Source organism: Diadema antillarum, unplaced genomic scaffold (assembly GCF_040938485.1).
Source record: "Diadema antillarum isolate AM-2024a unplaced genomic scaffold, OU_Dant_1.0 scf00000013, whole genome shotgun sequence".
Classification (NCBI taxonomy): domain Eukaryota; kingdom Metazoa; phylum Echinodermata; class Echinoidea; order Diadematoida; family Diadematidae; genus Diadema; species Diadema antillarum.
The window spans coordinates 1,441,733-1,513,821 of record NW_027270902.1 but is presented as its reverse complement, the minus strand read 5'-3'; the positions used below and the strand labels follow the sequence as shown (position 1 = coordinate 1,513,821).

The following is a 72,089-nucleotide window of genomic DNA, read 5'->3' as shown; positions in this document are numbered from 1 at the left end:
GAAAATGTTCAAAGATGTACATTGTTTTAAATTAGGGGGTAAAGAATTCCAAATATCTGGTCCATTATGTTTTAACAACTGTCATGCAGTCAACAACTGTCAACAACTGTCATACAGTACCAATTACTAGTAGGTTTGCATAGATTTTTATATATTCGGCCAATACATATTGTGAGTATCTATGACTAGATTGAATCAATCGTGGGAGAAAAGTTTCAATTATGTCTCAATCAGTGGCATTCTTGTAATTCATTTAAAACAGAAAAGTTTTCTAAAATCTAGAACTCAACATAGTAATATGTCAACGTCCTGAGGTACAGTAGATCCAGAAATTGCTTTCCAATTTACCAACCCCAACCGATGACACCCGGCACAAAATTGGCATATCTGTAGACTTTTGCTTGTAGTCGTTATGGACTGTGGATAAATTTGCTCGTTAGGATGAAAAGGTCGATTCTCGTCATATCCAAATTCCCTCATACCGCTAGCTGTATTTCGCTCAGAACGCTACTCAGCTGGATGACCTAATCTTTGTTTTAGATTTCTTCATGCATGGGCACTAGCTACCTGTATTTTGAAGTCTGACGGAATTGGCCGTCTGTTGCCAGATAACGTAACTCAAGTACCAGTGTTACATAAAAGCGATATGTTTGATTCAATACTTTGCCCACAGTACTTTATTGAAAATTTGAAATTAAAATGGCAAGTGAATAATCTAAGCTTACATTGTTAGGACACCTAATTCCTTTAAGCTGTCTGTCGGAATATAATTTATCATTTTACTTTATAATTTCAACATCATGGTCTTATCTTTCAATTTATTTCTCTTGCGAGTGATTATTCACTAAGAACCCTACTTTTTTGAAGTGGTATCCCAATTACCAACAACGACACAAATTAAAGCTTACGATCAGAAAGCTTTTAGATGCAGATATAACCGCTCCGTTAATTCCAGTTTAGGAAGTGGAACTTCAGTGCGGTGAGACTTAATGTTGGTTGTCGATAAGTCTATACTAGAAAGAAAGTAGCATGTGTTTTAGTCATTTTTATATTGGTTTTTGTTCAACCGCAGTCTTTAGTCATGTCTTAGTAGCAACTGAGGTTCCACTGTGAAACATGCTCCGTACTGCCCACATCTGGGCCAACATACACGAGGAAATCATGAGAAATCCCTGTATGTTTCGTTTGCTGAATTCTAGGTGCCCTCCCACTGTCTCCTACCAGTTCTGACTCACTAGGAAATCAAGGTCAGCTTCAGAAATAGATGAGCCACTAAAACACGACGTGTGTTGTTGTTATTGTCGCTAATAAGCTTTTTTTGGAATGTTTCTCACCTATCATTATCATATCTTTCATAATAACTCGTTTGCGCGAAACTGGCCATTCCAGTTAAACACAATCTTTGCACTCTTTCCAACTTCCAGGAAAAAAAAAATCAACGAGCATGACGAAGAGCCTGCTTATTGCAGAATGAATGCAGCAAATAAACGAACATAATAGTTCAATTTTCGTATGACCATGATAAAGAACGTACTATGGGAACTGTGAAGAGTGTTGGCGCCGTGGTTAGTGCATGTATCCTAATGCCTTTTGTATCCATTTCATTTTCATTGATTTGAAAATTTAAGTTTTATTTCCCCAGTTCGTCAAGGACACTTTCGGAAGTAGAAATCACTTCTGAAATGTTACGTTATTCAGACTGTTAGGTGGCAAGTTCTTCTCAAAATTAATTACAATAATACACTTTATAACTTCCAAGAGCGTGTTTGGCTGGGAGTAATATGCCAGTTTGTATTTAGCTCGTACGCATATTGATACAAATGACCTTCTTCTTGTATAAGTTGCTTTATTGTCACAGAGTATACAAGCTTTCAAGAAAATGACAAAATGCAGCATATGAATTGCTTATCACTAGTTTTTGTAACGTATGGAGACCGATACGACAATTAATTCTCATTATGGATATCTTAGTGCTGTATATGCATGATATGGGAGACCTGGTCTAGTTGGACATGGGTAAGATGTTACATGACTATTTCTCAAAATCTAAACTGGAGACGCCATTTAAAACCTATTCATCACATCCAGAAATACATCAATTAACTATCTCTGCGTGCGAAATTTCATCATGCTTCAACACCCAACATTGGGTACCAGATATATTTGAAACAGGAGAATGAGGATTAAAAGTAAATTTTTGTCATAGCATCGTCTTGACTGAGAAAAACTTGATTTCTCAACCCAACCTATTGGATGTCTTGTTTGTGCATCAAAACATTTTATGACATTCACCTAGCGGTCAGCGTTTAGATCCAACAACTTCATATATTATCGATTATATACATACAATTTATCACAAAATATTATGTGCATGAGCTGAATATGTTTTTCCCTCTTTTATTTTCTTGTCTTCAGCGTTTAGCAATAAACAGCCGGACACACGAGGTAGGGAGTTCATATTCGCCATGCCGAGTAACTTCAACATACCCTCAAAGATCCAGCTGATGATTGGTTCTTCAAATCCTGGTTTGGCCAGGGTTATGGTCAATGTCCCGGGATACAAGTTTAGAAGAGAAGTTACACTGACCCAACGCCAGATGAAGACGGTGAGTCTTCCAGGGACAGTGGCCGCCAACGGAGGAGGTCCGCAGAACGGAACCATCGTGATCACCTCAAACCTGGAAGTGACGGTTCACGCGGCTAGCGTCATGCCCAAGACAAATGACGGTTTCGTGGCCATTCCAACTGATGCCATCGGGAAGGAATATATCATCGCCTCGTATGACATCGTCACAGGTCAGTGGTCATCATTCACCATTACTGGCACCGAGCAAGGAACTCGCATCAGGGTTGTACCTTCCCAGAGGGTGCTCCACAATCGACAGTGGTACAACGCCGGACAGATCATCAACGTCAATCTGAACGCAGCCCAGACTATGCAGATCAGGTGTCCCAAAGACTTGACAGGAACATACATTATGGCTGACAAGGCTGTGTCCGTGGTATCAGGAGCCACCTGTACCAGGGTCCCAAGCAGCATGCAGAGGTGTGATCATTTGGTTGAAATGTTGCCACCAGTCTCTACCCTTGGCACACGCTTCTCGCTTCTTCCGCTTCTAAACAGAACTGGGTACGTCTTCAGGATGATCGCGGCACGACCAAATACCAAGGTTCATCTGGCTGGAACCATCTACACCCTTGGTCAGAGAGGTTCCTTTAGGGAGTTCAACCAGGACGCCCAGCTTCCAGTTTCCCTCGTATCCAACAAACCACTTCTCGTGACACAATACGGCAAGGGAATGGACCCTAACTTCTGGGGTGATCCGTTTATGACCATCATCCCACCTGTAGAGCAGTACATGGAAGGAATGACCACCTTTGGAACGTTGGCCCAGTCAGGGCAGGACATGTTCTTCAGCTTCATGTCGATATCAACGACTTCTGCTGACTTGTTCAGCATAAGTCTGAACAACGTTTTGGTCATGAGCACTGATCTGAAGCTACCCAAGGCAACTGAGACAATCAGGTACGATAGTAGAGTTTCTTTATTAAATATGGTAACGAAAATATTTACAAGGTGGTGAATTGATGGAATTCCATATTATGCCATTGAATTCCGTAAGGATATACACGATACAGCATTGGCAAATTAAAAGGTTTCATTGTCTTTCCGTGGAAAAAAAAAAGTATAGACCCAATACAAAGAAAGTGGCCTCAAGGTCATGAGTTGTAGAAACGGTTCAATCTACGTAGAGGCATAAACCACAGGTGCAGTTTGATTATGTCGTTTTGTTGCAGGGTTTTGTTTGTTTTTTTTTTTTTTTTTGGTGGGTTCTTAAATGGATTCCCGAACGAAATCTGTTGGCCAAATATATGGAGATGTGACGCCAATACAGCAGAACGATGGTAAATGATAAACAAACAACTTTGTGGCAGTACCCTTTCTTTAGGTAACTGAAAACAGCCATTGCACGTCATCCAGCTCTCAGCTCTGATTTTGTTGTGAGTGAAGGACTAGGTAACTATACTTGAGAATGTTGCATCACATAAATACTTTTCTGTAAACCAGGTGAGGATGGGATTCAGAATATTGCTTTATCGATGTCTGTGACGTTGATTTTTGTCTTTTACAAGGACAAGGTAACATTGTATGTTTTAAAAGGAACTCTCACATATCAATATCCTCTGGTGAATAATGGAGTGAGAAAGGCCTCTGATCTATTACTTGAAGTTTCAGAATTCTCGTCCTGTTCATATCTGGTCCTGAAATGTCTGTAAGTCCGAACTCATTTCTGTCATGTGTGACGCTGTAGGAAGTATTAACCCTTGGAACTTCCTATGGTTTAGGTTCACAGCGGATCGGACCCTGACGATACAAAACGTCCCTCACACTCTACACAACCCCTCCTTCATGTCTCGATTTACCGCCATTGTACATGGCGTGTCTCAGGGATCAGGCTATGGATACCCCATTGGATACAACCTCCGCACACTTCTCTGCTCCAGAACAGATCCGATGACAGGTGCGTTACATTGACAACAGGTTCCATATTTTTATCAAAACCAAGAGCTGTGACGGATCCAGGGGGGAGCGCACCGGGCGCCCCCCTTATCTTTTATTAGAACAAAAGAAATAAAAAGAAAAATGGGAAGGGGTGCGTGCGCCCCCCTTTCATTTTGTAAAGGCGCCTCCTCTTTACAGAATTCCTGGATCCGCCCCTGAAGAGTGACCTCGTTCGTTTTGTGGTCAGAGCCACAGCAAAATACTATCATCTACAAATAATATCTTAAAGAGAGTTGAATATGTCGGTCTCTGTTACATCTTCTAAAGCTTTCAAGACGTCAATATTTTAGGGAAAATGTGAATAGGCAGAACATAATATACAGGAACGATGGCTATGCGGAGATATTCTTATATACACTGGCTAGAAAGCAATGGGCAAGACTGCGTATTCCATGTGCTTTGTGCAAATTGCAAAAGTATAAAAATGATTTCTATGATCATGTCAGTATAGCATGCAACATGGTTCTTGAATTTCACCAAACTGTTTCATCAGTTTCTAGGTAAATGTCAATATCGAAACCATGATACAACAATCTCTTGAATGCAGAGAAACAAAATGTGCTTAATTGCAATCCATGGAAAACAGGTGTGACGTAGGATGTGTGTTGCTAGGATGAGGGAGATAAAGACAATATGAGTAATTGAAGTCTAAAAGATCAAGGCTAAGGAAGTGGTTGTGGGTGGTGAGGATTAGTGACAAAACAGGCGCATTTATAGAAACTGATGCTACTTATACGGCCGGTTACACCAAGGAGATACTATATAGGCAAGCACCTAATTGGATACACCAGCGCCATGTGCGTCGACAGATGTCTAACATGGACTCCAGTTCGTTTTGATTCTGAATAGTCATGAATAACCATAATTTAGGGTTAATAATAACCATAATGATTCATAACTCTCCTCCGGTTGAGATAAAAACAATGCGATGGTCTCTCCTATCTGATTTTTTGTTTATTATTAAACTTACTTTATATGGTTGTAATCTTATCTGATAATCTTACTTAATTAAACTGAAATAATTGTCATAGAGGCTTATTAAAGGGATCGTATAGTTTTGGTTGAGACCTAATTTCAGGTTTCTAACATTTTTTGGTGAGATAATGAGAAACCTCTTATGAAATATGAAAGAGCATGGTAATTCCATGGGGAATTCAACGTTTATTTGATGAAAATTGGTTTTGAAATGGCTGAGATATCCAAATGGGAGCGATTCTAATAAGTGTGGGACCCACACTTTATTACGATCGCTTTGTTTTACTTTGCTTTTGGATGTTTCAGTCATTCCAAACCCGATTTTCGTCAAATAAACTTTGAATTCCTCTTAAAATGGTATGCTCTGTACTATTTCATAAGTGTTTTCTTGGTATCTCGCAAAATGTTAAAAGCCCAATTCTCATCTCCACCAAAACTGTACCATCCTTTAAAAACTATAGATGTGACATCTTAGTGTCCTCACAAATTAACGTAGCAAAGATAGACATTTTAGACATTAGGCCTATATCAAGGAAGCATTGTCTTAAAGTCATTTCAGTTTAAGGATTCTTTCGAAGAGACAGTAACTTTTTAGCCTGCATTCTTTATATATCTTATAAGACATTTCTACAAGGCAAAACAGAATTCCGAGTTTAATAGTTCATACACGTAGAGCACGGTTATTCGTGTGGAATACTGAGAGATATGTCATGAGCAAAGAGCCGTTTCATTTTCACTGGTTCGTTCGTTTGTTTGTTTGTCTGTTTTTATGACCCTAAAATCTCAACTCTCACACACTGTTGTAATACAACACCCTTCATTAGCGAGTATCAAGTACGCAAAGAGTATTATGTGCTGAATAGAGTTTGTACGATTACTGCTGTGCAGAAGTCACCGCTTAGAAAAAAAAAACTGTAGAAGAGAAAGACTGATTTTGAGTACCTGATACATGAAGGAGGCCAACACAATCGAAAGATGTCTTAACATGAAACCCAATTTCGCCTCCCATGTAAGGAGAGGGTTAGCAGCTGATGTTCTTAGTCATAAACAGGGGGAAGTCACCAGTGTCTGTTACCTTGGAAAGTCACCCATAGTCACCTCGCTTTTCTGGACGAGAAGACTATACATGTCTACGTAATCCGCTCAATATTTGAAAGTGATATGACTCATGAAATAATTCCAACATCACGTAAATTAGGTAAATCAGGTGGCATTGGCCATAGCAGGATGATGTTTGATTGTTTATAGGGATGAACTATTCACTTTCAAGTATGGTGGGAAAGATGCCATTTTTTCACCTTGTAAAAGTGTCCTTGAAACTCAGGAATAATATGTTAAGTTACATGTTACGTGATAATGTTAGTTTACGGAACCTGGATTGTTTATTACAGTTTGCAAGAACAAAAGAGTCAAAAGACGAAGTTCTGCAATACTGCTATGAACAGGTGGGTTGGGACTTTCATGAGTTCATATTTCTCGTACATGTTAAGCATGAATCAAACCTGTTTCATCCCCCCCCCCCCCATACGATTTGTTCATCCAGGCTTGATCGAGGAGTTCCAGTGCCCCGCCCCTATACCTCCTATTCAGCCGGGTCTTATCCCCAGCAATGTGCCCGGTATGGCTGGTAACATCCCCATCCAGCCTGGCGTAGGCCTCAACCCAGGCTACGGTGGTTTCAACGGGATGTTTCCTGGTATGCCCACGGGTGGCCAACCCGGTGCCTTCCTACCTGGGAACTTCTTCACCGGTGGCAAGCCAATGAATCCAAACATACCGATCCTCCCTGGGCAACCCATCGACCCTAACGCCGGAGCAGCCCAGACACAACCCGGCCAGTTCCCGGCCAACAACCCACTCAATCCCATCAGTCCCAACAACCCGTTTGCGAACCCTGGACAGCCGTTCGTACCCATGGTTCCTTTCAACCCCATCGGACCGGGCATGATCCCTCCTCCGGAAAGTGAGTCTACCAAACTGTTTTTTTTTTTCATCTCTCTTGGTAACCTAAAGACCAAAGTATAACCAATGTTTTATACAAAGACTACATGATTATTGGGCAAGATATCAATGAAACATTCATTCTCATGAGCCCAAAGTATTGAAATATAAAAAGTAATGCCGGAGAGGACAGAAATGCACTGTGTCAGTCTATCATCTCATCTGAGTCACTTACGTCACCTATACTGATTGCCCAATAAAATGTTATAACTATGGACAGTAAGGTTGATAAGTTTCAGACCTTTTAACTTTACTGTTTGTCGTTCTGTCTGTCTGTTTTCTTCTTCCTGTTTTCATGACGCATCTCATTACAAGTATTATCTTTTAAAATCCACGGACCACTCAAGTGACATCGGTAGCAAAAAAAAAAACCCAACAACAACAATCTGTACCCATAATCGCCAATGTTTCTAGACAACAGAATATAATTATGTTCAAGGACAAACAGGATTACCCTGACATCAGTATAGGTATGTATAGGAGGAGGATTTACAAATTCTGCACATATTGATGTATTCCTCTAGATTGCTTCACCCTGGGACTACTCATCCTCGCTGCCGTTGCCCCGGTAACCGTCGTCTTCATTGTCATGCTGGTCATCCTACTTGCCATAGTATACAGGTAACTTTGGATACCATGTATTCCCACTTATTTAATATTGGTCATGAATGGTGTAATTGAAAGTTTTGTCTCAAGTTCGTTGTCCCTTCTCTTTTAAGTTCTGACATTGGAAAATTTACTTCGCCCCAACCCCACTGATATCCAAGCGCAAAAACGAACGAATACTTGAAGGAAATGAGCAAAATGTGTTCGAGGTAGTTAATTGGCATCTTGTATACAGAAAACAACTGTTATCGTAGTTTGTTTCAAAATTGCTTTGATACCCTTTTCCCTTGGTAATGATAAGGACCGTGTAGTTAACCGGCAGTTAATCCATTTTGACATGATGATGAATAGATTATACTATGATTATAATGTGAAGTTGTAATGATCGTGATATAAATGACGATGATAATAATAATTGTAATTTAATCATTCTTATAACAATAACAATGATAAGGATGATTATGATTAGCAACAAATCGTGATGATAATGACACTAATCTATATATATATATATTTACATAAATTAGTCTATTACATTTGTTAGATTAGATCTATTTCAAGGTGTAATGAAGATCTACGTCAACTGTACGTAGGAGAGTTTCTCGGTGCAGTGTCACACAATCAAGTATAATAATGCTGTGCAATACCAATACACATGTATCGAAGTTAAGTCTGTTGCCAGCAGTAGGGTATTTACACTTCAAATATGCCATCTTTGATAACCGATGATATGTTTGTCTTCCTCTCTTTGTCACTAGGTTCAAGAAGAAGCACTGAGAAGACGAGAAACTTCGGACTGTGGACAGTTTTTCAATTCAGTAATTGCTAGTCACATTAATCGCAATTACCATAGCATACGAACGGTAACAATCAGTCTTGAGTATTTTGAATAATGTTATGGTAACTGTAATCATTGCATCTGGCAATGACTGTCAGTATTTTAAAGAAAAGGATGACATGATTCAGTCCCTTTGTCTTGAGACAGCTAAGCACCTGTCAGAAAATAAGATTGAAAATAATGAGACAGACCAGCTGTACTACGCCATTTCATTTAGCCCAATGAGTAAGTTAACAGCTTCGCAAAGATACCACCTGATCACCAATGGCTTAAGACAAGAAAATACACACTAAAAACAAAAGAGGTGTGTCATCGTGTTGATTCTGATGTGAACATTGTGTGTATAAATTTTTACATTTCATTTACTGGCGTAAATATAGCCAGATTTCCGTGGCTCTATCGAAAACGCGATATGTAACGAAAACGCGATATGTAACGCAAACAAATAGAGCAATAACACTGAAAACGGTCGTTTTAGAAGCTGCTTTACTTCTGCCTGTACTCAAATTAGAAAGATTTAGATTGTAAAGCTGATATGTTTTTTTTAAAGGTATGATAAATTATGTTGTTAAATATGACAATGAATATCGGAGAAGTCGACAAGAAAGGTGAGGTTGAAATATAAATCTTTTGTCATGCTTTGTGAAACAGTTATGTGATTTTTTTTTTCCTGGATAGATCTTTTATAGAATGTGACAGTTGAAGTGCCTGTGTATTTGCTCAACCTGTGATGCTTGCCGGTTGAGTAAAGTTTTATTCTTTGTTCAAGCAAGAAACTTCAAAAAGCTGCTGGCATTGTGATCCAGGAACAAGCTAAATTTCGAGTGTAAATATTCTTCTGGAACTTGTACACATTTATTCAAACTGTGCACATTTATCAACCTGCTTTCGCTCTTACCTATTCAAGAGATGCCTATTTTCCTTCCTTAACGCATTTTGTGTCTGGATCTTCAAATTGATTATTTGAATAATGCAAACATTTTATATGATTATTGTTTTGTAAATGTATGTCGATTGTGTGCAATATATTAAATGAACTTTGGAGCTTATAAGAAAGAAGTGGAGTTATAATGATTACCTTCATTTTTCATGCGTTTTCGCTTGGGAAGCCATTACGTAGTGATTTGTTCAGATTAATGACAACTGACAGAATGAACTGACGTAGCAGTGAAATGGCAAAAACTATATTAATCTATACTCGTATATTAAAAGCACAGATCTAACAATACGAGTTTACACGTGTGTTTATGGATAAACATAATATAGTTTCTCCCCCCCCCTCCATTCCCCTCTTTCTCTCTCTCTCTCTCTGTTAGGTTCAAAATTGTAAAAACAAAGCACAATATACATATATGAGTCTTTAATTTTTATTTTTCCTTTTTCTCTTTTTCCCTTCCCTCGAGATAATATTAACACACATTCACACACAAACAAACATAAAATATGTACAAATACACCCACTCACACATTGTACAGTAAGTTATCGTGATGCAATCCATGTCAAAATATAACGAGAAAAATCTGACTGAAAATAATATTTGGCAATGAAGAGAACACATGTAATATTGACTTACAGACTGCTTAATTTTCATATCGCCATTGCAGTCTTCTCCCCTTCTACCATGCCGTGCCTCTCCGAGCTTGGCCGGCTGCGCTGCGGTTAATCCCTCAGCCTGCGCACGAGAGAGCGAGGATATCGCGATAAGACGTGATGACAATGAGTCGCACGTCTGGGGGAGGGCTGACAACATTACTTCTTGTTAAAGATACAGTCACCCAAAACTTACCGTCGAAAACCTTTTGAATAGATCGTCAAAGTATTTACAACGATTGAGTAAAGAGCTTATAATGGGTGCTACAGTCATGACAGTGATACACCCTTTCGTTTCATTCTATTTCATAATCTTCATATGAAAAACAAAGTTGAAGGGAAACGCTAAATACTTTACCATCATAAAAGTATTGATCTTGAAATTTGAAAGATAACTTTGGTGTCTTGAAGATTTGCGGATATGCTTCACCAATCACAGCCAATTACCATGAGTCCATTGTGTGTAACCTGATCCGTCACATCCATTGGAATTTCCCACCAGACGGGAATGTCCTTTCGGGATATTAACAAACTCCCACGATATCATCACAACAAGGTTATCAAGCTCCATGGATGGGGAAACTGCTTTTCTGTTGTCATTGGCAATGTGATGGTATGAGGTATAAAGGGACTAATTACGATTATTATACAAATTTCCGCAAGAATGCTGTTATAAACTTAGGCCATACAGAAAGTTTTCTGATGGAATAGCTCAATCTGTACACAACATGAACTCCCTCAAAACCATTAGTATAGGATCAAGAATATAGTATTTCTTGTGCATAAGATTAACGAGTGATACTTACATAGTGTTAAACAATTATTATTGAATATGAATTACACTAAATGGAATCCCTGTTATACCCCGGGCTGAATAATGCATAACGCAACAAGCTTAAAGGACAAGTTCACCTTCATAAACATAAGGATTGAGAAAATGCAACAATATTAGTAGAACACATCAGCGAAAGTTTGAGGAAAATTGGACAATCGATGCAAAAGTTATGAATTTTTTTAATTTTTGTGTTGGAACCGCTGGATGAGGAGACTACTACAGCTTGTGAGTCATATGCGTACAACAGTTTAAAGAAAATGTAAAAGAAAATTCAACATATTTTCACTTTTTTCGCATAATAAAAGAACACTTGACTTGCCTCTTTCTAAAGGCAGGGGGAATAATATTACCCATAACATTTGTCGGTAACGAGTCAGGGGAATGTGTACTTTTTTCAAAAGATGGAATTTTGTGAAATTCTCTTTATATTTTCCTTATATTGTTGTACGCATGTGACATCTAAGTTATTCCTACACTGCAGTAGTCTTCTCATCCAGCGGGTATTGCACAAAAACTTCAAAAATTCATAACTTTTGAACGGATTGTCTGATTTTCCTCAAACTTTCAATAATGTGTTCTACTAATATTGCTACATTCTCTCAATCCTTATGTTTATGAAGGTGAACTTGTCCTTTAAAGGGATGGTATAGTATTGGTGGAGATGAGGATTAGGCTTTTAACTTTTTGTGAGATACCAAGAAATCCCTTATGAAATATTACAGAGCATATACCATTCTAAGAGGAATTCAAAGTGTACTTGATGAAATCGGTTTTGGCATGGCTGAGACATCCAAAAACAAAGTAAAACAAAGCGATCGTAGTAAAATGTGGGCCCAGCCTTTTATCAGGATTGCACTATTTTGGATATCTCAGCCATTTCAAAACCAATTTTCATCAAATAAATGTCGAATTCCTCTTAGAATTAGATGCTCTTTCATATTTAATAAGAGGTTTCTCATTATCTCACCAAAAATGTTATAAACCTGAAGTTTGGTCTCAACCAAAACTATACGATCTCTTTAAACCCAAAATAATGATATGAAATACATTTTGTCATAACGAATGCATGTCGCCATTTTTCCACGTGCCAGCTTCACTGCAAAAACAGTGGCTGCCGTGTGCGAGATGCTTGGACGATTCATTTGTGACGCTCCTGCATGGTCTTTTATGGCATATAAATTTCAAATCATATTTACATCTTACTGGAAATTTTGACATTTAGGGAGATTTTTGACAGATATTTTTCATTAATAAATTTCGCGAATGACATAATCGTAGATGAGCAGCGTCAGGTTACAAGGTTTAGAAGCATGCTGCGAAATCCGTCGTTCTCTTAAACTGCTAAACATGTTTAACCTTTGCCATCTTTTTCTAATTTTTGTTAGAAAAAGTATTTCATTTTAATGCCATGTCTTTGATTTGGATGACTGATCTACCCTTTCTCCGTATGCTATTGAATTCCACTTCCATGACTTCTGTGCGCGAGGACATACGCATCTATTTCAAGCATTGAAACAAGATGGTTGTTGCGTTTTGATCTCTGAATCACTAGCATGACTAAGGGATATAACCCAGCAAAGTAGCAGGAGAACATACGAAAAGTTGGGGACAGACGATATCAATTTGAATTGATTTGGGTTTGAACGTGGTTTTGAACGACTTAGCAGAGAGGGACTAAACACACGGATGAGGTGATTGCTGATGCATGCGCAAATACTTGCTAACATCAATGACTTTGTTTCAGTAGATTATATCTTGGAGAAGTTAATGATGAGATATACTGTCCGTCGTTAGCTATTTAATTTCCAAATTTCAGCAAAAAAGAATTGGCGAGAGGATAAACACGATGAACGTTAAGAATGGGATGTATTTAAGACATTTTACGTTAGGTTTAAAACAAGAGAGAAATAAACTAAAATAGATTGCATTTGATGCTAGACTACGAAAGGCTAAGTAGACGCCGCGTGAATTCTTAAACTGTGAGCAGGGAAGTTTGGCAACTACTCGGCGCGTTAAAAACGTTATTTGTAACAAACATGACAAAGTCAATGACACCATCGGAGGCATGAAAACTGTTTCAGCATTATTGGTAAACAACTAGAGATCTTGCGTGTTTTGTTTTAATTAATTGACTTGCAGTCGTTATTAGTCTACAAGGTTGTCTTGTCTTTGACAGTGTGACAGTCAATCATATCAATTTACACGTATTTGTGTGTAAGCATGGTAAATGAGTGTGTGTATGGATACAAGTGCACAAGAACACATTGCCCATTCATGCTCAGAGCCAGAATGAAAGGATGAGTTTTGATATGCGACAAATGAGACATTCCGAATATAAATAACGCCACTGTAGAGTGATATCACTGTAGATGATTTACTGCTATTGAAAGTATAATCATTTACCTATTACTAAGTCCAATATTTAAAGTTGTTCGATGCGTAGGTGTAGGTTGGTTAGTCCCCCTTTGAAACGGGAGAATACAATACACCGTCTCTCTACAGCTACTATATGAGGCAACAGAAGGGAGGCTATATGTGGCACATATCAATTCGAACTCTGTGTTCAAAAGACGGCAAAGTTAGCATCTCTTGCAATCCCATATACCCTGATCGCGACGGATAAAAGCGACTTAGGTCCCTCCATCTACCTCCCCCCCCCCTTTCCCCTTCCCCTTCCTCGACCCGGAGAACCCACTGCGCTTCGTTACCATGACAACAAGCACTGAGTAATAAAACGATTTCCCTCTCTGGGATACGTTTGTTATATTACTCACTTCCTTTGAGGGGTCTATACTCTGTTCTCTTATAGCTGCCTTCACAGACTGGCTGCAGGCAGAGAGGAGGCATATAGGGAGAAACAGAGACAGAAAAAAGGGAGGAGAGATATGTAAAAGAGATAGATGAAGAGAAAAGGTTGTATCAAAAGAAAGAAAGTGTGGAAATAGTACGAGAGATAGAAAAGAGAGGACAAGAAAGAGACAGACAGATAGAAACTTGGACAGACAGACGGAATGACGAAGAGAAATTGAGAAAAAAAATAAGCACACAAAACGGAGGCCAAGGAACAACTGAATGACGTCAGAAAGATGGGCGAGGTTAGCATAAAGACTAACAATATCACAGAGAGTAGGGAGGTATATCATGAAGCATTTTGGTCGGACATTTTTCTGACAAACTGTTTAAAGCTACTGAAATCTTATCCTTGCATCTGATTGGCTGAGAGCAAATTTGTCCGACAACTTTGTCCGACAATTTTGTCGGACAAAATGATTCATGAAATGCCCCCCCCCCCCCCACAGTATAGCACAGCTCAATGTTGCCTACGCCAAACTGGACAGACAAATAAGTTTTTAAAAAGTAAATGAAAGACAAATCGACAAGTTGAGAGAGATAAGCAGACAGACGATTAAAATAATATCCACGACATGAATACTGGTTCAAGTCGGAACAAAAATGAAGACAAAATGATGAGAAAGTTAATCCAAAACTAAAAAAAGCTACATTATTTTTATCGCCAACATGAGGAAAGTGGAGGAACAATAGAATTATGCGTGACAAACTTCTTTCAGTCGCGTGTGTTTACAAATTAATATAATATCGGAAAACATGGACGTATCACATAACAACATCACAAAATGGCATGATTTATCATGAAAGCTAATATCTTTAAGAGATGAAACAGTGACACTACACTGTATTGCCTTCACTCGCCTTACTAGAGACCAAACAAGTCGAGAGGAAATCAATCTTTCGGCTCCTTCCTAGTTTCCTAAAGTCCCCACTTCACTCCCGAGAGTGATTTGATATCATAGAACTTCTCCTTGTTCTCAACTTTGTAGCACTCTCTTACACTATCTTTGCCTTATAAACTTCCGGTTTTTATCGCTCTAGCATCCCTCACTAGTTCTACGGTGATTCAAGTCAAGTCATCACGTGACTTTAGAGCATCACATCTAACCACATCACATGGAAGCATCTAATCTTTTAAATGTCCATACAGGAAGTGTTTTTTAACGAAAACTTGAAAATTTTAGATCTTGCACACAAATCCGTCGAAAACACACAGCTCACTATCAGATTTTCTTGCTCGTTGATTGCTTGGGATGCTCACCAACAAACATTATTTGCTTTCTATGGGTCCAAGCCAAGGTGGAAAATTCTCTTGCAGTAATTATAACTCAATTCCGTCATTTATATTTAATACTAACCTCAGGTTGCGCTTTACAAAACTGCCAAATATCAAACTGATCATACAATGTATATTGTAACTCCTATGAGCGATCTCTAAATTTTGAAGTCATCATCGCATAATAAAGCTAGATTTCTTTTGTTCTATGTCTCTCGCAGTGTTCATCACACCAACATGTCAAATACGGCACTATACGTCAACAAATTTACGGCACACCCCTTCACAATAGGTGTAACACAGTCTCTGCATACATGATAGTGCTTGGCAAACGACACATTTCATGCAGTCATATGACTGCCCGGAGAAGAGCGTTTTACTTGGCATTGCGTCACTGTCGTGACAAATATAGCTCACGATATGTTCCTGACCCCGCCGCACTCTTCCCCTTCCCTTAATCTATTTTGGGTTTGGTTTCACGGCAGCAAAGGGCAGCAGGCGTTCAGAGTCTAGCCCTTGGTTAACTCTATGGGCCCCACTTCTTTGAAGTATCACTGAATCTCGTGAAGAATAGCTATCAAAGGCAATGTCAGACTTGAGGGTGAAGAATTTTACGTTCATTCCACTGGACAGGATTCATATTTCGCATGTTGTTTAGAAGTACTCTGACAACCCGTTGGTACGCAACATTTGATGAAATCTGTTGATGACAATCCACACACATGAACTAATGTATAACATGACTTCAATAATATCAATATAGTTGATTTCTAGGCATAGTAAGGGGAAACGCAAATGACACACATGTATGTCAAATACGGAGCAGTGATATGACGCAGAAATGAAAAAGTTTTGGCACATCAACGAAAGTAGGCTCTTGACATATAAGCACGGATTCGAATCACTTAAGCTGTAAAGACTCTGCATATCAGCAATCACATTGCTCTCCATCATTATCCGCACACACACACACATACACACACACACACACACACACACACACACACACACACACACACATACACACACACACACACACAGACGGACACACTAAAGTGGCACACGTATACATTTGACACGATCACGCACATACATGTATTTCAAGAGTACTTGTGAGATTGATGACTGCTCGATAGATTCGTTGCTACACAAAGATTTCTTTTGGGCACCGTTTCATGAAAGTTTTCAGCCCTGACAAGTTCGAAGTCTCTGACAATTTCAGTAAAATCCTTGGTTTTGTTTGGCTGAAAAGCTCTGGTCACTGATGTTACTATGGTAATTGCCAGAAGCTGACAACTTGTCAGGACTAAAAAGTTTCATGAAACGGTGCCCTGGTCATTTCACTGTCACGTTGATAAACGATTCGACTGGATAAATAGTTCCTGCTCATTCTCCGATTTTGATGTAACCAAAAGGATGTTTATGTAGCTGATCAAATGTTTTGATGTGTCAATCCTTTAATTAACTTACAAGCATCACGGCTGAACTCGCAGCTCTGCGTATTCCAAGTATGTCCGTCATAGATTAAAGGGAAATACGTTCAAAGATATTACAGTTCAAACAACCATCAATGTCACACTACCCTACAACTGAACATGTGTTCATCATTATTAACTAATACGTACTTACATGGAAAGAGCAGTAACTAAACTTCAGTCTCCTTTCTACAGGCTACTGAAGTTACTGCTACAATGTATTTCCATATAAGTAGGACTACACGTGCTACGTGTAAGTTGACAATTTGCCGAATTACACACAAGTTTACAGCTTTTCTCCCGTCCTGGGTACGCAGGTTTACGTGAGATTTACTGCATATACACCACACAGAACACAGCCAAACATTAACAATTTAGGTATATACATCTCAAGACACACACACATCGATCAGTCTAGTAATCTACCAAGTCAACCTCTCAGCCCATCTATCCTCCAGCTCATTTCCTATCACATTACTAATTCTTATTTCTACTACATGTACAGCTAAAATGAATGCTGTAGTAATCAATACTTAAAGGACAAGTTCACCTTCAAAGACATGTGGATTGAGTGAATGCAGCAATATTAATAGAACACATCAACAAGAGTTTGAGGAAAATCGGACAATCCGAACAAAAGTTATGAATTTTTGAAGTTCCTACTTACTCACCGCTGGATGAGAAGACTACTAAAGCTTGTGATGTCACATGTGTACAACAATATAAAGAAAACAGGAAAATTCAAGATATTTTCCCTTTTCTCGCATAATAAAAGAACACTTGACTTCCCTCTTTCAGAAGGCAAGGGGAATAATTTTACCCTTAACATACGTCAGTGACGAGTCGAGGAAATGTGCACATTTTTTCAAAAAGTAACATTTTGTGAAATTCTCTTTATATTTTCCTTATATCGTTGTATGCATATGACATCATACACTATGGTAGTCTTCTCATCCAGCAGTGTCTGTATAGATACTTTAAAAAATCATAACTTTTGAACGGATTGTCTGATTTTCACCAAACTTTCAATGATGTGTTCTACAATATTGCTGCATTCAAGAAATCCACATGTATATGAAAGTGGACTTGTCCTTTAATTGACTTTCATCAACTCTTTTTGTATACCTGATATGTTCTCTTTCCAAATTCATACTGTCACAGATACATATGATGTGGGCATGTGAGATTACCATTGTACATGTAGCTGTGTATGTCATTTCTTCCCCCCTTGTATCTATCATGTGTCTCTTTCAATCTTGTATATGTGAAGGGCCTCTGCAAAACACAGTTGTGTTCTTTTTTTTTTTACCACTGACAGAGCCACTCTACTGACACAAAACCAATGAATGAATAAATAAATAGATAAATAAGAAATAAACAAACAAAAAATAAATATATATTTTTAAATTTTGTACACTGATAAACAGCAAGGATTCTTTTTTACTAATTCATCACTCCAGCATTCCACTCTCCATTTCCATCTCCTCTTTCATTCTTTCTTTGTCGATCCATCCAATTTTACTTCAAAAAGATATTCACAGTGATAGACACACCTCTTTTGATATGTACACTTTATAGCATTATTACAGCAACATGAAATTATACATTGATGCTCTCTGAGCAATGAATATACCTCTTGAGTTGAATGTGTAAAAATATACAGCTTAGATAGCAGTGCTGAAGCCTTAAATACATATGATTCTACAGATAAGTTTCAAGAACATTAAAGCAAGGCCAGTTTTGGTAGGTATTACAAATATGTATATTCTATGACAAGGAGAATATTAAAAACAAATATTACAACCCAACATCTAGTAAGCTTCAAGACAGAATATATACATGCCACATATCTCGGCACTAGCTTCAATTCAAATTTGGCTCAATTTCATCATTTGTTTGATTATCTATCTGCACCAGTATTTCCATGTATCTTCATGACGCTGTATACACATTCCTCTGAGGAAAGTACAGTGGCTTGAAATTATCAACCATAGCTGCAAGGATTTCTCCATGACGCAGAATGCATTTTCTGCAGATCCATCGTATGTCTTTTTTTAAACAACAATATTTGTTGAACCTTCACAGCTTTAAAGATGCGGTAGCTTTGGGATTCATGGAAGGCCCGATTCATTCCCTGCCCACCAGGATACATTCAAACACCATGAATAGCATTGGTCAGTAAATACATGCATCGAAGTGTAAGCTCAACAGTAACAATTGACACTGGTCTAAATTCTTCGGCTGTGTGTGCACAGGTGTTTACTTACACAGAGATCAGTGATAAAGCTGTACACAATTTGATACGGGGATTCTCGAATACATCCAAGCCAGGCCAGTCTTCCCACTCAATGGTATCCCCACACTACTGAGTCTCTAAGATGTCATCTATTAAAGGGGCATTCCAGACAATTTTCACAATTTCACATCATGTAGTACATAAATCATCAGCTCCACGTATAGATTTATGGAATTTAATGTGGTCCTTGAGCAGAGAAACCAATAATCTGAAAATTTTAATCAAATTACATTGAACAGTGTTGATGACATAGGAGCCTCACATATTTCAGAAATGTAGCAATGCAATTCCATTACAATACCGCTTGCTTAACAAGTTCACCTGTGTAGAATCTATGCATGCCTTCTTCTTTTGTTCTGCTTCCTTGAGCCCCAACTCATGCATTCTTATGGTGAGGCTGCCATGTCATCATCCTTGTTCATTCCAATTTGTTATAAATTTTGAAAACATTCTTATTCAATGTTTGTCGCAGCTGTCACTTTTCATCTTGTTTTGTCTCCTCTCTCTCTCTCATGTCTATTTTCCCAATTTCTATTTGTTCCTTCCTTCAATGTGCATAGAGACATTAATCTATTTTTTGTGATATGCGCTATACAAATATGGTTTATTATTATCATTATTATTATTATTCCTCATCCCAATCACTATAAATTCTGAAACTCTGTACTCGTATGACAAATTTATGGTTGTTCAAATGTAAAAGTGTGAAAAATCATCCGGAGGTCTCCTTTAACTCGCGACCTTCTCTTCATATTAATCATATCCTTATCTTCACCGAATCTTTACTTTGACTCAGGCACTGACATCTAATCAAGCAGTCACCTGAGGATATCAAATTTTCACCAGTATCATCTGTGACCTAGTGTGTGTTCCTTTCCTTTCTCTTCTAGCTGTGTCAATAAAAGCATGTTTCACATTAATACTGCAGTCCTACCCATTGAACAGAATATTTGGAAAACAATGCTTATACTGTAGCAAACATCAATACTGCTTAAGTGTGCAGACAAGTCAGAAATACAATGTTTTCATGTCACTACAAGAAACATACAAAAAGTGTTAATAGTGGTAACTATGCAGATTGAGTAAAAGCCACAAATGACACGAACTGCAGTCACCACAGGTCCACTCATCTCATATGTATGAAGGGAAAAAAAGAAGATAGCTGCTGAGAGACATCTTGTGTAATGCCAGAATGTCAAGCAACCAAACCTTGGTGAAATTTGAGGGAGACTCATACTGAAAACAAAGATCTCATACTCATAGAATACTGTGAATAATATCTCTAATTTGTAGTCATACATTGTTTGTATGTAGATTTAGTAGTAATAGTGTGGGTCTAAGCTGTAGCATAGTACACATGATATGCTATGTGAGCTCCATGATTCAGATTTCAATTTCAATTCAATTCACAGTATCTGGTGAAGGATTTAAATTCATCAGTAGTATCAGTTCACGTCAGCAAGCTAAAATATCATGTTTCTTGGATTAGTTGGTAAGTGGTCCATGTGATGTGTTTGGGGGCCAACTGGTACATAGAAGTAACTTCACTGCTTTAATTTCTGTGTCAATTCCAGTGTTACTCTGCTGGATTTGCATAAATAAATGGGAGAGCTACAGGAAATTTCACATATGAAATCTGATTTGTAATTATTGATTAGTGAGCATATTGTGAAGAGGATTAAAAGTCATTCCTTTCCTGTGATGCAGGTCATTTCCAAAAGCAATGACCTTATCACTTATATTTCAGAGAATAGCCTTCAGTTTAACATGCAGTCCTCTTATTTCTCCATACATACATAAGTGGAGAAAAGCTACACAGGATCTCCAATAATTTCTTCTCACTAGCAACTTATATAAGAATGAATGACACTCCTTCATTATTGTACAATGGACACATTTGCTGCACGGTCATATAACTTGTTAATTAAAAAATCATATATTCAGAGCTACCAGATAGGTCTGCAGGCATCTTTCAATAATATTCATTTTGCTTTCAGGGCAAAGAAACACCCTTTTCAAGCAATGGCTTTGTAACTTGGCAAAATCATAGTGCAATAGCATATTACATAGTCTTAGTTCAACCACAGAGCGGTTTTATCATGAATGGAACCACCTATGATGTAATGCCGATCTTTGCCTCACGTAACGCTTTGAAGTATTCGCACAGGCTTTAATCATATTCAACAGATACACAATATAAAACATTTCAGCTTTGAGAACAGAGCATTAGATTCTTTACAACCATCTCCAGCAACATGGAGATTGATTCTTTAACTCGTTGAGGACGAGTCCCAAGTATACTCGGGCAAGAGTCTATGGGAAATGCGTGTTGTAGCAAAATCAGCCCGTCCTCAACGGGTTAAAGGGCTAAAGTCACCTCAAGCAAACACTGCTTAAAGTATCAGTTAGGTTATGATGTGTACAACCATACCATTTGCTTGCAAACAGACAAGAATTAAATCCATTTGAATTGTACGATTTATAAGGATTTTACTTCTATAGTGATATCACTATACACTGCTCGTGTCACAAAGGTTTTGATGAATTCCAATATAGAAATGTCCTTTTTGCCACGTTCAAGCAAAAAAAAAATACTGAACATGCAGAGACTCCAACCACAAGCATCCCTCACACACAAGATTCTCCTGCCTGGACCCTCTAACAAACTGGAGACTGATTGCAAGAACTTGTGAATAATATCATATATGTGTAGCGCACATCACAAGCTTGAAAAGTGACGTCCCATGCGGCCGGGGCCCTTGAAGTTTTAGGGTTATAGATGCTCCCTGGTGCTATCCTAACCTTAGTTTTGAATAGGTACATGTATGACAAAACTAAAGTAGACTGAGAAAGCTAAATTTTGAGCAGGAGAAAATACATAAGACTAAGAGGGAAACACAGAGCTACAGCAGGAGAAATCCAAACTCAAGCAGAAGAGTGGGAGATTTTGAGGAAATGGCCTCCAAATGGACAAGTTGGAATCTCTGAGCATTAACAATTTCCTTTGAGGCAAGCTGGTAGAGAGTTCCTAGACCCTTCATGATGACTGTTGGTTTGTAGGATCCTAAATCACTTGACTTCTTTGATCTTTCTAAACCCTTTTTGTAGACACAATTCCAGACAACAATGTGTGCGTGTCTCGCTCTGCATAGGTGAATGAGAAGTAGATGGTAAGATCATGTATAGCATGGTTAGGCCAGTGATGTGAGAGGGGTGTGGAATGAAGGAAGTCACCAATAGTTGAGGCCTCCTCCAAGTGGAGATTCCTCTCTCAGCTGGCCGTACAGTCGTTGCTATGACGAGAACTGCTGCATCGCTGTCTTCACTCTGGACAGGGAGAGAGGGAAAGTAACTGGTAGACTAAGAGCAGACATTGTATGGGACATGGAAAGGACGTAGCAACATAGACTGAGGGTATATTCATGCATACACTCTATATACATTACACGTCATCATTTATTCAAACGGCATATAGACTTGCAGGTGGTGAATGATACTTCAGTAAAGTGCACTCCCATCATTACAAACACAGTTATAACGAAATTCCGGTTTCAATAAAATAAAAATTCAGGTCGCAACATTACCCACTCTATGTATTTTTATTGTTTATTTGTTCAGTTATAAAGAAATTTCAATATAACGAAAGAAAACCACTGGTCCCGAGGACTTCATTATATCGGGAGTCCACTGTAAATGTTTCATATCTGTACAATTGTGTCTCCTTAAGTGGCTTGCTTCTCAGCTGCTTTCTTGGGCAAAACACTTCATACAAAAAGAAAAGCCAAGATTGAAAGGAAAAAGATTCAAAACTGACACTTCTACCTGAACCTGTCCATGAATGTGTGCAAAATATATCTGTGAAGACATGTATTCGTATCATAGTTCCATGTAATTAGGGATAAAACAGATTCAGGTCAGCTGCCATAGTCTGAAGCTGTTGGATGTTCTAAGACCCATGTATGCTGAATGATATACCAGGGCGTGTTTCATAAAGCTGTTCTTAAAGTTACGAATGACTTGAGAATGACTGGAACATGTTCTGATGTGCTATATCAGAATTTCAATAATTCAGCACAAGAACTGATCACCAATCGTTCTTAAAGTTGTTCTTAGCCTAAGAACAACTTGGTAAAACACTACCCAGCTCTCTTCTACGTCTCCCTGAAAACATAGGAGTGATATGGCTGGCATACAGCATCTAGCTGTTGTCAGATATACTCACTTGTCAAAGAGATCAGTATCAGTTGTACTGATTAGAGATTGAAGCTGTTTAAGGACACCATACTCCTTCAGCTTGGCTTGTCTCTCTGATGCACCATCTTCCTGATTCCACACCAAGTTATTGATGCAGTACACTGATGCAATCTGTAGCCTCACGTTGTCATGACGCTGGAGTGACCCCCCCCCAAAAAAAAAAAAAAAAAAAAAAATTGCATGGTAAGTTTTTATTTCCATCATCTACATGACTTTCTGTTCCTTGAGGAAAAACAGAATTATCTACATGACTCCTACATGAAACAGATATGTGGCTACTACTCAGTAAGTGGCCGGAAAGGCACTGTGAAGAAAACGCATAATATAATCAACTAAACAATTTTAGATTTACTCATATTTGAAACAAGAAAAAAAAAATGCAATTAGTCAGCAAAAAGAACATGAAGAGTCTTGCATGGCAAATGTACAAATGTTTGTAATCAGCACAGTCGAGCCCCTTAACCTGTTGAAGACTAGTCCCGAGTATACTCAGGCAGGTGTCTATGAGAAATGCGTGATATGGCAAAAATCTGCCTTCCTCAATGGGTTAATATATAAATGTACACAGCTAAACATGATACCCGAGGATTCAAATTCAGATCCATTACAATAGACAATCACCTACTTTGATGTGAAAATTGCACAAATTGGCTTGCTGTTCTATTGCCTTCTCTGGCAAGGCTTTCAATCTCTGTCTTTGATTGGCATCAAGCAATGGACAACAAGAACAACTCTCTTACTCACCATGTAGCATGTTAGCTTCTTGAGAATGTCTTCATTTGACATGATGACCGCCTTGGCTGTTATGCCATCAGCAATGTTGGCTAGTATACATAATGTCTGCAAATGACACACATACAGATGTTAAGATTAACATAACAGCCAGGCTGATTGAGCACTGGAGCAGTATCTTTAGTGTTATGGAATAAATAATACAATAACAATCCTCACAAAAAAGTCCACACAAACATACTAATATCAATTTATCCAGCACTGACAATGTAACTGAGGAAATATATGATAGCTAAGAATCAAGCATATGAAAGAAAAATGTGGGAACTCAAAGTTCCTGATTTGCCAATCTGTCTACATTTTCATGTCACAGACTATTTGTAACCGTGCATCACAAAACCAATGTCCCATTTTGTCCCATTCATGGCACAGATAGACCCTATTCTTCAGAGCCTCTTTTCTCAGTACACACTTTTCCAGTGTGTTTCTTCCAATATTTAGATAGGTTAGGGTTAAAATCCATTTTAATTGAGTTATACATCATTTTAGAGCTTATGATCTGCTATTTCAGAATCTGCTCTTAACTAAAAACCCATGTCTGGCGACTTTTTGTTGGTTTTGTGATGCAGGGTCACTTTTGCTTTTGAAAGGACATGTTTACATTAAAGAAATATAATGCCATGTTAAATATAAGTTAATTTGATCCATCGTCATAAGTGATGGACATGAGCCCTTGTGAGTTGGCAGATAATATGATACAAGTCTAATGTGATTCCTCACCTGTTCTTTGACCTGAGGGGGATAGTTGCCTTCAAGAATCATGATGACTGCTGTCATGATTTGTGAGCTGTGGGACAGCATGATGTTATCTATGTGCTGCAAAAGGAGAAGACGAAGAAAGAAATTTGTAACTGTAAGAACCATGCTCAGACTCATTAGCTTCTAGCTAAAGTTATGAGGAATACTTCTTGCTGATACAACAGAAGCTATTTTATTATGCCTAAGTAGATCCTTGTCATTTGATTGGTTGTTTGACATTGATCATTCATCCCATTTCACCATGATGTCATCATCTGTGCAATTGTGGCTCCATTTACTGTGCAATTTTGGATCCATACGATTTGCTCCATTGCACGCTCGCCAAGAGCCCAGCACACTACACATGTAAAACGCTCGCATTTGCAGTGTGTATGTGACAGCGCACTAGCGTGAAACACTCAGTGAGAACTCTCTCAATCTCAGATTCTCTCGTTTCTAAATTAATAAAACATTTAATGACAGGAATATATTTTAGGCATTATATAAAACAAATAATAAATGTTTATGAGTGAAATGGACAGAATATTTCATTCGATGAAAGATGAAATTATTGATCCATTCAACAAGGCACAGCCAAGTTAAATGGATCATTTCATCTTTCACCTCATGAAATATTATGTCCATTGCACTCATAAACATTCATTATTTGTATATCAATACATTCCTAACATCAACCTCTGCATCATCTTCATTAATTGAGTGCATGTGAAGATTCTTCTGTCCGAAGTCCATCCATGCTTTTTGGCCCTCACAATCACAATACAATAAATGAGTCAGGAATAGTACGTAAAAAATAGCAGCTGGAGGCAATGATGGGCTGATTACTGCTAAGGCCATCTTAACTTATTTGGGATAAAAGCATACTGACTATTACTTTCTTCTGGGAGAGGCATAATCATATTCAAAGCAAACTTTGACTATACTTTGCTCATCAAAAATATAGAAAACTCCAATAAGTACACAGTGTTCATTCGAAGTACTGCATTTGAAAAGGTAGAGAAGAAATATGAAGTATGGAAGGCCAAACAAGTATCACTTACCACCCTAGTAGAGAGGAGGTTTCTAAGGAGACCAAGAGTCTTCATGAGGATGTCAACATTGGTGTCTGTTAGAAGTCTGAAGAGCTGGTCTGTTCCCATCTTTTCTAGAATACTCGTCTTGATTTTCTCATCGGCCTGAAATGCCATGTTCATCAGTCCCCAGATACCATTGAGTCGCAGCGACGCACTGGGATTGGTCGTCAGTTTGCACAGGATGTCAATGGCTCCTGCTTGGACAATTTTCTGAGGGACAAAAAGATTAAACACATCGCAAATTCAGAAAGTGTAATGAAGTAATAGTACCTTGCAGCAATACCATATAAACATAGTGCAAAGCAATCAATCTTGATTTGTTCTTTTTTTTTATTGCTGTTTGTCATATGTGTTAATCACCATAAAAACTTAACAAAGCTGTCTATCATCAATTTTCTTTTTTTGGAATTTTCATATTTTTGTAAGTCAAACTTTAAAGTGATATATAATTTGTCTCACTTTATCCAAAAAAAAATCAACAACACAAAAACAACAAACTACGACAGAAATGGCAGGAAGAAGGAAACCATATGTATATAGTATTGAGAATTTGGCCTTGTTGATGTTGGGATGAGTGCAAGATTAAGCACTTCAACACCTTGTTTATTCAAAATGGTATAGTAACATGCTTTACCTAAACAAACTTTTTTTTTTTGTTAAAAAACATTCTTAGACTTTCACATCTGGACAGGCAGTAACAAGTTATCATACATTACATCTTCCTAAACTATAGCCAGATGATCATACTTTACTGTTGTATTATATTAAATACAACTTAACTGCTGTCTCATATTGAATATAACTTAACTGTTGTCTCATATTGAACATAATTAGAGTATTGTGGTGACTACTGGTTAACTTCACATATCATGAAGGATTTGGAGCCAGTTCTTCGGGTGCGTGAAATCTTCACATTTATAATTTTGTCACCTGAACATCGATGCTAGTACATGTAGTACATCTATCTGAGGATTTTATTGTAGCTGCTAAAGAAAAAAAAAGAAAAATTATCTGCTGAAGTTATAATCTTCCTAGTATTCCAATCTTCTTAGGACTTGATATGACTTACATCTTTGCTGGGTGAGAATTCCAGAAGAAGATTGCACAATGTTGACGAAGCTACTATCATCAGTTCATCCACACTCTTGTGTTGTAATAACTGCAGAGAGGAATATGAACACACAAATTATGCACAATGTAGCAGCACTGGAACGAGTAGGCAGCAGAAAGAATGCAATGACATGGACAAACCTTTGCAAAACACTTTACTGCCATAAAAGCAATGTATAGAATAATCACACCGATACTTAATGAGGCAACTACTGAAAACTACAATACAATACATCAAATACTGGATACTCTACAGTGTGGAAATTGTCATGAATTCTATGCTTCACTGAACTTGCGTGAAAATAATAACATTCACAAGTACATATTCTTGATCAATAAAGAGGTATGGAATGAAAGGTACTTCTGTGTGAAATTCTGAACAAGTTCAATTAAATTAACCAAGCACTGAAACTAAATTGTTTAAAAGCATTGACTTTTAGAGACTTACTTGATGAATTATTACTGTTTTCCTTCAAAAGGGACAAAAATATCAGAGTACACTGTATTCCATTAATTTGAATGAAATGTTATTAGAAAAGTATGAGTTTACTTCGAACACCTACATCACAGGGATCATGGTATTTTTATGGCTGCCTTTAAATATCTTACCGTTAATTATCACAAGGTTTGAAAGGACAAAGATTCCATGAAGTGGTCATTATGTACTCCACCTACCTCAACCAGTGGTTTCCATACTATGTGATCTTGAAAACTTGTTCTGAGTTGCTGCACTGACCTCGACAAACTGTGAAGACATCTGGGATTAAAGAATTTTGATTGGTGGAGAGAGAGAGAGAGAGAGAGAGAAGGTGGGGGAGGGGAAGAGAACATGGTGATCATGTATCTTGTGAGACACAGAATTCATGAAAGAATAATAAAACTTATATTACATGATAAAGAATTAAAAAAAAAAGCATGGACTGTGACCAGGAACGAAATAGGCTGAGGCCGAATGCTTTCATATCAGATTGCACTGAATTCCCAGCTAAACTAAACAACATGATTTCTTTGACATGGAGTACAATGGAGCGTTCATATTGAAGACAAGATGTTATCTCTTAAAGGAAAACTCAAGATGATTTTCAGACTGTTCAAACGTACAAAGGTGAACTTACTAAGTGAGTTGTATTGTAATGGAATTACACTGCTACATTTCTGAAATATGTGAGCTTCCTTTGTCATCATGCTTGTTCAGTATTATTTGTTTTGGGATTCTCAGAGTATTGGATCCTCTGCTCAAGGACTGCAATAAATTCCACAAATGTATACATGGAGCTGTTGATTTATGTACTACATGATGTGAAATTATGAAAATTGTCTGGACTTTCCCTTTAACCAGTTACTCTAACAATGACTGTTACAATCTGTGGATTTGATCGACCAGAGAGGTCCTTTCTAAAACTTTGAGGAATATGACAATGTCATACCTTGCAGCAGCTAACTGGACTTTGAAGTTCTCTTCCTCTATACATTTCTCAATGATGTCCATCAGGTTTTCTGTTTCAATTATCTGTAGGGGTAAGAACAAGAGTTAATCCATTATACAGGCCATACCTTCATCCTTACAGGTTATACTTCAAAGGGATCGTATAGTTTTGGTTGAGACCTAATTTCAGGTTTCTAACATTTTTTGGTGAGATAATGAGAAACCTCTTATAAAATATGAAAGAGCATGTAATTCTATGAGGAATTCAATGTTTATTTGATGAAAATTGGTTTTGAAATGGCTGAGATATCCAAAAAAGAGCAATTCTAATAAAGTGTGGGACCCACACTTTATTACGATCGCTTTGTTTTACTTTGTTTTTGGATATTTCAGTCATTCCAAACCTGATTTTCATCAAATAAACTTTGAAATCCTCTTAAAATGGTAAGTTCTGTACTATATCATAAGTGTTTTCTTGGTATCTCGCAAAAAGTGAAAAGCCCAATTCTCATCTCCATCAATACTGTGCCATCCCTTTAACCTTTAAAAGTCATGTTTTCCACAAAATGTTCGCTGACTTCTCATGGTTGATCTCAAACAATGTTACCTATGTCTCATCTGTATCATTCCTATTTCGCAAAGATTGATATTGATTTTCATTTGCATTCATACCATGCAGTAAAGCAGAGTATCTGAAAACACAGTCAAATACATACAATAAAATACATATTTTTCATTGAAATATTCCAGTTGGACACAATACTAATTTTAGCACTTATCAGTGATATTTTAACATTTGATTGGGAAACTTTGAAGGCATTTACGTCTATGTACACATAATGGTGACTTTTGATGAAACTTAAGATGAAATTGAAGTTACTCCAAAGTTAGCATCTTCTAAATGTCAGTGTACCAGAATAACATGAATTTCAAAGAATGCAATTTACATGGAAGTTTAATCACTTTAAGGTACACACTTGATCTATTCATACGCTCATCTAAAAATCTTCATGAAAACAACAACAAAATACATTAACACAGAGCTGAAAGTTCCCTTCAGAGAGCAAAAGTATACTCTTGGTCAGTATGGTCAATGGGATGTGAGAAAACTGACCTTCTTCCTAATCTCTTCCTCATTGGCTCCAAGGGAGGCGAAGACTTTGAAGGCAGCCTGACGCAGCTCTCCTTGAATGTGACATCCTTGTTCCTAAAATAGCAAGGGACAAATCACATTCTAAATCAATTCTGTATACAGTCCGCTTTGCATGCATTCAGCAGGCAATTACGGAATCCACCACCATATAGTTAATAACTCATCATATACCAATGTGACATGCAATGTTTAAATTTAATTCTGAATTCTGCCAAAACGAATTCCTCTTTGTTGGTCCCATTGAATTAAGTACACTTGGTTGCACAATGTGCATGCTAATGTAACTTATGATAAATGCAGCCTGGTGAAACTCTAAACTGCTTCAAAGTGAACATACAGAATTAAATTATCACCTGCCTACTTTTACTCCCATTAACCCTTTTTGTGCCCAAGAGTCAAATGTGAACAAAATTCACACACAAACCTATGGACAGGTAATATGATGTGGCAAGTAGAGGGTTAGTCACCTTTTTGCCTGTACTGCTAGGAGTGTACTTGAGGAAGAGAGCCAGAGTTGGGATGAGGTGGTCTGTGATACTGGCAGAGACCTGGAGGGAGACGTCCTCCTCAATGAGGAAAGCCAGAGTCTCTGCTGCCTCCACCCTCTCCTCCACAGACCGGTCTTTTTTACACATCCTAGCCAGGCTGGGAAGCACCTGGTAGTAAACAGCAAAAACACACACAAACATATCAGCAATGACGTCGCAAAGTTTGTAACCCTTTACAGCTCACTGAAATCTAGATTTAACGGATTCCAGTTACAATACTGCAATTGTGTCAATCTTTTTTAACCTAACTAGACCAATATTTCTTCAATGCAGCAACCTATATTACTGCCCTTTTTAAGCAAGTCAGAAAGAATCTGGTCATTATATAAAGTGCAGCATACAGTACAACTCCTTTGAAGCACTCCCCATGTCTAAATTTCGCCCCAAAATCAATCAATTCAATGCAAGCGGGGGAGCGTGTGTCACACATTATCAAACTACGATGAGTTACAAACACCAAATGTGCATTCACTAGTCATAGGTAACACTCATTCTTAGTACAATCAGTGTGAGTAATGAGGTATGAGTCACAGATTCCCAAACTGCTAAATCACAATCATTATCTGTAGAATCATATCAGACTCACCCTCTGTACAATCAATGGACATCGAGGACTGATGGCTCCTGCTCTACACAAATAGCACAAACTGTGTGAAGAGACAAAAAAAAAGTTGACAAAGAAAGCAGATATACAGGTCATGACAGCCATGACAGATGCATAATAACTGTTTATTCTTGGTATCACCAATGCCCAAAAAACTTCTGCACACGCTGCAGAGCCCTGTCACAGATGCACTGTGGGAGTACTGTCACTTCCAGTTGGTTTGCGCAAGTCTCAGTTCCCATGCAATTCAATGCAGTTTTCATCTGCTTTTCGTTTGTTGCTGCTTTTTTCTTCCATTAGAATTAAGCTACAAAAGAGTGTAAAACTTCTAAATTTTACTGACTTGCAGTCGCTAGAGGCATGGTTCATCACTGCAAGGCTTCAATGTGCTGGTCACATGATGGAAAGTGAAGAAATCTTCAACAAAAAATACTCCTGGATAAAGAGGAAACATGAACTGAGCGCATATGTAGCCAAAACCGGTTGTAAGTTTGTCTCATGAGCTATCCCATAATGCATCTAAAGCGATGCTCGCCGCGAGGCACCCAGGTATTGGCGATACCAAGAGTTGGCCAACTGCCATCTAACTATACCTGCATTCAATATAATTAAAGAATCAATAAACAATTATGAGAAATGTCAGTGTCATGTGCACAACAGAAGTAAAACTAAGGAAATTACTTTCTGCTAGATTCAATCAGGAATGTGACATCAGTAGTGGAGCTTGAGAAGATGTGAATTTGTTTTTAACTTATGATGACAAATTAAATTTCATCTAAAGTCCATTTCTGGCATGTTCCGCTGTCCTGTGATATTGTGGATTGTTTACTTTCTGATACAATCCTACTGATATATGTATTTCAGCAGCCACAATTACTGCCACTTCTGCTGCATGATATCTTTAGATTGTGGCTGATTGCTGTATCAATGGTGTCAGGCTTACTGTAAATTCGCGCTCTGCTGAGTAAGATGAGTTTTGTGTGCTTTTAATTCCACAGAATCAAGACATTCACTACTGGAACACACAGCAAGTAAAAATATTTGCATGCTTTTATTTTCACGCTAGTTTCTGGCTGTGCAAAATGCGCAAAATTTCAACAATGCCAAAATTTCCACTTTTACAGTAATACTTCAGAGTAAACACAATTAATCTCTAAAAAGATGTGTGCACATAAATACAGTTGTCACTATGTAATAGTATCATCAGGACAGGCATGCCTACCTTGTAAACATCAATGCAGTATTCTGGGGGCTAAAATGGTGCATTTTTGTTGGAAAACCAATAATTTCATCTTTCCTGCATTAGGCATGTATTGTAATACATATACATGTACAATCTTGGAAAAACAGTATTTTCCACTAAACCTGTCAAATTTTTGGCTAAAAAAGTACAAAATATTACAAAGAACAGTTGGCGTTTCTGTCAGGATGCAAGGAGTGTAAGAAGGCATGCAGAACCTGACTGTCTCACCATTTTGCTGCTGTGAGCTGGATGTTGATAGGAAGGTCACGGGCAAGGAGTCTGCTCAGAAGTGTGGACATGTCCTCTCGGTTGTATTTTGCTTCAAAGAAAACAAGATACAATACAAAAAATCAATCATTCTAAAGGGATCTGACAAAGTCTCACAGCATTTATCAGATGTGTCAAGTCTAAATGAATTCAGAAAATTATCAACATGCAGATAGTGACACTAAACGAATGCCTTCTACTGCATACATGTATGTGAGAAATACTGTTTTTTTGGTGCACAAAGAGTAACAGTGAAATGTCCGAGTTAAATGTAGTCATGCTACAAGATACACATCAGAGAATTCTATACCAATCAATTCTGCATAATTTCACCTGCCAACTCTGTATGTCTACAAAGAGGAATAAACAGAAATATAATCTACAAAATTAGCAAGTTTCCTGCATCTCCTACATATCATCACTAACAGATGTTCATCAAATTAAAAAAAAAATGTTTGAAAAGAGGATCTTCTTCCCTGCACAACAAAATAAAATGTATTTCAGGTAAAAACTGTTGACAGGTGTAGAACTAGTAGAGAACAGACCAGTTTATGCATCTCATAAAAAGCATGCTGTAGTTTGATGGCAGTGTACCATCTTAAAATTCATTCTATATTTTACTTTTAGAGGATGGATTGATTTAAAACAAAAATACAAAAGAACTGAACCAGGAGCATGACTTACCACTGGAGATCTCCCGTGAGACGCAATGGTTCTTGTAACTGAGAGCTGCTAAACACTGAAGGGCTGGTAGACGAATCTGAGCAAGGATTTCAGTTTTAAACAATGAAAAGTTAACTAAACATACACTACAAGTAAATGGATATAAGAAATCAAATGCACGAGTAGTTCTTTTCTCCAACATGTGGTGGCTCCTTTGAGGCAGAACATCATTAGAAAAAAGAAGCATTTCATATTCAGTTTCTGCTACAGTCATGTTAAAGCAAGAGTAAAAGAATAAAGCTTTGTGGACAATCAGGATTTCATTGCTACATTTGCACATTGACAGAGAACTGGTACCACAGTATGCCTGATAATAGATTCTTCCAACACACTCAATGTAAACCATTTGTATCCACAGTATTTACATGGGTTATCTTTCTGTTGGTTCATTGTTGTCAAACAATGGCTACAGCTGGAAGTTCTTTGATATTTTCATGTTAGTGTGTGGAGTGTGTGTGGAGAGATTGCAAACCTTGTTAACTTCTGAACAGAGTAGAGGTGCCAAGACATCCACAGCACCCTGTTGGTATAGCATGTCTTGTTGTTTATTGGTCTGCAAAAACATACAAGGAGAGAGATTAGTTCCTTTTCGCTGGTGAAGCTTATTCAACTACCCAACCAAGCCAAGCAAAACTTGCTTTGCCATATGATGGAAGAGCACAGTTACAAGTTAAAGACCTGGTAATGAGGAGACACCATGGAGTGGGCAGGCTGGCCCGTCTCAGATATATTTGAGAATCCCAGTAATGAATCATGTACAGCTTTAGCACCGTTACTAATGAACATACGCTTCAATGCACATATTCACCAACAGGTGCTATGCATGGTTTTCAAATGTGCCCCGATGGGCAGCAAATGAAAATCAATTCAATCAGATCATCCCAAGCTATTGGGTCTTAAACTGCATTACACCGAAATATGATGACTCTAGCACAGGTCAGCAGCAGAGAAATGTATAGCAGAGACAATGGTTTGTGTCTTGGACTATAAAGCAGAGCCCTGTTTTGTCAAAAGATATAATCAATTCTAAATTCCCTTACCACACAGGCTGCCATAGACTTACCATAGAAATCAACTTTATAATCAATTCTAACTCTTCATAAAACAGGGTCCATAAATGCTATTCTAATCGTAAAGTAACTTTTGGGAGGAAATCAACACTATACTTTAAAAAGTGGGAAAGAAACAAACATACTCGTCACACCTGACAAGCTACACCTAAACATGAAAGAGCAAGGAAGGCCCTAAACATCATGGTACATTGTGAGAATGAAAGAGCAAATCCCTAGACAGTTGGTACTGAGTAACTGTTTCATGTAGCTTACATTACTCTGAATGCATTAAAGATTACTTGAATGACAGAAGACAGCATAACACTTTTAACTTAGGTACAAGTGTAATATGATAACAAAAAGTGTCTGGTACAACATGCAATTGGATATACAACCAGTTAATAGAGAAGCCATAGACTAGTGTATGGAGCTCACCTTGCAGCATTGAGCTAATATGTAGGATACACACTCTTGTGTACACAGTGTCTTGGGAAGCAGGTGGATTAGGTGAGGGATTACTGAGCTGTCCTGGATTGAAAATAATTAAAAGCAAAGAACATCCTAATCATGGAATCTCACACTTTACATCACATGGTGTAAAACCACAGAACATAAAACATGTTAAATGTGGAAGTACAATGTAGCAAAGATAAAGACATATCATATTTGTTTTGCAAAGACTGCGAAATCTGGGAATGACAAAAGCAAGACTGGAAAAGACGGTATCACTGACAAATGATTAGCATAAATACTTCGCATTAACCTTAGTCTAAAACAGAATTTGTCTATGAAATAAACTGATGAACAGAAACATAGCTTAATCATTTCTAAAAACAAATACATGTCAAAACTTTAAGATATTCAAACTAACTGTAAATGCATTTGAATCTGCAGCATACTCAGAACTACAAGAAAGTAGAATTGTTAAGAAGCACTCTGACAAGAGTTGACATATAATCCTCACCTCAAAGACCACATCCTCTACCGGGGCCACTGGACTGGTGAGAATAGTCCTCAGGAATCTCAGACACGCCTCCACAAACCTGATGTCAGGATGTGCAAGGCCTGTGGACAGAAACATCAACATTGACTTCATACAGTCACAACAAGATGTCTTGAGAATTGATCAGTAACATTTCACGTAACAGGATACAAAGAAACACCAGTAATAAAACTTACTTAAATAATTCATTTTCCATTGCTACACTCTTCAGCAAGATATCTCTTTTGCAAAGAATAATTTGAAAACAAAAACTTATCAGTCAACAAACTAAAGATTTGCCTTTTCCTTGAAAATTACACAATTACATTTCACTGCAATTTCATAAAGATTACCAACAACATCTGTAAGCCTGATATTCTTTGGAATTCATTGTCTTGGCTTCAAGGCTCTATTTCCATGAAAATACATGCAGTTGTTATCATTCATTTATGATGTAGGTTTAATTTCTTTTCTTTTCTTGGGATACAGGTTATGTCTGTGCTACATTTTCTCACCTTGGAGCATGACAGCCAGTATCCTCTTGTCAAGCAGCTCTCGTTTATTGTCCTCCGTTCCCTTGGCAAAACTCCCCAGCAACACGGCACACTCCACCAAGATATCAGGAGAAACCCCTTCACTTGTCATGATGTAATGGATTCTAAGACATCAGGACATGGCACAAAGGAAATGTCATTCAATACAGAACATGGAATTTGAAGCATTACAAAAGCAGTAAAATGCAGTTAAAATATAAATTACTATATTATGTCATATATAAAAAATTTGTACACCAGGAGTTACTGACAAGGTATCTGAAATTACCATTGTGTGTCCTTAATTTATGGGATTTTTAAACAATGGACAGCTGGGGAAAACCTCTGCATCCTAGAACATCAAGTGATGCCATGTCATTTACATATAGTGTTATCTCAATCTAGTTCAGTGGTACGGACTGACTGGAGACACTGGTAAACTTACAATGATCTGTTGTGGGTTCTGTCTATTTTTAAAGCTCTTTTTTTTTAAGGAAATGAGGCAATTAAGTAATGAAAAAGGATGAAAGTGTACTCGCCATTTAAGCTGAAAATATATCTTGACCTTTACAGAACTCTGTACAGCAAACCACAGCCATATCAAAGCGGATGGCAGCTATCCACTCACACAAGATCTCACAAACTATTGTGTAATATCTCTCATCTATTTATTTCTTGCTAATCACTGGCACAATTTTCATGCATTGGTTCTTTGCAATTTCCACCTTGGGGTGCACACAGTGTCAGCGTGATCTTACCTGTCTATAGCTCCACACAGCATTAGGCTCGTCTTCTGCTTGTTGCTGCCTATAACAATGTTCTTCATTGACCTGCGCAATGAAATGCATTCAAATGGTTCTCAAATATCATCTATTCCCTCTGATTCCAGGAAGTTGAATTTCATTCACATCAAATGGAAATGCCATGCATGCACTTTCTCCCTGAACTGAGAGCATAAACTTTGCTTGAAACATCGCAATTGTAAGAGATGGAAATTTGGTAATTTGTACAACAAAATTGATGTGAATAATATGATTTTGTGTTGAGCCAGGGTATCACCAATACATTGCATTCATTACATACAGTAAGGACAATTCATATATCAATAAGAATAAACTGAATACAAATAAGCCTGATATCACAACTATCACCAATACAAGTTCATTGAATGCCACATTTTGGGGAGATCAAATGAACTAGAAATTCATACAAAAGCAGATTAGATCATCTCTGTGATTTGTTACAAATTGCCATGTGCACCTAGAAGATGGAGACCACTAGGCTACAATAACTTCATCACAAAGGATAAGTATTTGGACTGTAAACAAACTCTGATACATGTCTTGGAATTGTGTCCTCTTATCTTTCATGTGTGCGCTAACAACTCATAGAATTACTGGAGTAGTTGTAGCAGAAGTTAAAGTAGTTTGTTTACACTCAAGACATGTACATGGACCATTAATTCTATTAAAGGGACGCAGTCCTCACGAAATTAAAAAAAATATGTTGTTGTTGGTACCTCAAATGAACTACTTTCATCAAAAACAAACTTTCAAATAACCAAATAAGCTCGTACATTTCGGTTAAAAAAGTGTGACTCTGCAAATGAGCAAGTCTTGGCGGAGTCATACATCATCGATGCACAACTCTTTCCAGCGGTGTTCTGCTCGTCATGAATACGCTCCCTAGTTATTTATAAATACATGTTTACTATTTATTTTTATATCAATTGCATAAATAAGCTTGAAATATTTTGTCTGAAATAATAAAACCACATATTGTCACATTTTATGAAAAAAATCAGATATGATCATTTTGAACACTTAAATTGGTTTTCTGAGGCACGGCTGTCAACTTGAGAGTAGGGCATCAATGACGTTGCACCTTTTGGTAGGCTCTTACACGATCGCTTGCAGGAATTATTTTTTTAAAATCGCGTACGGAGACAATTTTTGATGTCCACGCGTATAAATTGGTGAAAGGTTATATTTTTTACTCTTCTTAATTATCAGTACAGTGAAAATCTCAGGACTGCTTCCCTTTAACAGTATAACAAAGCTTACAACCACAATATTACACAAATATAATTGTTCTAGTGACAGTTATACTCACTTCAGGTTACATAGCAGCTGATGGGAGTCAGTGACCGTGAGATTGTCAACATAAATCTGACTGAATCCAAGATCCTAAATCGGAGATAAATTAAAGAAATTAAATAAAATCACTTCATTCATCAACACAAATGACATGCTAGACGTTTGCAGAACACTGATTTTAAAGCATCATATATTGCCCATCATCCTGATAATTTCATAAAAGATGTTAGTGATAGCGATTCTTGCTAGGATAGCAACTTCTTGCAGCAATACTGTAGGTAATCAGGAAGAAAGATTTTTATCCCTACAATGTCACTTGGCACTGTAGGAAGAGCTGTAATTATAGCAACATTCTATACAAGTAAATAGAGCAGAGATCTTGAAGAAACTTGACTATGGTTCTGTACATATTGTGCATTCAGATAATGAAAAGTACATTAATGTATCTCATGAAACATTTGAAGTTGCAGGCAGGTGTCCATTAATTACCATTACTGGGGTGATATCATGATACTGTTATTTCAAGTGGATATTTTCACATAGTGACTAATTTTTCATGCTAGGCTGGGTAAGATGAGTTTCCAGTGTTTTCAATTCTGTGGAATCAAGACATTATTAGTGGAACATACGTAAGAGGCAACAGTATTTGCATGCTTCAATTTTTGCGCTAGTTTCTGGTCACGTGAAAAATGCAAAAATCGCCATATACCACAAAAATTTCCAATTTTACAGTAGCTGCATTTATGTTATAAACCGATGACAGACATGAAAGGTGCTACATAACTTTCCTTTACCACTTGCCTGGTTGGGCAAGCAGATTTTCAAAGTGTTGCAGAACACTTGTCACCCCAAAAGAAAGTCAAAAAATATTCAAGAAAATGATGATATAGAAAATCACTTGTAAGTCAAGGGCTTCATAAAATACAATCATTTGAATCAATGACATACGTTGATTAAACACATCTGAGTAATAAACTTGGTTCAATAGAGTGTTGGTCTTGCATTGCATTGGGGCTTCTTCATGTAAGTGTTGGAAAGTTGTGGAAATGAAATTACATTTTGTAATAAACTTGTGCATTCTAAGTTTACTACATTCTCTTTGGGCTTCTGTATGGTTGACTTTGTGGGTTTGCAGAAGGAAAAGCCAAAAAAAAAAGGCTTCAAAACTTTTTGGGTGCTGGATTCGGGCAAGCACATTTTCTCATTGTTCCAAATCACTTGCCCAACTTTGATTTCCACTTGCCCTAGGCAATCAGGCAAACACTTAGATGTAGCACCTTGACAGGGGTCAAAATTCTTGAATTTACATAACATCTACAGTCACTTGGTCTTGGGTTTGAGAAGAATCAGTGGCACTAATGTATTTTTTTCTTTTAATCCATGTAGATCTCAAATTCCACAAAACCAAACTGTACCAAAATCACAGGAAATACTAATAGCTTATCTCCAATGACTCACATATTAAAATTTGAACCGAATGGATTACTGGGAAGCAATGATAGCAGCATCAACTTTCATGCTGCTGCTCAATATAACACACTCATTGCAAACTTGCGTGTTTGTGTGTGTCACCCAAGTGACTGTGTGTTGTTGGGTTTTTTTTTAAGGTGTGCTCTAGCCAACTGTATTTTCAGCCATTTTTTTATTCAACTTGCCATAATCATGTAGTGTTTATACACTGCAAACATACATTATGTATGATTTGGTACTGAAGGGTCTGAAGTTTGCATTGATTTTTAGCTCCCATTCATTGAAAGCCCTATTATCCTCACATTCACATAAAATTGTATGTTGATCTAGATGGCTAGCTTTCAAATTCAATATCAGCTTGTGTAGGCAGCATACACTGCAAAGCTTGCCAAGAGTGAGTTGTTTTGAGCAACATGAAAGTTGATGTAATGTTTCCTGATAACTAATTCAGTTCAAATTTAACAACTTGATTGAAAATATTAAATATGGTACTGACTACAATACTTTTCCTGTGATTTTGGTGCAATTTGGTTTTGTGGATTTTGAGATATAGGGGGTCTATCTAATACATTAGTGTTGAAACTCTAACCTCCTGGCGTGATGAAGGTGATATGGTTAGAATCTACAGAATGTAAAAAGTTCTCCTTCTTCGTACTGTATACTGTAAGGTGTTCTGCGTATGGATATTTTTGCGAATGAGGAGAGGTTACAATTGTACGGGCATTTACGCTAGATGATTTTTACAAATTGACACCTAGGCTATCGTACACAATTTTGTAGAGTGCACTATTACCCAAGCGCATGGCAACATTTTTGCCTGTTGTTGAATTCGTGATCCAACTGTACACTGTATGTATTCCGCAAAATGCACTAAAACCCTCACAAAAATTACAGCTTATTACAGTTTCTTTATCGGCACCCGTACCAAAGTTTGACCTCCTGTGTCAAGGTTCGGCCGTGCACAAAAGCGTAGGTTTCTAGATCTGACAATGTTACAAAATCTGTATATGTACGTGTAGGGGGCCTAGCAGGTGGTCAATGTTGGACGCCGTTGTGGTCAAATTACGTATGGACGGCTTGCATTATGATGTAATAGAATTCTAATGTTAATGCAATGGCAATGTGCCTTAGATTTATAGAATCTGTTTGTATCAACGCTTTGAACTAAAGTCTACAGGTCGACTTAAAGAGTTGATAGAGTTTAGAATGCTACCACTACCACTAACGCGAGTCTGGTCTAAAAGAAGGGCCTATCACAAGAATCATTTGGACAAACACAATAACGTATTCGTAATCAGATCGCAAAAAAAAAAATGCTGATAATCCAGCCATTTTGAGCCACAATCCTGAATTCAATTGAATATGATTCTTTACCATGCTGTTTACGAACGCCTCAAACTCAAGAGGTCAAACAAAGACAGTCAAAGGCAAAATGGCAAAATTAGCCCGACCAGACACCGTGCGAAGCACGTCCCTATTTGTACAGCGACTGGGCTGTGTATGTAATTATGGCAAAATATGCCTGCATTCAATAAAACGATTATCGCAGGTATGCGAAGTATTACTAATACTAGGTAGAGATCTACTGAGGTGTCAGAACTGTTGTTACCCATGCCGATGAAAATCGGCAGGGGGTTTTGTAAAGGGTTCCGTATGTTTGTTTGTTTGTTTGTATACAAGATAACAAGAGAACAGGTTCACGAACGGATTTGCACCAAATGTTCAGGGAATGTTTGGATAGTGACAGGAAAGAATCGATTAGATTTTGGTGATAATCGGTTGACCCCCGCAAATTCTGTGTGACCTTGTAGTTTTGACCCCATGGGGTGACCACTCAAAACATTTTCCCGTTTCTTACTTTGCGATTTTCCACTACCATACGAAAACAGAACTCCCAGACGATGGACTTCGCTGCTCAAATGTTCGTAAAAATTCCAAAATTTACGTTTATTTGAGGGACTAGTCCTTCTGAATTTGTGAAAGTTTGCTTTCCGTCGTCACAAAATGGCCCAATTTGGTGACTTTTCATATCAATATTGATTCTTTTTTTCATTTGGAACAATCCTCAATCACGGAAAAATTTTGCTCGGTCCCAGTCACACTGCAGTGCGTATGCTTCCATTTCGTAGTGCACTAACTATACACAGCCCTGTCTCTGTACACAAGTGTCGATCGTGCTGGCGCACGGGGACGCCGTGCTTTGCACGGCGTCTGGTTGGGCTAGTGTGGTAGTGCAAGCAGCTACACCTACAAAGTATCTCACTGGGCGAAATTTGGACACAGCACCGTCAATATATTTCAAGATCACCGCGTCGCACTCTTTTTCATTGTACTTATTTGTAGAGAGTGTTTTGGTGGAAGTGACGTAAGTTCAAACTTCGGCAATTTTGCTGTTCTTGAACAAAAACAATTAATTTTGTTCTGAGAAACAATCAGAATTATCAGGGAATGTTCGGGTAGTGACAGGGGTTAAGAATCGATTAGATTTTGGTGATGATCAATTGGCCCCTGCAAATTCTATGTGACCTTGTTCTATGTGACCTTGTTGTAGTTTTGACCTCAGGGTCGTTATAGACATTCTAAGTAAATTTATTGCAACTAACTAACGTTTACAGAGACTACACTACTCTGCTGTGGCGCCGCGACATGTAAGGCGTGGGTCTGCCGCCTTTGACGGCCCCTCTAAACTAGTTGTTGTTGTTTTGATTTCAATGACGTGTATCACTCAGAACTGAGCATTTACGCCAACTGACAGAAGCGAGATTAGACTCCACCTAACAAATATAGACACAGGAAAGTAGCTACTGCATGCGTATAATATGCATCAGCTAGTGACCGGAAACCCGATTCATAAATTTAACAGTTACACAGCACACATAACAGTGTCGGCGTACCAACAATATGGGGGTTCTCGAGATCTCTGACTCTGCATCAGCACAATTAACGTTACTCTTTTCATGAAGGTTACAATGTTAAGGTCATGCTTACCATGTTAGAAATGTGAGCTTTCCACCAAAAACTTGAAACTGTGTCCGACGCTTTACGCTGCGATCCTCTCGACTTCCCGTACCCACTCACTCGACCTCGTAGTTCGTAGACGTTTATGCACTGTTAGTACCGCAGCCGCACTCGCCTTTGCATGCATCATGCATGCAAGCGCAACACACAGCGATCACATAAGCGGCGGCTGGCCGCATAAAAAATACGCTGGCCGCTCATGTATGCTGCACTGATCAGCAGGGCACCTACAACACTTTGGTGAGCGCCTCAGTGGGTGGCGTGGCTGGCATACACGCCTGAAAGCTGTGTCAAAAGGGATGCTATCTCATTAATTTGCAATCTAGGGAAGCATACAGTTATATTTCGGGACCTCAAAATTTGCCAAAAGAATTAGAATATACATATTACAAGTCGCAGAAGTTTTAGGCGGGAATTACAACAATAATTAATTGAGGAATACCAACTTGAAATTTAAATAATTTCAGATAATTTCATGAATATAACTTTTTTTTTTTCACTTTATATTTCAAGCTCACTTGATATTTTTTTTGTTGTTCTTCTTCTTCTTTTGTCATGGTTATTATACCCAGACTTACTAATTCTTATTGTAAATATTGTAGGCCTATGTATAGGTATGTATATATAGACCATACATATCATGTGTTATCATTTTATAAGAGATGAGAGATGTATATTTTCAGTCAATTTGCTGATGTTGATTCTTGTAATTTCAATCAACCTTATGGGGCTAACCATGATTAGCATTATGCTATTTAAGTTTGCACCCTTTACCAAAATGTGTATAATAGGGCCTATGTACCGTATGTTTCATTGTGATTAATCAAAATTATGTAGCATCGAAATTTGGTAATAGATTCATTCATTCATTCATTCATTCATTTAAAAAAGAAAGAGCATAATGTTGTTTGTACTTCCGGCATGCCTATAGATTCAAAACACACGTATTAAAAGAAAGGATTCGGTTAGGTTAGCACAGTTTGTTATTCCAAAGGTGCCTTATTATCAAAGTTCGTTATATGAACGCTCCTTAAGGTATTCCAAAGGTTCGCCTTATTCCCAGGATTGGTTATTCCGAAGATTCTATGAAATAAAGTTCGTTATTCTTAAGCTTCGTTCCTCCGAAGAGATGTTCAGGGCCGGCGGAACCGGGGGCCGGGGGGGGGGGGGGTTGTCGGGTCCCCCCATTTTTTTTTTTTTATTGCACCATACGAAGGAATATATAAGGTGTTACCACTTTGGACCCTCTCCCCCCCCCCCCTCCCACACACACATTTGTTTTGTTTTTGTTTACCCCGGAAGTGTGTAAGTAGCACTATAAAGAAATAGATGATAGAATGTTAGGATAGGAACTTTTTGCAACTGGAATGGCAACTTTACATAGCAACAGCTAATCAGGAAGCTGGATTCTGTCATTACCATGACAATTGCCATTCCAGCAAGAGTTGCTATCATATCAACTTTTTGGGGCCTATCATTCGATCATTCGTGAAAATCGGCATATACAATACAACATCATACCTATATGCCATCCAGGAAGGATTTTCCTTCGACTTATAAAGTCAATTTTTAGAATTGTACGTGATCGGCGTAGGAAAAGATATATGTGATATATGTATAAATATGATTATATATATATATATATATATATATATATATATATGTGTGTGTGTGTGTGTGTAATCATACTTATACATACATGTATAATCCTTATGTGGTGATTTTATTCGAAGATAAAAGTAGCAATGACGACAATACAAGTGTGATTATATTTATCACGCACTACCTCGCTATTTACACACACACACACACACCCAAAGAAAATGGGTTTTCATCGCATTTTCTTTGCTCACAGTTTTCACTATTTATTATTTGTTTCTGGTCAGTTTTCCCTCTCTTTGTTCCAATATATGTATATATAATTATATATATATATATATATATATACATATATGCTGTGATTTGCAAGGGTAAAGGTGTAGCTGATTAACTTAAATCACATTGTTGTTTATTTTGTGCTAACAAATGAAAGAGTGATGATGTGATGGCGTCATCACCTCAAACAATTTACAGAAATGTGTAGTTGCGACCAATATCACATGAAAACCTGGAAAATTTTAAGTTTCGATTTTGACTGAACTCCTTCCGTTTTATTTTTTTATGTGATTGTAACAGTTTTGATGAAGTGAGATTTGACTTATTAGTAAAATATACGACAATGCATGGGAGCGTTGCATTAGTTCTCATGAGATGATGATAATGATGATGATGATGATGATGATGATGATGATAATGATGATGATGAAAATCATTCATTTAGCGCCATTTATCTGTAGAAAAATTCAAAGGTCTTTAATAGACTTTGATAAGGTCACTGGGAACTACATCCATTTATTTAATATGAGTGCATGATATACACTCATTTCATATTACATTCAAAACAGGACCTGACAACGGTCACATTATCTTGTCAAACCAAGATATTATTATGTATACAAGTTTAAAGATCTGTAGTTGGATTGGAAGATATACAGGTAGTACGATTTAACATATAATAATTATAATCGTATCGGCAATATAGTACAAACTTCCGGCACAGAACAAAGAGGGCTGTAGCTTATTACATCCTTAATTAATAATACAGAGACATGGATTGTCTGACGACACAGCCCTTTTACCATGATCTCTGTTTTCACCACGGTGACCACTTTGGCTACGCGTAACGAGTTCGACATCCACGAGTCAAACAGTCCATGAGCTCGATACTGGGAAAATAAGGCCCATGAGTCCGACACTCGGCTAACAAGGCCCTCGAGTTCGTCACGTATTATACGCAAAAAGCCCAGGAGTTCGATATATTAAGCTCACGTGATGTAATGTCGAACTCGTGGGTCTTTTTTGCTTAGTGTCAAACTCATGGCCCTTGTTTGCCTATGACATTGTGTCGAACTCATGAACTTGGAATTTGTTTTGCCTAGTGTCGGTCTCATGGGCTGTATGACTAGTCGGCCATATATGACTCATGGACCTTTTTTCAATGTCGAACTCCTGGACCGTCAATATGACTCGTGAGTGTCGGTCGCGTGGGATGACCCCGATCACTTTAGCCTTGGACTTATAATCTATATTGACAACCAAGGGCACAAGTCTCCTCTTTAAATGATGAATATTTGTTTTGAACAAGAGAATACGACTTTCTGTGTCTTTATGAAAACACTGGCTCATTTGAACAAGAAAAATGCCAGCGTCCATTTTTGTTTTAAATGAAATCACTTTGTTTTGAACAAGAAAAAGAAATGATTTCAGTGACTCGGGAGTGTTTTATTTTCCGTTCCAGAAATCCCCGAGGAAGCACATTTTGCTCCAAGGCTCGAATTTGGCAATGAAACCTTTGTAAAAAAAGGGGGTCATTTCATTCATACTTCACATGATTTCCGTTTTCTAAAAATGACCAAAAGAATACTAAAATAGAACATTGTCAAGTCCTACCACAAAATAGAAGTAAAGCAATAATAACTGCATTGTTCACTCTGTGCTCGAAAAGCATTCAGAATCATGTACAAAAAATGCATTGAAAATCTTTATCTACAAACTTCGTCCTCTCCATACTAAATGCCATCTATTTACAAGAGTTTCAACTAATCACAATGTGATTAGTTTCCGTTAAACACAGTTTTATGGTGTATCTTGGAAAGAAGTTTGACGAGTTAATAAGTCAAATAAGAGCAAAATAGCATCATATTCATTCAAATTCACATGTTTATCTTTTCAATATCAAGAAGACAGTGATAAATGATTGTTTTGTAATGATTAATAACAATATCCGAAGTCAAGTCGTAAAGCCCAAATACACAGTAAAATACTGATATGCTTCTATTTAGAATATTCCTATTAATGGCAGTAAAAAAATATATAATGGCGTTCATTTTTTAATCCTATTTCAAAGACAACCACGTGGGCCAATTCATCCATCAGTGTGATGAACCAAACTTATCTATGTCTCTATATACTAACTGTAGCAATTTTATTCATGTTGATTTGTGCATCATTTTTTGTTTGAAAAATAGAAAATGCATTCCGCAATAAAATGTTGTCGATTCCAAAGGGTATTTCCGTTATATCACGTAAGGATCAACATCTTTTTCAACCTTAAAGCTCACGTAATTCTTTATAATGACAGTTGAAAGAGCAACAGTATAATACAATAAGGTAATATTTGTGACCGTGCATCACAAAACAAACAAAAAGTCGCACCCTTTGATTTTATGTGAGGACTCGAGAAAGGTGAAACAGGTCAAACTAGTCAAGTTTGAGTTTTCCATATTTCTGAAAGAGCTATATTCTTCTTCTACATTATTCATGAGTTTGAGACCATATAAATTGAATGAGAAAGTGGGTTTTCAGCAGTTTTTTTACAAAGCCTTTTTTGGTAGAGTAGTGTGATCAAGTTTTTCTTCGAGGCCCTTTTTCATTTTCTTGAAAATCCTTTGCACACTCTTTACTTTCAACTCTAATAACTTTTGAAAGGATAATGCTACTACTTTGAAAGTTGATACTTATCATGAACAGAATGCATTCATAGGGCATACTCAATTTCAGCTTAATCTGATAATCCCTTCATTGTTGTGCAACAGTGGTTTACATTATTGATTATTTCTTGTCCCATTCATGTTACAGGTAGCACGGTTTAGTAAACATGGTAAAGATTAGGCACTTGAATAGACTCTGTACTTCTGAGCCTCTTCTCTCAGTTCAAACTTTTCCGAAGTGTGTGCTTTCTTTCCAAAATTTATATAGGTTAGGGGAATCCATTCGAATTGCGTTGTACATCATTTTAAAGGTTATTAGAGTCTGCTCTTTCAGAATCTGCCCTTAACTAAAAATCCATGTCTGGCGACTTTTGTTGGTTATGTGATGCAGGGTCACTTTCGTCAATGATTCAAAATAGACTTTACTTCTACGAGAAACAGATGACACAACAAGATATCAGAACCTAACAGGATTCCTAACTTGGCACTTTTATATAACACGTCAAAAAATGTGATTATTCTCATTAAAGACGTATTAAGATAGAGTACACTAAATGTCTTGATCGGTTGTCAAACGATGTGGCAAACGAAAAGAATGGTGCATGTGACAACCGATTATTGTACTCTGTCTTCACCCGACATCAAATTTGATCAACCTCTTCAGGTCAATAATGTATCAGCACATGATTGAGTAGGCCTAAGTTTCTTAAAGAGTATTATGCTTGTAGATAACTATGCATACACGGCACACGGCAAAGGACTGCAGGAAGGTATTTCCAACATGTCCGCTTGAAAAATGCGAAGATAATATACACTATATCTTCTATACCATGCCTTGAAATCATTGCAAGTCATCATGTCCTTTCTGTCCAATTTTTCAGAAACAAAAAAATCTGTTCAAGTCGACAGTCTATAAAAGCTGAGAGTCTTTGCAATTTGACTCCTTAACCAAACCTCAAGCCCTCGATCTTTTCCGAAATACTGCACCGGTCCTGACAATCCAGCCAAGCTCTTTACGTCCACTGTTCTCAGATGATTTTGACATGAACGACAAAGAAGAGTTCCTCTGATTCCAAGTTCTTCACGACTCAGCACATCTTGTAAGAAGTGAGAAGAATCATTCATTTGCACTGGTTAACCCATTCTGAACTGTGGCACTGCTGGCAGCGTACATAGCAACACCAGTGAAAAGTGCAGTTACACCACTCTGTCCTTCTCTCCAGCCGAATGTTGTACCCTCTTCCACAGCACAGACTGTCGCAGCCGTCTATTCCCGAGCTGGTGCGGTTGCAATAACGCCCTCTAGTGCCGGGACTGCCCAACCTTGGATCAGGTTCACAGAAATCCGGCGACTTCTCGAGGAAGACAAGTTCTTCCTGTGGAGGTAATCGTCGTCGCTTTCGTTGAGCGTACAACGCTGTCCTCGTCACCAGTTCAACGTTTCCACTGTTCGTATTTCGCGCGCGAATTTCAAGCGCTTCCAAAAATTTCTCCATGAGTCGATTTCCCACGTCACGAAAGTGTGGAGTCTGCATCCAGCACGTCATAAGCTGACAGCTACCCGACATTCCGTGGCATTTACACCGCTTCTCTGCGTAGTGGGCTACAGCCTGTGGAGAAGCAGACACACAGACAATAATTAATATTCTGTGAAAACAGAAGAAGCTGCTGTAGTGTTAAGATCAAAGATTGATTCTGACAGTGCCAGTCTTCGAATACTCAGTCACTTCGTACACGATAACGACTATCACTTCAAATACACTTTGGTTGGTTTGGTTTTGTTTCTTAGATTTTAAGAGATGTGTGATTTAATCTAATTTCATTTCATTTATTCAATTTTCAACAATGATGCAATTGCAATTAAACATTTGAATGGGCTTTCAGATAATGACACAAAATCAAAGAAAATACTGAGAACTGAAATACAATAAAATGTTGTGTCACAGAACAAATTATGGTTCTTTAAGACAAGTCTTTGTACAAAGTCTTTGATATATGCCATTTCATTTTTTTCTTCAGGGCGATTTATCTTTGGATTCAATGCTATATAGCCAGATAGTATACATTCACCACATACTGATACACATCTATCAAGAAACACATACACATACGAGCACAAACACACATATCACATATACACACACATGCACCCACGCACAGGACGGCCTATTTTAGAGATGTCTGAGATAGAACTAAAGGAGAGAAGAAAAAATGAAACAGTTTCTATTTAGCGTTTCTCTGTGGCAAGGCTGATACAAGTTGAAGTCTCTGTAGGGCGCCACAACTGTCGGGTTGGTAAGTGTTTCTCTGAGAGCGTAGCAAGTCGATATCCCCTGGTTCGGGTTAATAGTCTTGGTCGGCTTGGCACGGCTAGACGTCTTACTCGTTAAACCCACAAAATACTTTCTCCCGCTGATCAGCTCTTTTAAAGGAGAAATGTTATACATCACATCAGGCTTATTAACACGCGTGTCATGTCATCGGATTTTCATTGATCTGAATGATAAACTTGCAAAGTATATTTTTCTAAATTAACTCTTGCATAGAATTATGATTGCATTGATTTACAAAATACTAAGGTTACACTGATTTATAAAATATTGTTTATAATTCAGGCTGTCAGTTTGAAGCCAAGACAACTTTCATGCCGATATTAAGATTTAATATCTATTGTATAAGGATTATAGATTCTTGGACAAAACTCTCCTTAATGATTTCACCTTTCAGTGTTGATAACTCTTAGGTTGTTAGATATTTTCGGAAACTGCTTTTCCTACAACTTTGAAATGGATACTCATTTCATACACTTCTTCTTTGCTGTCAAATTTACCAATTTGTGATTTTCACTCAAAATGTCTATTTTTCCTGTCTGAATGCAGCTTTAAGCAATATGTCGGCCCGTCCTCTAGGGTTGGGCTCCATGCAGAGATAACGCGATCATGGGCATTTGGTGGCGGCGCTTTTAACCAGTCTTCTGTTCAAACGATTTCATATCTTTAAGTAGTGAAGCCCTGGCCGTATTCAAAAGCCTAACCGGTCCCATAAACATACATGGTTGGGAGTGGAAAAAAAAGTAGACTGAAAACCAGAATGATTTTTCTGATCTCTCATCCAAATGAAATAAAAACTGCCCATCTGGTAGCATCCATCTCCCTGACGTTCATACGAGACGACAATCCCATGACGCGCATGTGTAGGCCTACATCCATGTAGGCCTGCATGTGTATGTGTTTAACTGAAATTGTTATCTTTATCTATCTATTATTAATACTTTTCATTTGATTTCCAGCAATTCGGTGACTTGAGATAATTTCCTCTCTTGTATGCAAAGATATTTCTCTTCTTCTGATAGGTTTATAATGATTATTATGTGTTCGTGTAATACATATCTTGATTTGACAGTTATTTCCTATTAAAGAGAAATGAATTTCTGAAACGAAAAAGATACTTTTTATTCTCAAGACAAAACTTTTCCTTTGACTCAGTGTCATAATATGTAAAGTGTTTGTGGATGTCTTGATATCATATAAACGACGGAATTGAGAGAGGATATGAGAGAAAGAGAAAGAAAGAAAAAGAGAGAATGGAAGGGGTACGCGGGTGGAAGAAAACGGAGAGGACCGAATGCTTCAAATCATTAAAGGGGATGGCTAGTAACTGATCAGTGGGAATCAGTGGGAATGCTGGAGGATGATTGTTCCAATCCTTGTGGGATTCATTTAAGAGTACACTATATATCTATTCTTGTGGGAAAATTATTTGCTTCAGAATGGTCTCATATTCAAGTAATGTGCAGTTTAATGTTTCCAGGTAAGCGTCCCTGGTCAGTGACAGAGCATTAATCTGCACATTACTTGAATATGAGACCGTTCTGAAGCAAATAATTTTCACACAACAGTAGATATATGATGTACTCTTAAATAAATCCCACAAGGATTGGAACAATCATCCCTCAGCATTCCCACTGATTCCCACTGATCGGTTACTAGCCATCCCCTTTAACGTTCACCTTTTGTAAGGTTTACAACTTGGACCTACGTATTGCTACATACCTGACATGAAACATTAGGTATGTCATGATACGTACACACCGGTTTCCCCAAGTGATTCCCACTCACATCCGCCTCTCTGGTTCAGAATTATTGAGGAAAAAGTATAATGGCTTAACTCAGAACTATTCTCGTCCATCATGACTTTTGGGAGGCAAGTGGGGTGAAATCGAATATTTTTACCCCATGCTGAGAAAAGTGGTCTGTCCACAGACTGCGTAGCGCCATACAACGGGGCTTGACCATTACTTGCCCGGAGGTGTTTGGAGAAATTATAGCAATAATTGTACGGCGGAGAATGTAGATTAATTGACACATTATAGTTTACATTCGTGATCATACACTGAATGCTGCGAGGAAAAGCTATCATAGTCATGCTATACTACGAGGCACAGAAACAAGAGCGCCCATTACCACTCGGTTTTGTTGTTGTTTTGTATTATCTTTTACTTTGGCCTGGTAATCTCCGTCGTATATTTTTGCCTTTCAGCGTCGCTTGGCTCGTTTTCCTCTTCTTTCAGATTTGTACTTACTACTTTTCAACCATCAAGAACGAGTCTGCAGTTATTTCCTTGTATTTTTGCTCTGCTAGATCAATAGATGCAACTAAGTTGAGAAATATGTCGCTTTGCAGTGCTATTTACATACTAACTTTTAAGGCTTGTTTTATCAATTTCTTTTTGAAGAGCTGATTATAGTCCCTGCCAGACTGTGGCTGACTTCTCATTGATGATAAAGATACACCCACACACCCACAATCCCACATGATGTATGCTTACCAGTCTCCCAGCCCGTTTGTTGTGAAGGTTCATCCTTGCTTGAGCATCCCTCCCGGACTTCTCACGGCTATCCAAGAAGTCAATGGCAAAGTTCTCTCCAAACTTGATGTCATGACTGCATCCGCCCCATTCGAATCCTTCGCCGCTCCCCACGAATCGAGGATCACATCCACAGTAGGGAAGTTTGCCGGCGCTGCACGAACGTGTGACTTGGTACAGCACTCCAGCGGACACCAGCGAATGGGCAAAGGCTGTTTCCTTTAGTCCTGCTTTGAATCAAAAGTACGAAAGAAGATTTGACTGATTTTAAGTTTTGATGGAAACTAGGTGGAGTTCTGCATAAGAATTTATAACACCCATTTTGCAATTATTACCGCTTTTCTATACCTTATGCATGCATTTCTCACTTCTGTTTGTTTATTTAGCGTTCTAATTGTTCTCATTCCCTGCTATTCTGTACCCTGGCAATATCACAAACATCGGATTGACTAAATATTTTTTTATATATATTTGTAGTTATATGTGAAATAAAATTACACATAGAAAGCAAATAGTAATAAGCCTTCTGCTATGTCTCTAATCGGAAATACTTGAGTCTGATTGTCTCACAAAATTATGTATTCGCTCCATATACCTTACAGATAATAACATTTGTACACACATCAAATGGTATAAAGGCTTAAACAAAATACAATTTAGATTTGGCATTATACTGAGCGAATCTTTCGTAAATAGGTTGAAACTGGGCTATTTTATGTCTGCAATTAGATGCGATAAAATTGAAGAACAGACGAGTGGTTTAAGACCTAGAATGTTCGCAGAATTTCCACACGCAAACTCGATTTCTGACTTCAAACAATCGTAAAGTGCTCTCCCATCGTAAACGTCTCGTTCATTAATGCATGGCTTAAATTCGTTATCCTTCAACTCCTTTTCATCCGAAGTTGGTATTCGGGGGTCGACAAACTGCAGAACAGAAGAGGAAAAAGAAAATCTCTCCTCCTCTATCACTCACTATACCGCTGTAATCATCTTAATTCATCATCCATCAGTCTTCACCTATTTCACACTGTATGTCGGTCTTTATCTTTTTACTGGTACTTCTGTATAGATGAATATAATTATGTCAAATCCTCTGACACTTTCTGCATCCTCCAAGCCCCTCCTATCTATTTATTTTTGTTGTTGTTGTTGTTGTTGTTGTTGTTGTTGTTGTTGTTGTTGTTGTTGTATTGATCCTTTATATCTATCTGTCTCTCTGTTTTCTCTTTTGTTATATTTCAGTGTAAGGTTCTCGAAGAGGGAGGTTTTTCGGGGAATACTTTCATGAGGTTACTGTAACGGGCTGGCCTGTATTAAAGTTACTGTGGTTCATTCGAGTCTTGCTTTAATCAAGCTCGGCGCCTTTTTGATGTGGTCTGATGTCATTAAATTTCTTGAAAGTTCAATAACCTCCTTAGTTTATTTACAATGTAAGGTAAAAGCTATACAGGTGACTTTTGGCCATTTGAACAGTATAGCAGCATCCCATTGTCGCCTGATGAAAAAGAAACCACACCCATTGACTATGACACTGATTATTTTCAGTACGTCTCCATTTGAAAAATGGGTGCTGTTCGTTATTCCGAAGGTTCGCTATTCCGAAGATTCGTTATTCCGAAGGTTCCTAAATCCGAAACACACAAATTCCCTATACCTAGAGGTTCGTTAATCCAAAAATGAAAAAGGGTTTCGTTAATCCGAACATTTGTGGCGTTATTCCGAAGGTTCGTTATTCCGAAGATTTGTTAATCCGAAAATGAAATTCGGAATAACGAACCTTCGGAATAACGAATTTTCGGACTGAAGAGCCTTCGGAATAACGATCTGTAACCTTGAATAATACCCCAGTCTGAAAGTTCATTATCAGATCTTGTTCTATCGCAGGAATGAACTTCATCATGAATTGATCATTTGACCAAATTAAATGAAACATAGTTATATTCATAAATATCGTTTTGGGGTTGATAAAACTAAATAAAATGTATACACCCAGCAGAGACAAGACTAACAAACAAACAGGATACCAGACAGATACATGTATGAAGCAAGACATACCGAATTACGAACAAGAACGCCACAAACGCAACAATACAAAGAAAATTGCTTCAGTTCATTCCAGACGCCAGACGAATATTCAAGTCAAATTTCGTTACATTTTCTTCGAGTCCTTTTCATCAGGACCAATGGCACTCCAAACGGAAATGACATGGTCTGCCTGATACTTTATCTTGTAGTTTAGCTTCACTTATCATCCATCAAGGACATTATTTACCAGTACTTGATTCATATTAGTTATTGGATGTGAGATGTGGAAATGGATGCAAAATATCAAATGTCAAACAACTTGGACATGCCTTTTATTGTCATCTTCTGTCAGTTAAGATGATAACGCTGCCACTTTCTTGATTCAAACTACCTGAAATAACTACATTGTACTCGAAATAGTGTTTTATGCGCCATTATGACGTATAGCATAGCTTTAAGTAGATTTTCATCTCACTCTAATCAAATCTGAACTAAAAAAAAGAGTTTATGGAAAAACTTATTTGAATTTACAATTGCTGCAGATTATCTATTTGATATGAAAAAAGTCGAGAGGAAGAAATGAAAAAGTAAGTGATACATTATACATACATTATCATTTTATCATCCTCATCATGCCATTATTCTTTTTTCAAAGGTAAAAGTGCGTTATTAACGTAAAAATAAAGCACACTGTATGAGTATTTGGCTCAAAGTATTGTCGATGAAATGACCCCTACAAATAATGTTGTCGAAATTTTTGTAAATTAATGATGAAGTTCATTCATCTTCCCCGGGAAACATTGAATCAGTAGATTCCAAGAAGCATAAACTATATTTCATCCTAACAAAGCATGCCAACCAAAGACTAAAGTTACGGCATGTTAACCATGGTATGACATTTTACGATTAAACTCGTCTCATCGTCGTAAACGGAAGAGCCGTGACGGCCGCGATACCAGTCGGAACGTATCCGCCCGCAATAATACGACCATCAGGTCGCCTATGAACAGGTGAAGGAATAACCATGGCTGTTTACATCGAGTAATTTCTAGCTTGTTATCAGGATATCGAAAGAAAATTACTCATTAGATGAGACAAACAAAAGCGACAAGGAGGAGTTCCAAGAAACGATAATCTCTCTTTAACCATCACCAAGGCTGGGGTTTTCATCAGGTGCATTTCATGAAGTGAAATCTTTGTTTTCCCGTGAGACGGAAATGCTTACAACTTAACGTACGTTATTCCCTGTCCTCAGTTATCACAGTCTTTTCCTTCCTTGTACTCATCCATTTAAACCCACACACACCGACAACAACAACAACAACAAAAACAATAACAACAACAACAACACCAACAATAACACTATGAACGTATTTTTTTCTTTTCTTTTTCGTGTGAAAATATAGTATGTTTGTTACAAAACCTTCCCGCGTCCAAAGGAAATCTGAAAAGGTGCGCATATTTTTGCGTAAAAATACACCATATACTGAATAAGACGCACGTGTATACTTGGATTAGTTTTGTAGGACAGTTCGTTACATCAGATATAAACTTTATAAGATTATAGCGTCGATCGTTGCCGTCCTGTCCTTCACCTACATACATGTGATTCTTTTCATCTAAACTGAACAGTCTACTCTGTTGGAGATTTTTTAGCTTTACTTTTACTTTCTTCCACACTCATGGTCAAAAAAGGAAGTAGAAACGATAGTGTATTCACTTATAATCGTCAAAATATAGTCATGCACTTAAGCAATAGCAAGATACTAAAGTTCTTTCTTCTTCTTTTTCGAAATCTTTCAATAAAAAGATCTAGCTCACGTGAAGTATCATTTCTTCCGAAGAGCCCCCAACAGAGATGAATACACTATCATGACTATGATGTAACATAAACACTGTTAAAGTAAAAACATTAAGAAGAAGAAGAAAACATTTCCATACTGTTATTGAGTTACATTCGTTGATATTTTACAGAATACTTCTTACTCTGTACCTATAGAAAGAAAACTATTGCGTAAGAATGGAAATATAGTGTAGGAAGACGGTTATTTTTGGTGTTGGTGATAACCTCAAACGAGAGCATGGTTTCAAATTGATCAAGGAGTCAATGTATAGATCGCGTGTTTAAAAGGAGAAAAATATGGTATAGCAAGGTGCTCATGATCGTTAACTTCGGCACTTTGATCATGTGTGATGTCAAAGAAATATTGTCTGTGACATTTAGACACTCACCTCGCAGTAATATAACAGTGACAAGTGTTGTGTGCTTTATGTTTGTATCTTGGTTGTCAACTTGAAGAGAGCCGGGGTCCTGCTACGTGGCGAGAGGGAAAATTGAATTTTGTCGACTTCAACAGCGGCACCCTTGGATAGCCAGGGAAATTCGTGTGTGATTAAATGTCGTCGCATGTGTGTGGCATTTAGAGACGAGATGGATACAGTCTCTAAAACTTGCGGCAGGAGGACGGGAAAAAAAGAAATCAAGAGGAAACATTGAAACAAAAGGCTTTCTGTCAAAGTTGTTTTTTATGTAATTTTTTTCGTATTTGGATGATACTCCAAAATCTTTTGAAGTGTTCTATTTAAAGTTTAGACATCTCTAATACTTTACCCATCCAGGACTGAAATTCCATATAACTCACGTCAAATGAAAAATGGGTGATTAATCAACAGATTTTAATTGGCAAAGTGCCTACGAAACCATGCCTTGTTGAGAGTGATTGAAAAGTATGAATATCATCGAACGAGACATGTTTGCCAAGAATATACAGAGATTGTATCAGTTGATATACCAGAATCAATTAAGGTGATGACCCGGGTGATGACAAATCTGTCAAGTTTTCTGGATAGCAGAGATCGGAAACTAACAAAACAATGAAGTACACCTTTCAATAACCTATTATTTTTACGTCATGAATTGGCTTAACAGTTCTGTAAGACTATAAAATATCTCTGCTGGAAAGAGCACTGTGTCTCACAGTGTGCTACAGTGTGTTCACAGTGTGTTCACAATGTGTTCACATTCACAATGTGTTCACAATGTGTTCGCATAGTCGACTGTGTAAAACGCTCGAATTCAACAGTGTGAAGATGACTTCACACTGTGGTATTTTTCACAGAGAGTCACATCGCAATGTTTTGTTTCACAGTGTGTTTACAGTATATCCACACGGAGTTTAACAGTGTGTTTCACACTGTGGGATACTGTGTTCTTTCCAGAAAAGGGCCACAAAGTGCAATTTCAGGCATAATGAGTGACACGCTTGACGTTCAATAGGATATCACAAGTTCGAATCCCCACTGGTGTTTACGTCCTTACATAAGATTTTTTTTTCTCATCATGCCACTCTTGACCCAGGGGTATATACGGGTACCTGGCAACAGTAGGGTAATAATGGCAGGGCCCTCTGGTAGAGAGGTGACAACACTGAAGAGGCTACCATTTATAAAGGAAACCATATTACATTGTGTTATATTATTATTATTATTATTATTTTATTATTATTATTATTATTGTTATTATCATCATTATTATTAGTATTATCATTGTTATTATTATTATTATTATTATCATCGTCATCATCATCATCATCATCATCATAATCATCATCATCACTATTTTCATTATAATCTTTATTATTACTGTCATTTTTACACGATAGACTCGAAAAGAGGTTTTTATCCGAATGCTGATGCATGACTCTTTATTGTTCCATCTGCACATGACAGCATACTGAAACGCAGAATGAAGACCTGTGTAATTGTCAACAGGCATCAAACTGGCACCGAACATACAAAGACAAACAAACAAAAACTGAAGCGGGTGAACTCTTCTTCGACTGTTCGTTACGTCATTTCGGATCTATAATACTTCAATAGGACATACTATTTTCTCGTTTCACAATGAAGATCTAAAAAAAAAATGTTGGAGAAAAATCTATACAAGAATTAATCCTCCTCAGCTACAACTTAACTAAGAGTTACATTCTGATTAAAAAAATATATATATCATCCTTCGTGATTTCCTCATTACCTCTACAATAACAAATATATTTTTCTCCGATTTTCAAGACTCATTAGATTACCCGTCGATGAAATGAATATGCTTCTTTCAATGTCAACTAAATGTTGTCTTTGCGTTATTTTATTTCATCTTCTCAATTTTCGTTATTCAAACATCTCCAGCTTTCAAAAAAAAAGAGAGAAATAAAGTATATCTAGAACTATCGCTAATATACTTCTGTCATTGTGACAAGATGAATTGAGTTGTAGATATATGATATATCTTTTTGGAGAATTTCAAACTTTGTAATGAAGTGACAATGACAAATAGTGTTTAAAAATACAAGAAGCGAAAAGAAATGAAGTGTGAAGTAAAGGTGTTGAAGAGGTCTCTGCCCTAATGTAAGATTTGAAAGATGACAGAAACTGAAGAGTTCCAGAACTCATGAAATTTAATGGATCGCTTTTAAAATCTAATCATAGTGACGCTTGAAATGATTAGAATAGATGGTTAGAGGCATTGATATTTGGAGAAACGGGAATAATAGTGAGCGGGAGAAATGAAACGAAAGGGAAATGTGTAGAGAGCCAACATTAGCCTCCCTCTAGAGTGCGCACGTCTCAACAAGCTCTGGGATGACAGTTTACAAAGAACTCTGTAATCCTGACTCCCATAATGAGACCTAAGCCTCTTCACCTATTAGGAGAATATTAAGCTTTCAAAATGAATTACGTTAAAAGTGATGGTTGATGTCTAAAGTATGTTTTCCTTGCTCTCTTTCTTTTATCACATACACCTGAATATGACTAAGTGGCATTTTCTGGTAAATGTCGGTACAAGGGGATGGCGCGAGAGATTGAGGGGAGTAAAGGCTGGTGTAATTTGTGACAATTACCGCTCAGGATGAAGAAACGTGACCTGCCGCTGATCCGAAATTGGAGCGAAAAGGGGCCGCCGAGTAGCGGGGTGCGTTGGGCTGCAGCCTTGCACTATTAGTATCAAGTCTTATGATGATGGTACCAAAATGACAAGTGAACCGAGTCAACAGGGCAATACTTGGCCACAATATGACTCGACCCACATGCAGGGAAAGTCCTGACGTATCAATCTCGCTCAGTGAGTTAAAGGTACATTCTTACTGAAGGGTGAACCATGTTGATTCAATGTCCAGGTCGTGATTTCATCTTGACTCGCAGCATGTTGACACATTGGCTACAGACATGTTAAAAATTAGCATCTCTTCTTACTTCCATATAGTAACGCAGATGTAAACTGAGGTAAAGGAACGATTAGAAGAATTAAAAAAGCTCAAAAGAGATCGGAAGTATTCAAAAGCTTCGATATGCTTCGGCTACTCAGTGATGGCTGATGGCAATTAAGACTTAGACTTTACTTCCACCATTCTGTCTATTCTGTGAACAGCAAAGTACAGTGCACTTCCCTTATAATGAGCGCAGTTATAACGGAATTCTCGTTACAATGACGTAAAAATTCAGGTCGCAAAATTATCAACTATATCTCTATACACTGTATATCTTTATACACTGTTTGGCTATAACAAAATTTCAATATAACGACAGAAAAACGCAATCCCGAGGACTTCGTTATAACGGGAGTGCACTGCATGCTATCTTCAGTTTGTATTTAGCTTCCAGGATCATCCCTCTCATCTATTACATTACGTGATTTTGATACAAGATGGATAATTTTGCGTCGTTCATGAAGAATCGTCAGTTTGGGATCTCCAGCATTCGAACTTTCTGTTATCTCTCTGTCAATCTTTTGCCCATTTTGTTGTTTTCAGTCTACCAATCTGTCTCTGTTTCTCTCTCTCATGACTTTTTTTTTTCGTTGTTACTGTCACCTCAGAATGGAAATCACAGTTTCTTAGGGATTTTCTTCTTTTATTTTCTAATTATTTATACTATTCTGATTCCTTTTGTCTTTTTCGTGTGCCTATGGTGTTTCCCAAGTGCGCTCGCTCTCACCATGTCTATGATTGCACGTGTAGTATACGGGATTTATTCACTAAATTCAACTCTCTATTCTATTGTCTTTCATCAAGTGCATTGGGACTTTGGTAAAGATACGATGCGTTATAATATGATACCATTTATAATCATCATTAGCACTACTACTATCGAGGATGCATACATTAAATTTATGCTAGAGGTAATTCAAATAATACGCGCAACTTGTTAATTCATGCATGCACCATCCATTTTAGAAGATCAGTTGGCATCATTTATTTTTATCATGACGGATAATCAAGTTATAACTTGATACCCCCATATATATATATATATATATATATATATATATATATCAGTTTCTCCCTTTTCTCTTCTTTGTCTTTTAATATGAATTCAATATTGTTGTTTTTGTGTGTGTTGAATTGTATGATATTTTGCTTGGTTCAACCTAATTAAAACAGGATTATAATTCGTTACATGCGTTTATATTTTACTCTTTGTCTACAGGGATAATTTTCAATCAGCCTATTTTTTTTTTGTGCTTCTCATGATTCCGCCACTATCCTACTTAATATCAAATATTGTTAATGCAAATTTTGTAAATTTTATGTTTACGTGGAATTAAATGAAACGAAATAATTGTACTTTGTATTCAGAGAATAGGCTGCAAGGATATACTGTTATGATTATGAAAGCGAAGAAATATTGAAAAAAAAGGAGAATTTCTATCATCATACTAACGTTATATACACTCAGCAAAAACAGAAAGTAAACACTTTTTCGAGGTCACATTTTTCATAGAAGATTTTTATGAAAATCAATGTATTATATACCATATCAAAGGTAATTTAATTGGCTATTAAGTTCATTTGAAAGAAAACTTTACACATGAGTGAGCACCATCGTTTTTGTTCTCCAAGGCACAAAATTAAAAATTGCAAAAATTGACATGTTCTCTTTCATTTGCAAATGCCTCTCACGACAACATTGACAACAAAAGACCACTTTAACACAATGAGGGACATATATGAAATAGGAAAAATAAGTTTTTTGTTCTCTTTATCTCTTTATAACCTCTAAGAAAAACAAAGTAGGCATTTAAGGGGGAAAGTGAAAATTTTCTGTCAAGTCTAACTTCAAATGACAAGGAATAATAAGCATAAAAATGATTAAATGAGCAGAATTTTTTTATTTATTTCTTTTAATCCAGTGATTTAAGAATCCATGTGACAATTTCAAGTACCAAACATTATTTACAATTTCCTAATTTGAAAAGAAAAGCTCAAATTTCTACCATGTTTTGTTAATTATCACTTCTTCTCTTATTTCATTTGAATTTAGATTTGACATAAGATGCTTTATTTTGCTCCATTATTTTTAGCCTTCATTGATCTTTTGGGCTTTAAAGATATCATAGAGATCAAAGGTTTATTTTGAAACTTGATTCATGTTTCTTGTTGTGTGAAATTTGTTATTTGTTCTTATTGTTCTATGGAAGAGCATATACGCATGAATGACAACTTGTTCAGTTTTTTTTACTTTTGTGCCCTGGAAGGGAAAAACAATGGTGTTTACTCATGCGTAAAGTTTCCCTTTTTGTTTACCTACCAGGTTGATAGCCAATTAAATTACCTTCAATATGGTATATAATACATTAGCTTTCAGTCAAATATACTATGAGAAATCTAAACTTCAAAAAGCGTTTACTTTCTTTTTTTGCTGAGTGTACTTCAAGTAAAGCTCTTCCTAAGAGATAACATCACTGTATATCGTTTATTTTACTTGTAAATACTCATCGTCGTATAACATTAATAAGTTGATGATTTATCAGATCTTGGTGTAAAATGTCATCCCAAGCTATTAACTTTCAAACTTATCGAGATACATTGAAAAAGAAATGACATTAAATCCAAGCTTGATAATCATCTTAGGTGGTCTCTAGGCTTATCTTCATCTTCTATCCGATAATTTCATTCCATCAAAACATGTCAATAGAGAGCGATAGATACAGGGAGCTCAAAACGAGACGCTCTAGAACCAGGATGGAAGCATCCAAACAGCCTTCTTATAGTTTGAGCCGTAATTCAATTTCAAGATGGAAGTTTCTGACATTGATAGGCGCTTGGCGCGTTTCCTTCTGGTGTGAAGCGAAGAGGGTCGTAAACAAATATTTGTAGATATATTGCGATATGATTTCACCGATTTGAAACATTCACACAGCGCCGCAGTGCCGTCGGCTTGAGTCAAAGTCATTTCGCCACCGCCAGCTAAGCGCCTCCTCGCTCCGATTATTGAGTGTTGTGTATAAAGATTGAAGACCACCGTGTTTGAAAGGATGACAACACCAACGGGTGACACGGTAGGGTGTCGAGAGTTACACGGTTACTGGACAGACATCAAATGAACAAGGGAAAGTGTGTGGGTGTGGGTAAAAAAGATAGATAGATAGAAAGATTTTAAAAAAAAAGAAATGTTGAGACGGAAAGTGGTAATCTGACAGAGTTGTGTTTTATGCCAGTCTCCTTCAACATCAATCTTGATACTTACAAGGACAAGTCTCATACATTTTTGCAGATGATTTTGCTGAGAAATAAGTAATAAAGTTAAATCTTGGGATGTCAAAGGTAAACCAATGAGTATACTTCAAACTCTGTGTATACTGCTGTACAAATCTTTCTACCTATCCACCTTCTTGTTTAGAGACATACTTCATAGGTCATTAAGATTGTACATTAACAAAGAGAGGGAGGTTAGGGAATCGAATGATCAATGTGCTGGTAACATTGGTTTTTGTATCTATCGAGTCTATACAATTAATATTCATCTGGATAATTAATCATCTTTCTATCCGTTTGTAGGCCCACCATTTCTCCTCGTATGTCATTGGTCCTATTCTTACAAACCCTCACTCAATCACCCAGTTACTTGGCAATGGATTGAGACCTTCAAAAGAGCAGCTTAAAGTTGATCAAAAGACTTAAAAGCACTGTGAGTATGAAGTTGTTCTCATTGTAGATAGAAAGGAAGTAACAATGTAAGACTGATGAGATAGATGATTTTATGAATATACTTAATGATTCGAAAGAAGTCGCTGTTTAGTGGTAGAAAGGAAATATATCATAAGGAAAAATAAAGCATTGGGAGAACACGAAGAAGAACCAGAAAGAGAAAGAAAAGAAGAAGAAGAAGAAGAAGAAGCTCAGGAGGGCAGATGAAGGACATGGCAAAAAAAAAAAAAAAGATGTAAAAGGGAGAATGACGAGAGGAAAAGCAGTGCAGTACTTTGATACTGGTCCTGTTACTATGGTTACCGGTGCTTAGTGACATGTATTAATCCAGTGGTTGTCATCAATCCAAGCCTCGTAGGAGGCGCCCTAGTTGAGTGGAGTAATGAAATTAAATACTGTTACAAGTCGGAGGACCTGTCAAAGATTTTGATGAAATTCAGATTATTTCGAGGTTTCTTTTTCGTGCAGTCCAGGTGTTTTTCATGAACGAGAATATCGTGTGTTCGGATTTTCATGTCAGGACTAGATTTTTTACAAAAGCACGAAGGACAATAGACAAACCTGGAAACGATTGTATGGCTATAGTTAACCACTACAGGATTTCTTACAGTTTGGTCCTTTGTTCTCTTCGGTTTACACGTTTGTGCTTATCCTGTGTAATTAGATTTTTCAATATTGAATTCATGAAATGCTATCATATTTCAAAAAATACTTGCATCACGAGATTCACGAAAGCTGATAGAAAGCAGGAGCTAATCATGTATATTACATTGATTGAGTTTGAACTTATATAGAGATGAAACAAACACTACACAGTAGAAAATCAAATACTAGTAAGACATTAGGAATTAGACGACATAACAGGTATTTTTATCTTGACCAATCTTTGAATTTTGATAAATCAATTGGCCTATAATTGTTTCAGTTTTAGTTTCAAATTTTATTGCTCGTTTACCAACGAATATATAGTTTTATCCCACTTGGATTTTGAGCACTTTAAAACTTATGTTTTTCAAAAGTGTACTAAAAAGTCAGTGACGCTTTCATCATTTAGTTAGAAAGTTAGAATTCAGAATATTTTTGGCCTTTTGTTTTCACTGGTCGTTTGCGAGAAGTGTGCTTTTTCAGTTTTATCAACTTTTTACAAGAATATCATTACTTCTTCTTAGGCTGTCAAATTATTATTTTTTTCTTTAAGAGGTACATAATATCGACCGAATGAAGGGTGATTCTTTGCGATCATACACGTTTCGATTTGTTTTGCAAGAAAAAAGAAAGAAAATATTTCTTGGCATCATTCATATTGAGATGATAGATGTTAAAAAAAAAAAATCAAGGTCAGGATGTGTCAGAAAGAGTTCCCGATATAGCAAAGCAACCCCGATTTCCAGACTCTACGATTCAACAAGAAAAAGTGGACTGATTTTTTTTTTCTAAGTTCTGTCACAGTTTAGATTGCATGGAAGTAATTGGATTTCTGTGCCAAATCTTTTTTTAAGACTGGCATGATTTGCACGCAGATGGGCATGGTATTCAAGAGGATTTTTTCCTCTTAGGACAAAAAAATCTTAAGAGAAGGGTGTCTTTCGGGCAGTTTCATTTACCCCGAATTTCTGTCAACAAATATTTTGCTTTATGGGTGACACTCAAGAATTCGTAATCATTCAAATATTTTGTGAAAGTCAATTGACCTTTCCACGGTTTGCTGCTAGGCAACACTATAGTAAGTTCCGTGATTGGTCCAAAAGTGGCACCAGCCAAATTCTTGACTACTCCCGTACCCTCTGGTCATTGCAACGTCAACTGAGGTCATCCGGACAGCTTCCACTGACATGGCTACTACCACTTGACCAAGAGAGATTAATGTAATATATATCTCTGATGTAAGTAGACAGGAAATGCTTAGAGTGGCTTAAATGTGGTGTTTCAAATATCACAGCATTAAGGATAGTATTTGCCAAGCAGAATGAGGTCAGGACGCCATGAATAAAATGACTCATTAGAAGCAACAGGCCACTGATTAATGTGGACGAATACCTGAACAGAGACTTGTATTCAAATATGATATTCGTGATCTAATCATTTTCCTCTATCCCATGCCTACAGGTGGACTTTCAAATCTCTCATTATTATGACATATTTTGTTATGGCACAAAGCTATCCACACCTAAGAAGCATTAGACTTATTGTTTTTGAAACAAATATTGTTTCTACGTTTAATCAGTATACAGGAATCTGAATACCAAAAAAAAAAAAAAAACCAAAAACAACAACAACAAAACAGTGAAGGTGTCACTGTGTGAGATTGTATATATTTTGTATACAGCAAATCTGTACTTCGACAAGCTTTTGTATCATACGTTTCTAGCATGTTTGGTTCTTCAAACTGGCATGCTTCGGGTAATTTGAATCGGGTTTGGAAACCTTTTATTAAGTATGATGACCAAAATCTGAGAGGAGAAGTAAACCTGTACATGGCCGGAGTTTGTCTAGGATGAGCCTGTATAGTTTGAACACATAAAATAGTGCCTTTAGATTTGTTGATAGCCATTGGATAATAATATTGTAACGAGAGCTTAGTATCACTGTATATCCAAATAACCAGCATACAGTGAGACAGATGACAGGAAAGACATTGATTCGCGACAGAGTAGGAGACCCAGGCGTTGTACCCGTGGTTTACTTATAGATCTAGTGGAAAATGATATATGATTCACGTTGTTTTTATTCAAGTTTCCATTACTTACTTCCACCTGACAGCCAACATTCTATAATCATTTTGATGTTCTGCCAGAACAAATTGAAGAAATGTATTTATACTTTGATGTTGTTGAGTGTTTTTCTTCTTCTTCTTTTCTATTCTACTATCAGGCTAATATCTGCATGAGATTCCATTGTTGGTTTGCAAGTATACAGGTGTATAATTCTGTGTGGTTTGTTTGTAGTTTATTCACGCCAATTGAAATAAAGACCTGGGCGTGCAGATCAGAAATTCTCTCACCTCTGGACATGAGAGCATGAGCGAAGGGGTTGCCATGGCGTGTCTCCAAGCTAGAGCAGTTCCATCGACGATTCTTCATCTGGTGCTGACACTCATGCACTGCCATGTCGATCCCCTGGATGGCCGCGGCAGTGACGTCGGGTTTCCGCCGGCATAGCTGCAGCTGTTTACGATTCATACCGGGGAAGGTTCGGCAGAGCGTGATCGAGTTTCTATGGTCGTCGAAGTTCGGTTCCGAGAAGGAGGAAATCTCATTGGAACTGATGCTGACTGATCTGAGGAAAGACGGATGATAGAAAAAAAATGACGAAGGCATCAACGTCTGTACGAGTGTATATGTGTGTGTGTGGATTTTAATGTAAGATTTATGTATCTTTTTATTTAGAACAGGCATTCTGATAATGATAATGTATTTTCATGTCAAGGATATATAGTATATTTTTGGTATTGAGAGATGGATAATTCCACTCAGTGCAATATATGCATATAAAACTTTTAATCATGCAGATTTTGATGGCTTGTAAAGATTTCCTGAGTATGATTATGTGCAAGTGTAATGTCATTGTTTGTATTGGTATGTTTCTGTTGTATCATTGTTTAACATAATTGTCTTTTCGTCATGTTCGTGTACTCGAATTACTGTTTATTTGTGTCTGCAAAAGTCTGGCAGCAATTTTTATGTATTTTTTCATTAAACATTGTTATGACAAATAACAAATATCGTTACATAACAAATAAGGACATCAGAATCTGAAAACAATGATAATTACATCAGATTAGAGTTGATGTAGTAAGCTGTAAAAGTCATCATCAGTCAATAATTTATTCATTTTCTGTGTATCCAGTCTTTTACCAAAAAACAAAACGAAACAATACAGCAGAGCGATTCGATCTACACCTTGATTTCAAAGGATCATGCCCAAGACCAAATCCGATATAAGTCGTAGTGTATTAAAAGTCTGCCTTGCAAGGGACAGCAAACAGCAAAAATGAAACCAAAACTTTCGATGTGAGACTTAGAATGATGATGAAACTTAGGAAATAAAACCAACGCGTTTTTAGATGGATGTAAAAAGTTTTCAATCAAATGCTTAACAAAAGTTATCATTTGTTCGTCTGTCAATAACAAACAAAGAGAGCAAACAAACATACGTAATGCATAACAATATGAATATATTGCTTGATTGTATTAAAATGTTTGTGAAACGTAATCGGTGGTGATGAAGGAGAATGCCTTAATGAACACTCAACATTGCTCAATAGATAACGAAGTTTATATCTGAGCAGGCACAAACGGGCAGTCCCCGTATAATGTTGATCGACCTGAAGATTGTTTACTAAGACAATGAGATGAGGTCATTTTAAGTCATGGGGAATATACAGTCAAACAAAAAAACATATATAGGTGCTTGATGACAAAGATCAAACCAAGTATAGTGTATTTTCAACCTTATGATAACTATACGAATGCATGTCCTTACTAGGATGTTAAAATCTAGAACAGTGTCAATGTCACTTTATGACGACTGCAAATCAGTAAATGGTACTTGCGTTATCGGTACATTCTAATGCCTACACTAGTATTGGCTCAAAGATACAATTGGTGTATGCTGTGTTGTTGTGTGTCTATGGTCCATATTGGTGTATGTCTGGCTGCTTCCTGTGGACGTCATTTTGCCTCTGACAAAGATTCTGCTATGATCAAATGCTCATGCTTCTTTTGACACAATAATTCAAAGTAATCACAATGATAACAGATTTATTCAGTTTTCCATAATGTTTAGTGCTCATTGTATTCAAGCGTACCATTTGAAACACACACTATTTATCACTATTCCAATTCTTTAGATATAAGAGGTGTGTCGAGAAAATTGCGACATAAAGGATTTCTCAAAGTTTGCCCAACTCATCAAAACCTTCTGAAAGGTAGTTTAATAAATCTGATATACATACGATTAATGTGGGAATCAAACATTAATGAAATTCAACAAAAGCAATTTTGACTATTTCTCCAGAGCCTGTAAACACATTAACGTAACAAGGAAAGCGCAAACACACACACACACACACACACACACACACACACACACACACACACACACACGAGAAAGAAAAAACGAGGATGTAAGTGAGGGAAGGAAAAAACAAATATATGTATTCAGACTCCTATTCTGTCCAGATCTTTTAGAAATGTGACGAGTCCTATGAGATCAAGGCCGTGTTGCACAAAGAGATGCGATTAAATACATGTATAAGTAAAAAAAACTAACATAACATCTCGCCAATGAGAAATAAGTATTCAGAGACTTTTGTTCGATTTTCTAACTTTTGTTTGATCTCATCTTTTATGTTACATGGCCCAGATGTCATATTTTAACGACTTAAGCATATAATGTAACGTTATTCCGACAATTGTCTGGGCAACCAACAGATGAATGCATTATTAACCTCTTAGAATTCCCGTCTGATATTCAAGCCTACTTTCCGGAACCATATTTTCATCACAAGCGATGCTATCGGCACACGATATCATCTGCATTCCTCCTGTGACTGAACTGAGCCGAGGAAAAACTACCCACGAATGGCTTGTCGAAACGTATACCTTACGTTGATTCGGTTACCGTTTTTACTATAGAAGTCAGCATCATTCGTGGTTTTCTTTTCCAACTAGTCCACAATTGCTGGTGCAAGCATGTTTCATCTAACAATGATAATCAGAATTCAAATATGCTATCCATAGATATTGTCAATAGGCTTGCCACTTAACTTAAAGGAGTTACTACAAGGATTTCTAAATAATATCCTTTAAAATGTTTTTAGTAATGACAGAAAACCTCTGCAAAAATATCGTTTACACTTATAATGCAAAAAGGGGAAAAAATGGGCTGGCACACATCCCGGTAAATATAAATACCTGAACAAACAAATAGAGATATACTAGGTGATCACTGCTCCCTTTCTGAAAGTCCAATTTTGTAAACAAATCAACAATTCTGTTATATGTAAATGAAAATAAAGACATGCAGACGTATTCCGATTTAGATTTTTTAATAGGTGTACGTCGTGAATAAGCAAATAACGAGCGACACTCAAGTGTACACACACACACATACACACACATATATATATACATATATATATATATATATATATATATATATATATATATATATGCAGTGCGAGAAGATGAAGCGTTCAACGGATGTAGCTAGTTCAAAGTGGTTTGTTGCCAAGCTTTCGGTCTTTTCTTTAGACATTCAACAGGGCCATACGGAAGTAATACATAAGATGACCCACTGGTATACATATAACAACATGGCTGCACCAGTTACAGTATATGATATGTATATTATATATACTTGTATCTATAAGATAACTTGAACAGTGTTGAATGAGAGTAGCTAAGATCTGTGCACGTTGTTGGTGTTGGTGCCAGCATGAATACTCCTCTAATTTCTTGAATAAATAGATATTAATATATCACATAACGACAACGACAACCATCACCTCAACAAGTATTATCACCAACGTCACCGAAACCATCATCAACATCATTATAATTGTCCTAACTATCACTATCACAATCACTAAAACCACAAACATCACTACCACTATCCCTGTCACAATCACTATCACTATCACCGCCACCACCGTCACCATCACCATTACCATCTCCATTAACATCTCCATTACCAGCACCACTATCAATATCGTGCCCGACACTATCACTACCATCATCATCATCATTACCATCATCAACACCATTACCACCATTACGTCCACAAACATCTCCATCACCAACAACATCCCCATCAACATCTCCATCACCATCACCACCACCATCACCACCACCATCACCATCACCATCACCACCATCACCATCACCATCACCATCTCCATCACCATCACCACCGTCACCATCACCATCACCATCACCATCACCATCACCATCACCATCACCATCACCATCACCATCTCCATCACCATCACCATCTCCATCACCATCCTCATCACCATCACCACCGTCACCATCACCATCACCATCACCATCACCATCACCATTACCATCACCATCACCACCACCATCACCATCACCATCACCATCACCATCACCACCATCACCATCACCATCACCATCACCATCACCATCACCATCACCATCACCATCACCATCTCCATCACCATCACCACCGTCAGCATCACCATCACCATCACCATCACCATCACCATCACCATCACCATCACCATCACCATCACCATCACCATCACCTTCACCATTACCATCACCATCACCATCAACATCAACATCAACATCAACATCAACATCAACATCAACATCTCCACCACTATCGCCACCACTATCAACATCACCCCATCTTCACAAATCCGAGCACCATCACAACCATCTCTACCACTGCTGTGACTGCGGTGCATCATTTTCCCCGCCAACACCAACACATCCCCACTTCAATCAACATGACCACAGAATGAAATTGTTGCAAAATTCTTTGGGGAAATGAGATCCTCTTCAGTGAAGTGAAGTTGGCGTACCCATTTGAAGTGACGCGATATTCAATCATTTTTAAGTCATTTATTTGTCGCGATAAATTGAAAGGTACACAATGAACAGTAGAATATACAACGAAGGGAGGTATCTACCCTTAATTGTTAGTTTTGATTACTTCGATGATGTAACGATGCAATATTTTGACCACGCTGAGTTTCATGTTCTGATTTGCATCAGTCTACCTTTTGACGTCAGCCTAGATGATGATCGAATAGTCTTGAAGGAGATTGAAGTCAAGCGACCCCGTGGTGGGTCATTGCGGCTGTTTGCCTCTCGGTCAAAACAAGTCCGACAATTGCACTTCCCACGAAACATCGTGCGATTAGCAGCACGTCAACACAGTGATTAGCTTACACCGCCAAGTAAGACGGCTGAGGATGGAAAAAGAGGGAATCAGCCACATATATCAAAGCCATATGCCCACACATATTTCCATCTCTGTTCGCAAAACAAAGAAAAGTACAGATTTTACAATATTGAGAGGGAAAAGGGAAAATGGAGGCTTATCTGAGTGATATCCTTACTATCACATTCCAGAGATTTATCCGGGAAATTGTTTTATTTGTCTGAGGTGAGGAGAGACAAGCAAATTGGGCATGTCAAAGAGGTAGACAAATGTTGGTGATTATGTGTGCCCCTCTGAATACCTACACAACACGATGGCGAATTGGGACGCTGCATGCGTGCTAACATCGCATCAAGATTTCTTTTTTCGCTTATTGAAATGTTTAAATAATAATAATAACAACAACAACAGAAAACTCTTGGAATACATGTATATCCCTTTTCTCTCTCGTTTCTAAGTGGAACTCTGTTTTCAACAATGGTTTGATTCTTTTTTTGTATAATTCTCCAAGGTAGATAAACAGTTAAAAGTCACACACCTATACGTGCTGGACATACAATAGTTATCTAAGCGCTTGCTCCATGCCAGCTATTGAAATGTAATCGATGAAACTAGCGACTGCAAACAAATCGCTGCATCTTGTATTGGTCTTCTTTTGTCTTTTCACTCAGGGGATTAGAAGAAATTGAATATAGCAAATAATAAGTAAACATCTACTGGATATTTTGCGTGAGAAGTGCAAGTTTAAGAAAGTAAATAAAGACAGAGGGCTACAAAATACCAGTTAGCCGCACAGATTACCACCTATATTCATTCTTTCCACGCACAGTGCGAACATGAAATGCCTTGCCACCTGACATCATCTACCCCACCTCTGCAGATGCCTTCCGCCAACGACTGGTGGAGAGGCTGACGGCGGCATAGGAGTGGCCATTCTGTTTTTACTTGCACCCTGTTATAGCACTGATGCACCCCAAATGAATGTTATTATGTTTATATGCACCGAGAGAGCATTATACCTGTCCTGCACACAATGCACAAGCCTACAATAGTCTTCAAGTGTGAAGGATGTGGGCGTAACCCTAAGAAGAAGAAGAAGAAGAAGAAGATAAATGAACTTAGAGAACTGCGGAGTTTGTTTTCCCTGTTTCATATGTCAATTCAAATCTAAAGAACACTTCAGCCATGTCAATAGGTTGTATAGCATTAACGCTTATAGATGAAAATAAGCGTTTAATAGAGGGCAACGTTTATCGTTGGTTAAAAACTGCTGATATTCTATTGATGTTTTGGTTCAATGACTTGGATTCCCACTCTTTCCTCCATCATGAGCCAAATATAGGAAAACACGTTTCTT

At 37.5% G+C, this 72,089-nt stretch overlaps 3 protein-coding genes across 3 annotated transcripts in view; 1 reads left to right on the top strand and 2 right to left on the bottom strand.

Moving 5' to 3' along the window:
• LOC139721207 (uncharacterized) overlaps positions 1 to 8,923 on the top strand; it is an 18,438-nt gene extending 9,515 nt beyond the window's left edge. The window contains exons 2-6 of the mRNA XM_071632536.1: positions 2,416 to 3,526; positions 4,348 to 4,523; positions 7,083 to 7,502; positions 8,065 to 8,161; positions 8,905 to 8,923. Coding sequence (XP_071488637.1) covers positions 2,416 to 3,526; positions 4,348 to 4,523; positions 7,083 to 7,502; positions 8,065 to 8,161; positions 8,905 to 8,923 — 1,823 coding nt within the window. The remainder of the gene's footprint in view (positions 1 to 2,415; positions 3,527 to 4,347; positions 4,524 to 7,082; positions 7,503 to 8,064; positions 8,162 to 8,904) is intronic.
• A 13,677-nt stretch (positions 8,924 to 22,600) lies between these two features.
• Positions 22,601 to 42,466, bottom strand: LOC139721416 (armadillo repeat-containing protein 8-like). Its single transcript, XM_071632734.1, has 20 exons — positions 42,381 to 42,466; positions 37,939 to 38,012; positions 36,585 to 36,656; positions 35,809 to 35,951; positions 35,276 to 35,376; positions 34,747 to 34,839; positions 33,732 to 33,812; positions 33,221 to 33,296; positions 32,498 to 32,588; positions 31,009 to 31,069; positions 30,342 to 30,530; positions 29,836 to 29,928; positions 28,723 to 28,805; positions 27,971 to 28,052; positions 27,255 to 27,344; positions 26,153 to 26,395; positions 25,074 to 25,169; positions 24,306 to 24,401; positions 23,530 to 23,696; positions 22,601 to 22,634 (listed from the first exon to the last, which is right to left on the bottom strand). The coding sequence occupies exons 1-20, from the start codon at positions 42,381 to 42,383 to the stop codon at positions 22,601 to 22,603; spliced, it is 1,968 nt and encodes a 655-aa protein (XP_071488835.1). The 5' UTR covers positions 42,384 to 42,466.
• A 5,594-nt stretch (positions 42,467 to 48,060) lies between these two features.
• Positions 48,061 to 71,666, bottom strand: LOC139721406 (protein Wnt-10a-like). The gene is made up of 4 exons (XM_071632725.1): positions 71,605 to 71,666; positions 65,820 to 66,094; positions 51,768 to 52,036; positions 48,061 to 48,549 (listed from the first exon to the last, which is right to left on the bottom strand). The coding sequence occupies exons 1-4, from the start codon at positions 71,664 to 71,666 to the stop codon at positions 48,061 to 48,063; spliced, it is 1,095 nt and encodes a 364-aa protein (XP_071488826.1).
• Positions 71,667 to 72,089: the final 423 nt, after the last annotated feature.

Coding starts and splice junctions, on each gene's coding strand:
- LOC139721416 (XM_071632734.1), bottom strand. Junction 34,840..35,275: donor TAGAGGATGTGGTCTTTGAG/GTGAGGATTATA, acceptor TTTTCAATCCAG/GACAGCTCAGTAATCCCTCA. Junction 29,929..30,341: donor CTAGCAGTACAGGCAAAAAG/GTGACTAACCCT, acceptor TTGCTATTTTAG/GAACAAGGATGTCACATTCA.
- LOC139721406 (XM_071632725.1), bottom strand. CDS start 71,666: ATGGCCACTCCTATGCCGCCGTCAGCCTCTCCACCAGTCGTTGGCGGA. Junction 66,095..71,604: donor GGCGGAAGGCATCTGCAGAG/GTGGGGTAGATG, acceptor GTCTTTCCTCAG/ATCAGTCAGCATCAGTTCCA. Junction 52,037..65,819: donor TCATGCTCTCATGTCCAGAG/GTGAGAGAATTT, acceptor TTTGATTCAAAG/CAGGACTAAAGGAAACAGCC.